Source organism: Myotis yumanensis, unplaced genomic scaffold (genome assembly GCF_028538775.1).
Source record: "Myotis yumanensis isolate MYYU_CA2020_CCGP unplaced genomic scaffold, mMyoYum1.0.hap1 SCAF_2, whole genome shotgun sequence".
Lineage (NCBI taxonomy): Eukaryota > Metazoa > Chordata > Mammalia > Chiroptera > Vespertilionidae > Myotis > Myotis yumanensis.
In genome coordinates this window covers 67,418,910-67,474,595 of record NW_027223753.1, presented here as the reverse complement: position 1 = coordinate 67,474,595, position 55,686 = coordinate 67,418,910, and the positions used below count along the sequence as shown (strand labels likewise).

The window sequence follows — 55,686 nt, the reverse complement described above, 5'->3', positions numbered from 1 at the left end:
TTTAAATATCAGTCTTTCATGTTTTTAACTTTATTTTCCAGAGATTTTTGTTTTCTTTCTATACTCCCTGGTTATCTTGGTTTACTATGGTATTTCATGGATGGTTCCTTGAATGGGCTCAGAAATAAAATCTCAAAGGGATGAGGCCTGTGCTTCAAAGTATATAGATATGTTTGACATAGCATTTTTATAGATGAAGACTGCCTGTTAAAATATACCTGAGCCTGAGAACCAAAATGGCAGCAGGCAAGACTGAGTGAGGGTGAAAGTGTGAGTGGGTGAGAGGGAGAGTATGCGAGGGTGTGAGTTTTGGGTGGGCATCTGTCAGTGCAGGACCTCTGGGTGGGCGATTCCGGTGCTCTGGTGCAGGAGCTGCTGGCCAGAGCCCAGGCTGTCCCACTGGCGCTTCTCTCCACTTGATATTGGAGAGTGCACAATTTTGAAGGAGTCCCAGGGTCCTCCACAGGAGGAGGCAGCGGGAAGCAGACATGTCACAGCACCCCTAGGCCACAGACAGGCAAGCAGGGCCTCACTGCTGGGACCCAAAGCTCACAGACACACGGGGCCATGGTAGTGACCCAGCACACCTGAAGCATGGCCTCAAGACAATCAGCCCCACTGCCTTGATCAGTGGCGGGCAGGTCCTGAGCAGTGCCCATTCCTACCACTTCAACCCCAACCCCTTCACCAAGGAGCACTCAGCTCGTGTCCCTCCTTCACAAGTGGAATGCCCAACCCACCCTGCCCCCTTTAAGGGTGGTGTGCCTGGCCTGCCAGATGCACGCACCTACTGCCCCGTCTAGGCCCACCCAACAGGAACCCCAGGAAGACTGGCCTCACCATCTTAATATAGGGCCACTGTGACCCAACGCCCCCAGAAACACGGACCTGTCATCACTACCCATTGAGCCTGACCTGGTGCCCCTGAACAACCAGCCCCACCACCTTGCAAATATCCAGTAGCTATGATCTGACAGCTTTTTAATTTTAATTATATGGAAAGGTGTTTTTTTCAATTTTGAAAAAGCTACTATTTATTTTTCTTGAGTTACTAATAAACTAGTATCATGAGAGGATAATTCCATATGTGAGTTAATGAATGAATAAAGTTGCTTTCTGCTTAGACAGACACAAAACTTTAACTACAGTAAAAATTAAGAAAAATGCCAAATGTAGGGAATATAACTAAGATGAATGTTAAATGCAGAGCAAATATATGTTAGATGCAGATGGGAGTATATTTGCATCAATGTTAAAAGTTGAATAACCTACAGAATGTTAATAATATGTGCAACTTAAAATAAGTAGGGGAACAAATTAAAATATTGAGATATGGTTACAAAGAGAAAATGTAAAATAGAGTGCTGTATATAATGCTCATGGAAATACTAATAACAGCCTTATGTTATTCCAAATATAGAATGGAGATCCTGACCTGATGCTCGACCTGGCTAGACTGAATGACATTAGTGTGGGTGGAAATTTCCCCCATTATCACTGTGATTTCTTCCTTCCTTCCTCCCTCCCTTTCTTCCTTCCTTCCTCCCTTTCTTCCTTTCTTTCTTTCTTTCTTCCTTTCTTTCTTTCTTTCTTTCTTTCTTTCTTTCTTTCTTTCTTTCTTTCTCCCTTTCTTTCTTTCTCTCTCTCTCTCTCTCTCTCTCTCTCTCTCTCTCTCTCTTCTTTCTTTCTTTTCTTTCCTTCTTTCCCAAAGTTTTACATAGGTCTTTTTCCCCAATTGACCTACCCTCCCCAGCCATTCCCACCCCGGGCAGCCCCCACCATCCAGTGTCTGTGTCCATTGGTTATGCTAATGTGCATACATACAAGTCCTTTGGTTGCTCTCTAACACCCCCATCCCCTACCATTTGTCTCTGGATCTATTCTTGTTCATCAAATTATGTTGATCATTATATCCCACATATGAGTGAGATCATGTGATATTTATCTTTTTCCAGCTGGCTCATTTCACTTAGCATAATGCTTTCCAGTTCCATCCATGCTGTTGCAAATGGTAAAAGTTCCTTCTTTTTTACAGCAACGTAGTATTCCATTGTGTAGATGTACCACTGTTTTTTAATCCATTCATCTGCTGATGGGCACTTAGGCTGTAGCTGGACATTTGTAAACAAGGATCTGAAGTCCTGCCAAGAAGAAGTGGATGTTCTATTAGGAACAACCTTAGAAAGAATAAGATTAAATATTCGTGGAGGGCACAGCTGCAAGTTGTCTTCAATCCGCTATTGTAATATAGAACAAAACAAGATTTAGTTGAGTAACTGCTGATGCACTAACCTCCTGCCAAACCCCAATAAAAACAATGGTTAAGGGTACAGAGGTTGTCACATGCCTGAGCGAGCTGTAGCCCTCTGTCCGGCAATCAATCGCCTGTGTGCTTGTCTTACCTCTGTGTCTTCGGTTCATTAAACATCGCTCAACACTTGGTGCCCAATGTGGGGCCTTAAGGTAAGTGCGGGGAACGCATTGGACCGAAAGGGAAAAAGTCTGCGATGGTTTACGCAAAACTTTCGGCAAGCCAGGCAGAGCAATGGGGAACTCCCCGACAGCAGAGAGTCAATATATGACTCTGCTGCATTCAGTGCTTAAAAGCACTGGGGTTAGTGTGTCTCGAGACACTCTTAGGAAAGTAGCTAGAGAAATAAGAAGGCATTGTTATTGGTTTGAGCCAACAGGCAGAAATCAGTTAAATCTAAAGGTTTGGAAATAGGTTGTTCATGCGCTACAGCGTGCTCATCAGAATGGAGATCCGATAGGACATGAAGTTTGGTCCTTGTGTACTTTGATTACTATGGCTCTTACACCTTTGCAGTCAGAATCAGATTATGAGGCTGCTCCAGTTAAAGTTACTAGCTCTCATTCTCACTCCGCTTGTGAAACTGATAAAAACATGCCTAATGGACCATTACCTTCTTTGCCTCATGAAAATAATATGGAGCAAAAAAGGAAAGATTTTGAACAGAAGTTGGAGGGATATGAATATATAGAAGGGACTGATAAAGAGGGCATCCAGGATTTGTCAGAAAGTGAAACTAGTAGCACTGATTCTAGTGGTAGCAAACGGAAGAGATTATTAAAAAAGAAAAGCAAGAAAAGGGATGACAAACAAGAGTTATTAAAAGATTTGCTGATTCATATGAAGGCTTTAATATGTGGTATCCCACCACCTTATGTTAAACCCACTAATAAGTTACAGGAATTAATCAAAAATGCTTTTCCAGTTCAACAGCCACTGTCGGAGGAGCCCCGAGTAACTCCCACGGCTCCTCCTCCAGACCCACCACATTATTCCACAGGGGTACATCGGCAATTCCAGCTGCCCTTGTCTACTGAAATAAACAAAATATTATTAGATTTAGAACCTGTGGATGAGATTGTTCCTCCCACATGGAGAAGAAATGATGATTTCCTTGCATTTCTGATACAGCGGCAGCAAATGCCACCGGATCTGCAACAATATCCCCAATATCCAAATGGTTATGTTAATGTGGCTCATCATCCTCATGAGTTTAAGTTGCTCAAAAGTTTAAAAGAGGCAATTAATTCTTATGGCATGCATTCCCCGTTTGTGATGGGACTGCTTGCTAGTTATGCCTCAGAATTTTTGCTAATTCCCCTAGATTGGGAATCTTTGGGCAAAACTGTACTGGACCCAGGAATATATTTACAATTTAAAATGTGGTGGAGAGAGAAAGCAGACGTTATGGCTAGAGAAAATGCAGCAAAACAGCCTCCAGGACCAACATTTGAGGAGTTAACTGGGTCTGGACAGTATGGGTGATTGCAAGCGCGGGCAGCTTTTTCAGACTTGCATATCACTCAGATAAAATTATGTTGTTTAAGAGCTTGGCAGAGAGTGGATACACCCAGAAAGGCATCTCCCGCTTTTACTAAAATTACTCAACAAGCGGGGGAGCCTTACACTGACTTTCTGTCAATATTAACAACAGCAATTAAAAAGGCTATCACTCAGGAAGAGGCACAAAGATTGGTATTAGAATCACTGGCATATGAAAATGCCTGATTGTAGAAAAGCATTTCAGCCTTTCTGAGCAGCTGGAGCCACTATTGAGGATTATATTAAGGCATGTACAGATGTGGGTTCAATGAATTATCAAGCCACCTTATTAGCTGCCGCGATAAAGGGAGAGGTCAAAAAGAGTAAACCGAAATGCTATAATTGTGGAAAATTTGGACACGTGAAGAAAGATTGTAGAAAAGGATTAGGACAGGCTCAGACAAGAGATAATAAACAACAACCTTCAGGATTCTGTAAACGATGTGGAAAGGGACATCATTGGACTAAGGAGTGCAGGTCAGTTAAAGATAAACGTAAATATTCTTCCCCCTCTTCACAGTGGTTCGGGAACGGTCAGTAGGGCTTAGCCTGGAGCCCACAAACAACACGAGCTTCCAACAACTCCCAGTGAGCAGCGGATTGATACATTCGACCATGCAGAGTCTCAGCGACTCTCAATCTCAGACTTAGTACATGCAACAGCAAAAAGTGCAGCCTTAGATATTCCTATTTCATATGATTGTACTATTTTACCAGAAAAAGGAATTTACAAATTGTCTACAGGTGTTTTGGGGCCAATTCCATCAGGGACTGTAGGTCTCTTACTGGGATGTAGTAGCTTAACATCTCAAGGTATGACAGTATATACTGGGGTTATAGATGAAGATTATCAGATGAAATTAAAATTATGGTTTCAGCTACCACAACTATACAATTAAGGAAAGGTCAACGTGTTGCTCAATTGCTACTATTACCTTTTATTCAAGGAAAAGCAGCTCCAGTTAAACTCATTGGTGGATTTGGTAGCACAGACAAGCAAATATTTTGGCAAGCGCTTATAAACGACGAGCGCCCCAAACTTAAATTAACATTTGAGGATGGAACTATAATTGAAGGCCTGGTAGATACTGGAGCCGACGTTTCAATAATCAGAGCCCAGAATTGGCCACTTAAATGACAAGCTCAAATGGTCAATGTCTCCTTTACTGGAATAGGAGAGATGCGTAACATTCAGCAAAGCCAACATTCCTTAATATGTTTTGGACCTAAAGGACAAAAGGCATTAATTAAACCTTATGCTTGTCCCTGAGCGCTGGGCAGGCGCACTCTCTGGGCTCCAATCTTCATGAAATGGGAGCTCCCACCAAGCTAGAGGTCCAAGCTCCCCGACCCCTTGGGAGCTTACACTCAGTTGTAGCCTGGCTGTAACCATTTCTTCTCAGGAGGATGAAAGAAGTTTGACTTTTCTTTCAGATGAAGGCAACTAACTGAACAACCTCTACCTCAGTTTCCAAGTGAGCAAGAGTGAACTCTTTGAAGGAAGTGAAAGAAAGTTCAGGATGTAACAGGAAATTGTGCTGTACAGGCATGAATTTTTAAAAAAATACATTTTATTGATTTTTTTACAGAGAGGAAGGGAGAAGGATAGAGAGTTAGAAACATCGATGACAGAGAAACATCAATCAGCTGCCTCCTGCACACTCCCTACAGGGGATGTGCCTGTAACCAAGGTACATGCCCTTTACCTGAATCAAACCTGGGACCCTTCAGTCTGCAGGCCGACACTCCATCCACTGAGCCAAACCAGCTAGGGCTGAAGCAGAATTTTTGGACTGGACAGGATGTCCCAGAGTTGAATAATGAATCCACAGACAGAAGGTGGTATAGCCAAGGTGGAAATTTAATAAAGAACAAGTACAAAAGGAAACCATCAACAAAACAACAAGAAGACCCACTGCATGGGAGAACATATTTGCCAATGATATCACCAATAAGGGTTTAATCTCCAACATTTACAAGGAACTCATGAAACTTAACAATAGAAAGATAAACAATCCAATCAAAAAATGGGCAAGGGACCTAGATAGACACTTCGAAAGAGGACATACAGAAAGCCGAAAGACATAAGAAAACATGCTAAAAGTCACTAATTAGAGGAGAGATGCAAATTAAAATGACAATTCGGTATGATCTCACACCTGTCAGAATGGCTATCATCAACAAATCAACAAACAACAAGTGTTAGAGAGGATGTGGAGAAAAAGGAACCCTTCTGCACTGCTGGTGGGAATGCAGACTGGTGCAGCCACTGTGGAGAACAGTATGGAGCTTCCTCAAAAAGTTAAAAATGGAACTCCCATTTCACCCAGTGATCCCACTTCTAGGAATATATCCCAAGAAACCAGAAACACCAATCAGAAAGGATATATGCACTCTTATGTTCATAGCAGCACAATTCACCATAGCTAAGATTTGGAAACAGCCTAAGTGCCCATCAACAGATGAGTCGATTAAAAAACTATGGTACATCTACACAATGGAATACTACGCTGCAGTAAAAAAGAAGGAACGCTTGCCTTTTGCAACAGCATGGATGGAACTGGAGAGCATTATGCTAAGTGAAATAAGCCAGTCAGAGAAAGATAAATACCTCATGATTTCACTCATTTGTGGAATATAGAGATCAACATAGACTGATGAACAGGGACAGATCCAAAGACAGAGAAACAGTGATCATACTATTAATCCCCAGAGGGAAAGTAGGGTTGGGAGGGGGCAAGAGGAAGAGATCAACCAAAGGACTTGGATGCATGCATATAAGCCAAACCAATGGACATGAACAATAGGGGGATGAGAGCATGAGTCGGGGGGGGGGCGGCATGGAGAATGGGGGTTTAATGGGGGGGGAGATGAGGACACATTTGTAATACCTTAACTAATAAAGAATTTAAAATAAAATAAAATAAAATTATGCAAGAAAAAAAAAAGAACTACAGACTAACAGGAGGGGATGGGGAAGAGTTCCACTGAGTTCCTTTCCCTACAGTTTATAAAGGCTGTAGATCTTTGTGCCTTGATATCCCCTCTGATTGGTCACTATTTTAGACTGGTTACTATAGTAACTCCTGAGCTCGAAGGTCCAACCTCAGATGAGACCTGTGAGGTTTTCCCCCCCGCATCCCCCCTTCCTTGTTTTTCTATTACCTTTTTGGTTTCTTCCTCTACTTCTGGATGAAGGGCTTCTTTCTCTTTATTTTGTAAATATGGACCTTTTGCTGTTTCCAGCTCACTCATTCTATGGAAATATACCTTCTGCTGCTCTGCAGCCCTGTGTTTCTTCCATAGTCCCCTTAATTTCTAAAATTTCCTAAAACCTGTCTTTTTCACCCCTAAAAATTCCTGTTTCAATATGTAAATAATGTGAAATTTTATCTAACTTTCTAGACACTTTCAGTCTAGCTATAGGGACATACTCAGTATTGTTTACTCAGTAGTAAAAGCGATTTCTTCCTTTTTTACATTGCTATGGAGAGGAATTTCTTTGTTGATGAGACTTTTAATTCACCATTAACATGACAGAATAAATTTCCTGCCTACACTCTGAACACCTTTGCAGATGAACAAAGCTACTGTCTATAGATAGATTTGGACATGTTTCTTGAGAATAATTTAATGTGTGATAGGCATAAAATTGGTCTATTTATGTGAACAGCAAACTGATCAGAGTCTTGAACATTATGTACTCTGACATTAACAGCATTTCTAATTCATTGATGTCATTGTATTTATTTTCTACTTTTCTGTGTATTGTGAACCTCTTTAATGATTGTGACATGCAGAGAGTGGCCACTAGGATTCATCTCTCTCCTCTCCTCTCCCCTACCTCCTCTCTTTTTCTCTCTCTCTCCATCATATGATAAGGTGATGCTATGGACTCCAGCATTCCAGACCTAGGATCAAATCCTGCTTATCCTACTTCCTAGATGTGTGACCTTGGGTAGTGTTATGGGTTGAATTGTATACCCTCCCAAACTCATATGTTGACATCCTTAACCCCCAATATCTCAGAATATGATCTGTTTTGGAGATAGCACCTTTACAGAGATAATCACATTAAAACAAGGTCAGTAGGGTGGACCCAAATCCAATACTACTGGTGTCCTTACAAGGGGAAATTTGGAATAGAAAAATAAATACATTAAGTAAAGTAGCTTATCTTTTAAAACACAAAAGTTATTTATCAGGAAACATTTTCTGTTACATATTGTGTATTGTCATTTATTGTTCATTCATTATTTTAGACAAGTATTTGGTAATCAATGATGACATATAAAGTCTGTCATATATTAATGTGCCAATGTGCACAGATGAGTTATTATATTAAGGTATAACAGATAGGAAAGGAAGCTTGAAATAAGAAATTTTACTAGTTTCCTTGGTGTGGACAGAAAGCAAGGGCAATTGATAAAGTTGCAGTGTCCAATAAAAGTGTTTTATCCTGGAGAGCAAATAAGGAGACAAGGCTCAGGAGAATAGCAGTTTGGAGCTGGAGAAAATTATTTTATCCAGGAAGTAGTTAAATTTAAAATAATGCAGGAAAAACACTGTGCTGTGTATGTTTGCATGCTGACTCTAGTTGCATCATCAGCTGTGGGCATCATATTCAATGAGAAATTGATCTTCACAGCAAAAGCATAATTTTGTTTCAACAGAAGCACCTTAAAGGCACAGAAGAGTTGTGGTGCCTCTTTCTGTGCCTCTTTCTGTGTCAAAGAATACAAAATACTGCCTCTTTCTTTACTATTTTAAATGTCACAACTGCACTTTGAGTCAAAGGTGGTGACCTCATTTCTGGGTAATTGTCATGGGAGAGAAGCTTGAAGAACCCAGAGCACATGGAGGGTCCCATTCCTCAGAGAGAGCAGGGCAGCAAGTTCAGATGGTTGTGCATATCCTTTCTGCCTCATTAAGTCCATACTTCACTAGTTCCTAAAGCTGTGTCCTTTATTTTGAGAACCTAGAGAGCAGTGAATATAGTAAGAAAATGCTAGTTGGGGCCCTGTTGGATGGCATCTCATAGAATCACCCCTATTTTTTGAACACCTGGTGTGTATGTGGTGGGAGCCAAATATACAGTGATGAAGATGATCAAGTAGATGAGCTCACGAGGTAGTAACAGAGACAGCTGTAAACAGGTCATTTTAATTTTGCAATTATATAAAAGCGCTGTGGTAGGTGGGAGATCAGCACAATGTTTAGCCCAAAGATACCTGATGCAATCTCAGGAAACCAGGAAATAGCAGTGGGTGAGGAGGGACAGAAGCTGGCAAATAAAGGGAGCAGGATGAGCAGCCGGGTCTTTAAGAAGTCTGTGTCCTGTGTGCAAAGGTCCAGAGTCAAGAGACTACACACAGCGTGTGGAATTACAAGCAGTTCATTCTAACCACAAAGGTCTTAAGCCCTACACGGCTGAAAAGAATTCTTAAAGTGTTGAGCTGACCCTGAAAAAATTTTTCCTTCTAATTCACCATCTTTATAAATGTGGGGCAGGAATTTGGAGATGATTCCAATGGCCATCCCAGTAGACTTTATATCTGAACATAAATTCGGGAGAAATTCCAAGGCCTATTGAGAGGCCCAAAGGACAACAAAGTTAAGATGCACATCCTGTAACTTCTGTTTCTTGCTGTAATAAGTGCACTCTTTCTGTTGAGCATTTAAAATTTTGATGTGTATTTGCCACAGTTTGCATTGTCCCTGACAAATAGGAGAGACTGCCAGGTTCCTGAAATCTTTGCCAACATAATGTCCTATCAAAATGTCCTTCTGACAGATGACACCAGTACTTTCTACTTTTACTTTGCATATCTTTACAATCAGTAAAGTTAAATGTTCTATCTCTTATACTTTTGCCCAATTAAAAAATGTCTTTGCTGTTCTTTGCTCCCAGATTCATAAGGATCATTATAGCTGAAGAAATAATAATAATAATAATAATAATAATAATACAGATTGCCAATGTTTTCCTCATCACGCCATTTGTCTTTTTGCCTTATTTAAACCTTTACTATGAATAAATCATCTTTTAACTTGTTTTTCATTTCTTTAAATTAATTAATTCAATCAAAGGTGAGCTTGTTTTTTTGTTTTGTTTTGTACATCAGTCCCTGGTATTTTTTGGTAATCACTCTTTATTTTTAAACTTTTCTTGGGCAAAACTACCATGGCACACATACTGATAAAATGGGCCACAGTTTTATGCTATTATAACATAAGGAGCCTTTTATAATATCTTTGCTAAACATTCTCGGCCTATCTGAAAAAGAAAACTGGCCTATTTTCTTCATTGGACCAGGGAGTGCTCGAGTAGTATGCTGGCTGCCATATAAAAGAGCTCTATAAATATTGAAGGCCAATGTTTTCAGTTTCTTGAATCTCTTTTTTAGTTGATGTATCTCTTTCCTCATCTTCTCAGATTCCTTTTCAAATCCCTCAATAAGTAGTTCTTCTTGAATCTGTAGAAGAGGAGAGAATTCCCTTTTGAAAATCCTAATTAGCAGCACTTTGTATTTAACAACTGCTGCAGCTAAGCACATGTTCTACTTTTCTACTAACTTAGTTGCTCTTTGATACATTTGTCCAAAATGTCCAAATATTTGGACCTCGTAGTGGGAGTATCCATGCTTTATGCCTTTCTAAGGTCCCTCAGTGTGACTTGACAGGGGGTGGGGAGGAGCTGGGTTGTTCCAGCCCTAAGGATGCTCTTTGGGAAGGTTTGAGGTTCAATTCAAATTATTTCTCGATGACACTGAGGATGACTACACACACGTAACACATAATGGAAATTTCTGAGTCTCTACACAACACTGGTTATCATTCCCGCCGGCAGACCCAGGCTGGCAGGGCGGCTGCAGTGTCTGCCCGCAGTCACGCCCCCAACCCTCGAGAGCGAGGAGAGGGTGGGGGGAGGGGTTGATCACCCTCACTTACGCCCCCAACCCGCTGGCAGACCGGGGCTGGCGAGTTGCCCGGGACCCGCATTCCCGCGGGCAGACCCAGGCTGGCGGGGTGGCTGTGGTGTCTGCCCACAGCCATGCCCCCAACCCGCTGGGGAGTGAGTGCAGGCGATCACCCCAAAACCGCTCCCGCTGGCAGACCGGGGCTGGCGGATTGCCCTGGACCCGCATTCCCCTGTGTGCACCTGCCCATGGGATCACAGCTGAGATCACGAGCAGGAAAGGGCAGCCTGCAGCCAGCCCCTGTGTGCACCTGCCCGTGGGATCGCAGCAGCGATCACGGAGCAGGAAAGGGCGGTCTGCAGGCAGCCCCTTTGTGCACCTGCCCGTGGGATTGCAGCCGCAATCACGGAGCAGGATAGGGCGGCCTGCAGCCAGCCCCCCTGTGTGCCTTTCCCTAGGTAGCCCTGGGGATCCCACAGTAGGGAAGGGCGCCCCACCCTGGCCACAGCTCAGGGGAGAGTACAACATGCAGTGGAGGCCAGGAGCCTGAGTGATAACAGAGAGGGGCGCCTGCTTGAAGCCTTCAGGTTGTGCCTGGTGTTAGGCCTCCAGCAGATGCGCGCGCGCTCTCACACACACACACACACACACACACACACAGCGCCTACTCTGAGCTTCCAATGTGGTTGGGAGCAGACCACCAGTGGACACACACACCCGGCAACTGCTCGGAGCCTATGTGGCGGGGCTGGGGGCAGGTCCCCAGCAGACACACACACACACACACACACACACACACACACACACACACGGGGGCAGCTGCACCGAGCCTCTGCTGCCAGACTGTGGCCATCAGTAGGACTCCACTGAGGGCTCCCAGACTGAGGGGCAGGCTTGGCTGAGGGAACCCCATCCCCCAGTGCACGAATTTCGTGCACCGGGCCTCTAGTATAATAATAATAAAAGGCTAATATGCACATTGACTGAACGGCAGAATGACCAGTTGCTATGATGAGCACTGGCCACCAGGGGGCAGACACTCAATGCAGGAGCTGCCCCTTGGTGGTCAGTGCACTTCCACATGGGGAGTGCCTCTCAGCCAGACGCTGGCTCATGGCTGGCCAGTGCAGTGGTGGTGGCAGGAGCCTCTCCCACCTCCGTGGCAGCACTAAGAATGTTCAACTAATGGTTTAGACCTGATCCCTTGGGGGCCTAAGCCTTTAGCCAGACATCCCCTGAGGGCTCCCTGGCTGCCAGAAGGATTTCTGACTGCAAGCTTAGGCCTGATCCCCCGGGGAGTGGGCCTAAGTCGACAGGTGGACATCCCCCAAGGGGTCCTGGACTGTGAATGGGTGCAGACTGGGCTGAGGGACCTCTCCCCCACTCCCCCAGAGTGCACAAATTTTTGTGCGCAGGGCCTCTAGTTATGGATATAAAAGACAAAAATGTAGGTCTTGCCATGCTTTGCTCTTTCTCCATAAATGATGTAGTGTGGTCTTAGATTTTTAAAAAGCATCCACAAAGACCCTCTGACCCCAATACCCTATCCTTCTCTCCTCTTTTTATATCTCACCTTCACTCCTTTCCTGGGCACCATGTTATAGGACTATTCAAGCTTGTCCATTGTTTCTAAGTAGAGCTTGTATCCATCAGGCACAGAGAAAGTTCCTCTTGAAATATTTTCCATCAAGAGCTCTGAAAGCTGCTTAAGCTGAGCCTGGCAATATTTGCCAGATACCTCTTCATTCTGCAGCAAGAAATACTCCTTCTTCATGGCTATGGTTTCCTGGCATTGAAATGTGGAGAAACCCAAAGGAGAGAAGTTGTTAGAAAGGAAGGTCCAACTGTGATCCCCTTGGAAGAAGCTATCTTACTTGCGGTCAAGATGGTGAAGTAGGTAACTGCAGTGCTCATCTCCTCCAGGACCATATTAAATTTACAACTAAATTATAGAACAGTGATGGTGAACCTATGACATGCATGTCTGAGGTGACATGCGAACTCATTTTATGGGTTGATTTTTCTTTGTTAAATGGCATTTAAATATATAAAATAAATATCAAAAATATACATCTTTGTTTTACTATGGTTGCAAATATAAAAAAATTTCTATATGTGACACGGCACCAGAGTTAAGTTAGAGTTTTTCAAAATGCTGACATGCTGAGCTCAAAAGGTTCGCCATCACTGTTATAGAACAACCATCAAGAACCATCTGTAGACTAGCTAAAAAGAAGTTCTGTAATGAAAAATATAAAGAGACACCACAATAGAGAGGAACCAAGATGGCGGCATAGGTAAACACCGGAAATTGCTTCCTCGCACAACCACTTCAAAAATACAACTAAAAGACAAAACGGACATCATCCAGAACCACAGGAATGCTGGCTGAGTGGAAATTCTACAACTAGAAAAAAAAGAGAAAAGCACACTGAGACTCAGAGGAGGTGCGGAAATAAAGTGCAGAGGTACTGAGGCGCACGTGGAAAGGGCTGGCAACTGAGGATGTGGTTGTCTTTTTCAATCAGGAGGTAGTCACACACTCCTAACTGCTCTGAACTCCAGTTTTGGGCGAGTCTCTGGGGAACCAGACTCATACGGGGAGAAACTGGACTGTCTGGCAGTGGGTGGAACTTGAGGGAGGCTTTCTCTCAGAGATGCTAGCAGCGATTGCCGAATAACACTGAGACCTGGGACCTCTTAGGGCAGGGCTGAGGATCAGCCATAGCTGTTTGCTCTGCCCTGTTGATTCCCTGAGACCCTGCCCCACCCAAGCTGTGTGTAGAGGCTTTTGCATATGAATGACCTGGCCCTTTGCAACCTGAAAATTACCTAACAAACTGCAGCTGAATCAGAGAGACCCAGAACTTCCAAAAGAAGGCCCAAGGCCCCACAGCAGCTTGCATTGCTTCACAACTGGGCCTCATCTGGGCACCTCCAAATCCCAAACAAAGAAGAGGAATCTGCAGATCTCTCTGTAGTTCCTGCTGGGTGGCCTCAGGAAGAGGCTAAATTGGCATGTCCTTAGAGATCCAAGAGCCAGTGTACCCAGTGGTCAGAGTGGGACCATCCAGATTACAACTCCTCAGATACATAAGGGACACACTCAGGGGGCAGACTCAGTGAGCACCAAAGCCCCACTGAAGCAAATCTTGCCCCAGAAGGGTGTCTCCAGCACAGAAGTTCTCCCACTGCAGATACAGCTGATTCTCACAGACAATTGGCCTGGAGGTCAATTCCTCCCAGTGATACCAAGTACAATCAAGGCTTAACTACAACAAGACTGTGCACATAGCCCACAAAGGGGTGCACCAAGAGTGTCCACCTCAGGTAATTGGGCAGGCTGAGCCACTGGGCCTTATAGGGCACACAGCACAGAAAGCCACGCTATCAACAAAGGGAAGCAGCCAAAATGAGGAGACGAAAAATCAGGTCACAAATGACAGAAATGAAGGAAAGCAAACTACTGGATATAGAGTCCAAAACCACACTTATAAGGTTACTCAAAATCTTCTAGAAACTGCCAACAAATTTAGTGAGACGCTCCATAAATCTAGTGAGACCCTCGAGGATATGAAAAAGGACTAGAAATTAAGCATACACTGACTGAAATAAAGAATATTATACAGGAGTCACCTTGAGCCGGGTGAGCGCCGTGGTCTGAGCAAGGGCAGCAGGGCTGGGGAGTGCAGACTGGAAAGATGCAGACCACCTGGGCACTGCTCATCCCTCTGGCTCTGATCCGCTGCTGCACAAGGGGTCTAATCAGGCCTGTGTCTGCCTCCTTCCTGAGTAAGCCAGAGATCCCATCTGAACAGCCTTCCTAGAGCAGCTCCCCACTCCAGGTGGCCAGACGGGAGTTTCAAAGCATTGTTGTCTCCCAGGACATTGACACAGTGGCCAAGTTTATTGGTGCTGGGGCTGCCACAGTGGGTGTGGCTGGTTCAGGGGCCGGAATTGGAACAGTGTTTGGCAGTTTGATCATTGGCTATGCCAAGAACCCGTCTCTCAAGGAGCAGCTCTTCTCCTATGCCATTCTGGGCTTTGCACTGTCTGAGGCCATGGGGTTCTTCTGTTTGATGGTCGCCTTTCTCATCCTCTTCGCCATGTGAGGCTCTGTGGGGTCACCTACCTGTCCCTGCTGCTTCTATTCCAGGCCCGGTGCTGGAATGTGCCCATTAAACACCAGATTTCTCTAAACCCCAAAAAACAAAAAAAACAAACAAACAAACAAAAAAAGAATATTATACAGAGATCCAACAGCAGATTAGAGGATCCCAAGAATCAAGTCAAAGATTCGAAATATGAAGAAGCAAAAAACACCCAACCGAAAAAACAAAAAGAAAAAAGAATCCAAAAATATGAAGATAGTGTAAGGAGCCTCTGGGACAGCTTCAAGCATACCAATATCCAAATTATGGGGGTGCCAGAAGAAGAGAGAGAGAAAGATATTGAAAAACTATTTGAAGAAATGATGACAGAAAACTTCCCCTACCTGGTGAAAGAAATAGACTTACAAGTCCAGGAAGCGCAGAGAACCCCAAACAAAAGGAATCCAAAGAGGACCACACCGAGACACATCATAATTAAAATGCCAAGAGCAAAAGACAAAGAGAGAATCTTAAAAGCAGCAAAAGACAGTCAGTTACCTACAAGGGAGTACCCATATGACTGTCAGCTGATTTCTCAATAGAAACTATGCAGGCCAGAAGGGAGTGGCAAGAAATATTCAAAGTGATGAATAGCAAGAACCTACAACCAAGATTACTTTACCCAGAAAAGCTATCATTCATAATTGAAGGTCAGATAAAGAGCTTCACAAATAAGAAAAATCTAAAGGAGTTCATCACCACCAAACCAGTATTATATGAAATGCTGAAAGGTATCCTTTAAGAAGAAGAAGAAAAAAAATGGTAAAGATAAAAATTATGAACAACAAATACATATCTATCAACAAGTGAATCTAAAAATGAAGTGAATAAATAATCTGATGAACAGAATAAACTGGTGAATATAATAGAATCAGGGGCATAGAAAGGGAGTGGACTGACTATTCTTGGTGGGGAAAGGGCTGTGGGGGGTGTGGGAAGAGAATGGACAAAAATCATACACCTATGGATGAGGACAGTGGGGTTGGGGGGTAAGGGCAGAGGGTGGTGTGGGAACGAGGTGAAGGGGGGCTATAGAGGGAACAAAGAGGAACAACTGTAATAATCTGAACAATAAAGATTTAATTTTTTTTAAAAAAGAGACACCACAATAAAACTGATAGGAGGCACAGAGATGTGGAGCCTGCAGGTCTCACACTTATGTGTGGCCATTAAGAATTGGAGGCATATTACAGTGGCTGAGTGTCCTCCTGTAGAATGATGGGTCCCAGTCCACATTTTGTTTTCCCGTTCAAGAAATCAGTACCAGGAAGAGAAATTCCCACAATGTCTTTCTGTGAAAACCTGGAGGGATTGTGAATGAATGAGGAAGGCTTCAAGAGTCTCAGGTATTCCCTTTGAGGGGCTTAGGAAATGACTCACTTCTTCACAAACTCACCTACCCTAGTCTTGCAAGGGTAGCAGTTTGAAAGGCTCCAGGGATATACAGGGAGGAATGTAATTGAGTACTGTCAGAGCTGGGGTGAAGGGGAAAAGTTCAGGGTGAAGTGGGGGCAGCTGCCCATGGCTCCTTTGATAAGATCTCTCTCCACCAAGCTGGCAGGCACAAGTGGGTACCAAATTTAAGCTCTCTAATAACATGGCTAACAATTTATACTAGAGGCCCGGTGCATGAATTTGAACACAGGAGGGGTTCCTCGGCCTGGCCGGCAATTGAGGCCTATCAGGGGGCTGGCCATGGGGGGAGGGACCCCAGGAAAGTTGGCCGGCCAGGGTAAGGGGCTGCAGGCGGTTGACTGGTGGGCCCCGGCCCTGATCGGGGTTGGGGGGGGGGCAACAAGGGTGGGGCTGGCCACCCCTGCCCCCATTCAGGGAGGGGGCGCCTGATCAGAGGCAGGGTGGCTGGGGAGAGGGGCCACAGGCCGTTGGGGGGGGCTGATCAAGTCCCAGATCAGGTCAGTTGACCACTGCAGTGGAACTCATAGCGACCAGTCATTCTGGTCATTCTGGTCGTTCCTCTGGTTGGTCACTGGGCTTTTATATATATAGATTACACTGGGAATTCCTTGAGATGCTACTCCAACCAGTTTTTACCTGGTCCAATTGCTTTCAGCAGGTTTTCCACACAAGCAGCCTGTCTGAGCTCACACTGACACTGTCTTAAAATCTTTGAAAGGCCTAGAAACCCCCACAAAGCAGTGGTTGGCCTTGGCATTCCCTGTACCTCTTGCTAAGCAACTCAAAATCTGGTACAAGCAGTGACCTGAATAGGCAAAGCAATCTTGAGAAAGAAGAACAAAATTGGAAGTATCATGCTACTTGATATGAAACTATACAGTAAATTATAGTAACCCAAACAGCATGGTACAGGCATAAAAACAGACACATAAGGTCAATGGAAGAGAATAGAGATACCAGATATAAACCTCCCCCTATATTGGTCAATTAATGTACGACAAAGGAAGCAAGAATATGCAATGGGGTAAAGACAGTCCCTTCAGTAAATAGTATTGGGAAAACTGAACAGATCCATACAAAAATAATAAACACAAAATGGATTACAGACTAAAATATAAGACAAGAAACCTAAAAGAAATCATAGGCAGTAAAGTCTTTGACATCATTCTTAGTAATATATATATTTTTTCATATGTCTTTTTAAGCAAGGAAAACAAAAGAAAAAAAAAGAAATGTGTCTACATCAAACTAAATTGTTTGAAAGCATCTGCTAAAACAAAAACCCACCCTAGTGAACAGGAGAATATGTTTGCCAATAACACATGATAGATCTGATATGGGGTCAATATTTTTAAGGAATTCATACAATTTCACACACACACACACACACACACACACACACACACACAAAATTAATATATCGAAAGGGGACCCAAATAGACACTTTTCCAAAGAGGACATACAGAGGACCAAAAGACATAAAAAGATGTTCAATATCACTAGTCATCAGGGAAATGCAAATTAGAACCACAATGAGATATCACCTCACACCTGTCAGAATGGCTATCATCAATGAATCAACAAACAAGTGTTGGCAAGGCTATGGAGAAAAGGGAGCCATCATGCACTGTTGGTGGGATTTTAAGTTGATGCAGCCACCATGGAAAACAGTGAGGAGACTCCTCAAACAATTAAAAATAGAACTTCTGTATGACCCAGCAATTCCACTGCTGGTAATTTATCTGAAGAAATGCAGAACACTAATTTGAAAAGATATATGCACACCACATTATTGCAGGATTATTTACAATAGCCTAGATATTAAGGCAACTTAAGTGTCCATTAATAGGTAATTGGCAAAGAAATGGTACATACATTCAATGAATATAATCAGCCATATAAAAGAATGAAATGTTGCCACTTGTGACAACATGGATGGACTGAGAGGGTATTATACTAAATGAAAGAAGGCAGACCAAGAAAGACAAATGCGATATGATTTCACTTTATGTGGAATCTAAAAAACAAAGGAAATGTAAAAACAAAATGGCAACGAACTTATAAATATAGAGAGCAAGTTGATGACTGCCAGATGGGAAGCAGTTTGGGATGATTTGGGAAACAAGAAAGGGGATTATGAAGTACAAATTATCAGTTATAAAAACAGTCACAGGGATTTAAAGTACAGCATAGGGAATAAAGCCAATAATATTGTAATAACTTTGTCTGGTGTTGGAAGGGCACTAAACTTATTGGGGTGATAACTCTGTCAGTTATATAAATTTCTAATCACTATATTGTATACCTGAAACTAATATAATATTGTATGTCAACTGTAGTAAAAAAATTAAAAAGAAAACCAAAAGAAGCAGTGTGATGGCATCAGGGTGGACTGGGAATTGTAATGACGAGGCATCATATGGAAAGTCCCTTATTCACTTTGGCTCAGGCTCAACCCCTGTGAAATTATGAGGTCAGTAGACATAGTGGCTTCCTCCCAAATTGATATATAATTGACACACGACATTATAATAGTTTCAGGTATACAACTTAGTGAACCATTATTTGTATACATTGTGAAGTGATCACCACAATAAGTTGTTAAACATCCTTACTTTATCTATCTATATCAAAGGCTAATATGCTAAATGTCCGCCCGGGTAACAACATCACTTAGCAATACCCGGCTCCCTCTCCCTAGCAACCACTAGCCTCTGTGGAGTTTCTTCAGCCCAGGCTTTACAGCCAGGTGGAAACATTTCACACTTTAACCAAAGGTCTGTGAAGTGTTTTCCCATGCTTTATTTAATTTGATCCTCCCAGAAGTCCTGAAGTAGGTAGATAGGAGACTTGGTGGAATCCTATTTTCTTTTAATTAGCCACAAAACTGAGATTTAGAAAGCTTAGAAACTTGACCCAACTGAAAAGAAGTAAGAAATGGTGGACCTTGAAAATGACTTCAATTTTCTCACTGCACAGAATATAGTCAAACACTGCTGCAGTTAAATCATTTATTTACCCTTTGTCCTCCCTGCAAAATCTACAACAATAATGTACTTCATGTTGATATTTACTGTTGTGTTACTGACAATTACCTGAAAGAGAAGTTGGGGGCTTCACTGGGCTGGAAAAAATTTAGCTACATCAGAAAGCAGGTCTAATTAAGCACATTCATTCTATATATATAAAAGGCCAAGTTGAGTTGCACATGTGCGATACATATAAAGCTCTCGCTGGTGCCAATCAATCACATGTGTGTGTTTCGCTCTGTCATTATCGATCATGAATTTGGTTGACATGTCTATTATAGAGAAAGGGCGAATAGTAACATATTTCTTCTAATTAATTTCCTTTCAATGTGCACAAATTCATGCACTGGGTTATATAATTATAAACATTTATTTTTCTTTGGATGAGAAGTTGTAGGATTTACTCCTTAGCATCGTTCAAATATGCAACTCAGTTTTATGCATGGTTCCTTTATCGGTAGTAGGGTTGACCAACAATGAGCAATGGAGAGTTCGATATGACTTTCCTCTACAAACTTGGGTTGTTATGGATAAAATATATACATAGCAAATCAATTGCCCACTAATGAGTTCAGTGGTCTCTGAACAGAGTTTTAAGCTGCTCATAATTTTTTTCAATGAGGGTTTGATTGTGCAAAAATATAGAAATAAAATATATTTGCTGTACTTTGACATTTTAATGAAGTTGCTTTTATTCCATATGAACTGAGAGATTTTTGTAACCTGTAAAATAGTCAAAGGCACACTCAAAGACAAACTTTCAGTGAAGGTGCTGATAGTGAGTAGAATTTTGATGTCTTCTAAGAGTTCTCTCCCCTGGTGTCCACTCCCTACATAGTCCTTGGACCCATGGCTATGATGAGTATTAATCTTATGATTAGATTATGTTACACAGCCCAGCTTGACTTTAAGATGGAAATTTTCAGGTGAGAATTACCTAACTACATGAGCCCTTTAAAAGAAGATTTCTCCAGTTGATGGCAGAGTAGGTAGTCACAGAATTTAGAAACAATACAAAAAGATATGGTGAATCATTGCTGGCTTGAAGATGGAGGGGAGTTTCCCAGAACCTTCATTTGATCATATAAGCCCATTTGAACCTTGTTTTCAGCATGTAGTACACTGAGCAGGGCACCCATATCTTGTTCTGGAATGTGACCTGAAGAACTATGTGTTTTTGTACACTGCTAAGCACACGATCTAGTGTTTTGCAACAATAGAACATAAAACATAATTTTTTAGAAAAAGCATGTACGGTATCCTATAAAGGCCAGTCACTCACAACAATCCAGGCTTGTTCTACAGTTAGAAACAGGTGAACTCAGGTGTCACAGAAAGGGAATCTAGGCATCATTATAGAAGGGCATTTTTCAGGAAGAATGTATGCTAAAATATCTTATCATAGGCTTCTCTGGAACACCTGGTTGTCATCCTTGCAGGAGTGCTCCATGAAGACTGCAATAGCTTCCCTCACAGAGGCTGCATGAAGGTCCAGCAACTCCTGCAGCGTGTCTGTGGGGAAGCTCACCCTCTGGGCCATCTGTTCGCTGTAGTGGTCGACTGCCATCTGTAGAGCCACTGAGTTCTCTTGCTCAGCCAGAGTTGTCACCGTGTTCTCCAAACAAGGCACTACTCCACTGTTGATGGCATCCACATAGGCCTTTGCCAGAGTCCCAAGCCCTAAATGACACGTTATATTTAGGAAATTAAAAGGAATTTCTCACTCACTGTTTTAAAAGCTTTCAAGATCAGCATTCTAAAAATTGCAACAATTTTACTGAAATGAAGTGTTCTTTTTTCTTTTTCTTCTCACCATATTCCTCCTTGTTGCCTCCTCCTTTTGCTTTTATGTCTCTACTTTCTAAAAAAGACATCACTGTCTATTCTATTCACTCTTTTTTGATTTATGGATTCATCACATTCTAGTATGAAAATAATAATCTCATCTAACACATTCAAGAACTTCCTAGAATAATTTCCCATTAAAGTTATAAAATGAGTTTATCTTATAGGCAAGTAAAGTAGATAGTTTGTGGGCACTATTCCAAACTGAATGTGGGTCCCCTTTAAAAAAAATCAAGAATTTCAGGACAGTGACACAAATATTAAACCAAGCCTGGGTCCATCTCAGCATAGGGCACTGTTTGTCTGCCCAGTTGGCATATCTGTGAATCTAGCCCTGCACATAAAGCTATAGTTAAATTTTCTTCTCAAACGCGAACAAGATTTCAGAGCCTTATGTTCTGCTATATATTTTTTCTAACTGGTGTAAATTCTCAAAATATCTTGTGTGTCCTCAACAAAACACACTCATCTCATCGGTCTTCTCATCATCATGCAGATTCCTGTCCTTAACAGCAGCTTGTGCTTATGTCATTAGTGTATTAGTTTCATGAGATACAGTGGACTTCAACAATCCCACATATAGGGAAACTTTAATGAAAAAAGCATGCATGTCTATGTGTGGCCTGAATGTCTGTTTTTTCACATCACATGGAGAAGGGAACAAAATTACCAACAAATTCAAAGTGCAATCACACACACTGAACTGCAGAGAAACTTGCTGTAACAACGAAGACTCATGATTTCCAGTGATAATGATTTCTTTTCTTAGAGTCTTGGTTTTTGCATGTGTAAGGATATATTGACAGAAATTTTTGAATTGCTCCAGAAAATTCCATTCTAGTTGGTTTTCTGACATATGCTACACCTAGTGTAATATTTTTTTGTCATTTGTAGGCTGGTCAAAGGCAAAGCACTTCAACCTTGGAAAGAACTTCCTGATATATTCTCTAGGCACGTTGGATTTCTGAGTTTGGGGATCCTCCCCTATAAAAGAGAAAAAGACTAATCACTGATGAGGCAGTCTTCAGGCAAGATGGTTGAAGACATTCATTTCCAGGGATTTTTGCATCACTGTAACACTGGTTACTGTAAGTCTCCTTTTATTTAACCATGCAAATCAACCTAATGCTAATAATTTACCAAAGCATAGACATTTTATATTTATTTATTTATTTATTTATTTATTTATTGTTTTCAGAGCTAGGAGCATAGAAAGTATTTCTGGAGAAAATAGGAGGTGGACATCATCCCAAGTGAAGAAACTTATGATTATTTTCCTTAGCCCTTCCATGGTGTCCAATGGTTTAACTGTTTATTATTTTTGAATGATAGATAAATCTCCAAAATGGTCACAAATACTTTTGGTATTATAGTCCTCAGGCCATAAATAAAATGTGGGCACTAAAGTAAGAGTGAAATATTTTATGGTATAAATAAGGATACTTATGATACTTTTGGAAAAAGTTTCTTGTGAAGGACAGAAAATACTCAAAATAGTAAAGAGAAACTCCTAAAAATCAAAGTTAAAAAATACAAGGAATATAAATACATTCATAGATTTTTTTAGCAGACATCATCAAAAAGTAATGTTAACCTATGTTACTTGGAGACCACACCTGTTTTCCTATATCAATTTATATTGAATGTGACAATGTCACAGAGTGTGATTCTAGGCATATATCATCTGTTCAATAAAAATTTTTTGAATAAATAAATAAATTATTAAATAAGAAAAAAATTGATAAGTTCATAGGTACTACCTATTATTCTCCCTGCTAAATGTACTCAGTATTAAGAGTTTATTATTTCAACATGACAAAATATTGTATGAGGCTAGAGAATGAAGAAAACGATGTTATGAAAAACAAATAATAAAGGATTTGACAGTCTTATAGGAAGGATATGTCAATGATTTTTTTGGGGGGAGATATTCATATAAATATCCTTTATATGAAGAATGTTAACCATGCAGACTATTAAAATAGACAATATGAAATGTACTTCAAAAATGAAGTCATTGTGATTCTGTGTTTATTATCTTCTATACTAATGAGCATTTTTTGCTAAATAGAAATAGATGAGCTCTGAACAATAAGTAACAAAAATATTTGAGCCTTAAGAAGTTTTAGCACTGGTTATAATCCTCTTAACTTATTTTTCATGGTGTCAATTTTTCTAAAATAATTTTGTCTAATAATGGATTCTACATTTTCTCAGCCAACTTAAATTCTGGTCACTTGAGTTTTTTTTCAGTAATAATAACAACTGAAACCATACCCACCTGTCATACACATATCACCATTAGCACGGGCCTCAATTCAATAAAAATAAAGATTGACCTTAAGTGTTGAGAAACAGGCTCAGTTGGTCCCACCTTCTACTGAACCCTCTGCCACTCAGACCATCCCCTGGTACCTGGAATGAACTTCAAGGCATTCTCCAGGCACTCATCTTCAGTGATGGTGCGTCCATCTAACTCCAGCTCCAGCGTGAAATCCCGTACAACCCAAAGTCTGGAAAAAACTCACAAACTCAGCTGAGTCATCTCCTTCACCAGAGCTGGGAGAGGACTTTGTCCTGATTAGCTTTGTTAGTTCAGTCACATAGCTGAGATCTTAGCTAAGGAATGAGAAGTGCTCCACGCTAAAATTTCCAGATCTCACCCAGAAACAATTTTTATTAACATTCCTATTCACCCTGTGTTCTTTTCACTCAACCATGATTATTGAAATGAGGAAACCACAACAACAAAAATAGTCTCAGTTACATTCCCATAGCCTCCATGGCACATGGTGGTTGGGTTCCTGGAAGGATACTGCAGCTGCTCCAGGGCCTGGTAGTTGATGTGGTTCATGCTGTTGTAGATAAACATGCTGCTCAGAAGCACAGCCAGGCAAAGATCCACAAGCCATTCTTAGGGTCGCCCTAGAAAGCGCATTACAGCAGGGGACTTAGATGTCTATTGTTTTTTTTTATTTGTTTTTATTTTTAAAAATGAAAATGAAAGCTAAAAATATTTTAAAAATAGGGTTTTTTGGCTAATACTCACTTGAGGATACTTTTTCCATTGATTTTTTTAGAGAGAGTGGAATGAATGAAATGGAGGGAGGAAAGAAGGGAGAGAGGAAGAGAGAGAAAGAGAGAGAAAGAGAGAGACATAGATGTGAGAGAGATATAGATGTGAGAGAGACATATTCATTGGTTGCCACCCGCTCCCACCTTCCTCGGGACTGGAATTGAACTTGCAACCCAGGTACTTGCTCTTGACAGGAAATTGAAACTTCAACCCTTCAGTGCACAGGCCAACGCTCTAACCACTGAGTAACATCAGCCATGGCAAAAAACTACCATTTTAATCAAAATTTTACTTTAAAGATGTAAAAATAAAATGAAAATGTTAAATATTTTTTTTAAAAAAATACACTTACTATAAAATTAATGAGAGAAAAATTCTCAAAGCCAAACTGTAGATGATGCCTGTTTTCTAAATGTGAACACAGTAATGCAAGGTTTAAGTGTATAAGTGTCTTTCTCTCAACAGACACATTTTTCCAATTTATCTCTCATCTTACAATATAATCCATTACTAACATACAAATCACACCTAAATCTAGACTTACTTAGGTTTTAGTCTGTTTTTTGTTTGTTTGTTTGTTTTTACACAAAAACAAGCTTGTTAGCTATGAGTTCATATTAAATTGTGTCTTATGGCTTAATTCAAATTCCAGAATTATGTTTATCATCACATAAACAACAATGAAAATAAAACCTGAAGTGAGCCCAGTTAATAAGTGATCTAAAACAAGTGGAACAATGGTGGGAAATGAAACCTTAAGCTACAGAAGCTGACTTTTATTTCAGTCGGAAACCATGAAGCCTTCTAGTGCCATGCGATATACAAATTGTACTCTCTCTGCAACAGCCTTAGTGTCTCAAACGCTAGGAACTAGTAAAAACTTTAAGCTTGACGAACTCCAATGTGGAAAAGCTACTCCAAGCATTTGACCTGAAGTGACTGAGCAGGTACTTAAAAAGTAAATGCATGAAAAACCTGAGAGCATGAGACATCCTTTAAGAAAGGGACCTTTAAATGAACTGCTGACTCTGGAGGGCCTCTACCCTTCACTTCTAATTAAGCATGGAAGAAAAACAGAGACTGGCTAATTTGTTGGGGTTTTTTAATCCAAATAAAATGCTAACTTAATGGAATCCTTAGTTATTCAAAGTCATAGGTGAACCACACAGTAAGCCAAGGATAACAATCCAGATCTATTGTTAAAAGTACAAGTTCATGTACAGAATTATCATAATGCCATTTTAAATATTATCTACTTATTTAAAAATCACAAATCTTCATCATTTAGGCAAAAAACAAATTTCACTTTTCTTCAAAGACATGTCAATGGTAAATGTGATTAAAACATTTGAGTAAAACCTTTTGTCATTTTTTTCCTTGACCTACTGAATATTTTCCAGTGCCATTTTGTAGTTTCATTGGATGACTTTGGGAAAATAACATGGCAAATATTGCTGTTATATAAAAAAAAGAGGGCTCTCATTTATAAGCAAACCTGGAACTAAGAAGGCCGTTGGAAATATGTCAGTGAAGAGCTCATTTAAAAACTATTCAGCATTTAGTATGTAGAGAATTGGAATGCACAATTGAAGACTGTAGTTCTTGAAGAAATGTGATAAAACCTCATTTATCAAAAGACCTTGGTGTCAGAGTGCCCCTGCACCCTCTTCTAACTCTGTAGTAATACATCAGATTTGGATTTCCCTAGGTCTACTACTTCCTTTAAAAAAAAAAAAAAAAAAAAAAAAAAAAAAAAAAACAGAACAAGAGTATTGAGCTCCAACTACAACTGACTGGTTCAAAAACTGTTTTAAAAGTTAGGTTTGTATATTATAAATTGTACATTCAAAACATCTCTTACAGTCCAAGGTTAGTAACCCAGCCAGCTTAAATCAAAGGTTTTTCTCACCTAGGTCCCAGTACATGGATGACGGACTCAAGTACTTACTATACTGGGAAGTAGAGATCAAGAAAGTATTTATTGGTCAAAGCTTATGTTACACAAGATGTGTCCTTGAATCAGATTCCTCTTCAACTCAAGCACTCCTTTACTGACAGCACTTTGTAAATCACACCAAGAAAATCACCCCAGATGGCAAGAGCTAAGACATTTGAAATGTGGTCACTGTAGCTTTTCACTTGGATGGCAGAGGCAATCGTGGAAGATGGACTGGATCAAGCCTTCCCCAATGTTGTAGGACTGAGCAAATCAGTGAGTTCACCAATAAAATTATAGTAAATTAGAAATATACTTATATAAACCAGAGAGGCAGAACTATTAGCCCCTGAGGGAAGGAAACTATCCACAAAACTAGAGGCTTTTTAAATTTAGATTCTCTAAATTCATTCTCCCTCCCCACCTTTTTTTTTTCCTTTTTCAGTAATGGAAGCCAAAGGTGCATTAGTGCTACTTTCAACTTAGACTCACACTAACATAAATAAGGAGAAAAGATTGAATTGCAAGTAACACTATAAATACAAAATACTTATATTGTGGGAAGAGCTCAGGAGATTTATCTCAGTGCAGTGGCAGATGCAATGGCGTGAGCACACTCCGCCTGTATAAGCTTCCTTGACACACCAGGAAGTGGCAGTGCCCTCCTGAGCAGACCCCCTAGAGCCCCTACATAGTACCCTGATCTTTCCTACCATTGGCTGCCCTAAGGATAGTGTAAACTTCTGATTGGTCCAGAAAGTTATATATGTTGCTGCACTTACACAATAAACTTAGATCTGCGTCACTGAACCTGGTCTCCGGAGTCCTGCATGCCTCATTAGGGCTCCGTTGTCCTCATCCCCATGGGACCCCCTGCTTCATTATATTATCCCATAATAGTGCTTTTTGTGGGTCTAACTCATATATTTAGAGAAGTCAGTACAAAATTCTTCTTTAAAAAATACACATTCCTGGTGTAGCTGAGGCTTTTCCGGAGATTTTTAAGTAGATTATTTCACTGTAATCAATTTTCATGGGTCCTACCTCCAACCCTATTAATCTCTTACAATTTAACTAGTAGGTCCCATGGATTATAATTTCCTCTGGGAATGACTAGATTAGGATCTCAATTTTTGTATCCCTGATACTCTGTTCTGATAACACTGCACATTACTTAATCCTCAACTATGCTCTTGGTCTTTGCTTCATTCACTGCCATATCTGCAGTACCTAACACAAAGCCCTGAATGCAGCTGTCTAATAAGTATTTAACTTGTACTTGTTGCCCCAGTGTAAAAATAAAAAGATCTATTCTTAATCAAAGTATTGAGTTTACAAAGAAAGTTAGTTCTACAAAATAGAAGTTTGCCTCATTATTCCTAATTGAATTTGTAGCTTAGAGAAATACATCGTGAAAGTTGAGGTGGCAAATTAAAATGTAAGTGGAGTATCAAGAACAAAAAATTCTGCCGAAACCGGTTTGGCTAAGTGGATGGAGCGTCGGCCTGCAGACTGAAAGGTCCCAGGTTCGATTCCGGTCAAGGGCATGTACCTGGGTTGCGGGCACATCCCCAGTGGGAGATGTGCAGGAGGCAGCTGATCGATGTTTCTAACTCTATCCCTCTCTCTTCCTCTCTGTAAAAAATTAATAAAATATATTTAAAAAAAAAAAAGAACAAAAAATTCTTTGCCTTACTTTTTCCACATCACCCAGGCCCTCAGTGTCCAGAAGGAGCAGAGTGTGGTTGGGCTTGGAGGGGTGGGGTACACACCACATCCAGATGCCTTTGGTTTCAGACCGCACTGTGGAGCCCAGAGGAAAACCTGCAAAGAAAGAGGAGAAAGCGTATAGAGTAAGAGCAGATAGTCCAGGCTGCTTATAGGTTACATTGGTTAAACTTGTCAGAATGTTGAGTGCCAGGCTGGGAGAAAGGTTGCTTTCATTTCAGCAAGAACAACCTATCCAATATTTGTACATATTGAGGACCTTCTCAATAAACACTTTGTGTCCTCTATTTACCTCATTCTATCATTTGTAGTTCAAGTTATGTCACATTACAGAACTAATATAACCTCTACTGATTTTATGTGTGTGTGTATATATATATATATATATATATATATATATATATATATATTTAATCCTCATCCAAGGACATGTTTATTGATTTAGAGAGAGGAAGTGAGATGATAGATAGATAATAGATAGATATAGATAGATAGATAGATAAAATTTGACATGAGAGAGGGAAACATTGATTTGCTGCCTGTTGTACACACACCAACTTGGGACTGAACCTGCAACCTCGGTATGTGCCCTCACCCAGAATCAAACCTGTAACCTTTTGGTGTACAGGACCATTCTCTAACCAATTGCGCCCCCCCAGCCATGGCTTGACTTTTATATTATTTTCTGACACTGAAGAGCTCCCTTGTCCTTCAGGTTCTGGTGGATTTCAACCAGTGGGAGGTATTAAAAGGAGACGAGAGGTCAGACATATGTTCTCCTCACTTTCCTCCTAGTGAGCCATGATGTCCTAGTGCCTCTGTTTCTTTACCTTCGGCCACACCCCCTTCCATGCCATATCTCTGGTCTTTGCCACATTCTGTTATCCACTTTTGCTTGCCTCATCCTGCTATAGTAGTTTTAGAGTCTACCTGGCCATTGCTATTGCCACTCTCTGTATGCATCCTCATCCCACATTGGGTCTTTGTGCTGTGCTTATGCCCTTGTAAATCATCCTCCATTAAATGCTCTTAAGTACTCCTGAGTAGGTCATCTGAGTCCTGCCAGGACCTGGATAATACATCAGCTTTTGTTGGATTTTTTTCCTCCCTTTTACCCTTGTATTTTTCTCAATTTTTTTCTCTTCTAAAAAATGGTGAGTTCTTTGCTCACTGTTTTAAGTGTGGACAAAATGGAAGGGAAAACAGAAAGCACCTGTGAGATTGTTCTAGATACTCTTTACAAAGGCAGAAATTAAATACACAGTGGGAGAGAGTGTGAGGTATATGCCAAGGAGCCCACTGATGATATATCTTGTCCCACAATCCAGGATTTTGACTGTCTGCCATATTCCAATGTCTCCTTCAATGAAGAATGAAAATGAACATGATAAAATACCTAGGGGAGGTTGAGTCAGCATGCCTGAAGCCATTCAATTTCTACATCCAGAGTATATTCCACAGACAGAATATAAAGCCTGAGGTGGTCTGTATTCTTCCACATGTAATAGTGCTTGATTATTTTCTGACTAATCCATAGTAATCTGAAGTTCCCATTACCCCAGCAAAGAAAGGCAGGGTATAATTGGAGGTCATTGGTCTCAGCTTTGGGAGGTAAAACAAGTTGTCAACAAAGAGAGAGAGTTCACATGAGAGAGAGAGAGAGAGAGAGAGAGAGAGAGAAAATTCATCAAAGTTTTGTTATGAAATGAAGCAAACAATTGGATGGTAGCCCCATTGAAATATGGGATATACAGAATATACTGCTATTTGTTTTACCTCCTATCCCTTTTTAAAAAGAGCAACTATTGACAAAATTTGTATGCTAGAGTTTAGAGCAGAAGTAATGTAGGAGAAAGGAAGGGAATACTTTCTGGAGCTGAGCTGACTAATGGGTGGATCTTTGATAGGGCTAGGGAACTCTTTATGAGTGAGATTTTGTGGACAGATGAGGTTAAAGTTATAAACCTAGCAATGAAACTTAAAAGTTTTCTTCGCTGAGAGAAATGAGGCTCTTTTTTAAGATGACCTCGAGAGAGGCATCATCAGCCTCTCTTAACACTGTCTCCAAGCAAATGACCCTGCCTCAGAACAATACTCACCCTGGATCTGTCCTGCCAGGCGGTTCATCAGGTAGGATTTTCCTGTCCGATACACACCTGCGATGGCCACCACCACCACAGGCTGAGACATCTTGTCTAGAATCTCCAGTGCTATTGGGTTTACTGTCAGCTGATTATTCTGATTTTTCACCAGACAGATGGGGTCCATCAGGGTGTATCCAGAGGCCATGGTGAGCTGTAACCCAGAGGAATAACTTAGTACAACACAAGATCCTGAAGTCATATCTAACAGTTACAGAGGTTATTTGCATATTACCTTTACACTCCTGGAGAGCATATATCAGTTTCCTACATTTAGTATATTTCTAAAAGGTAAGTATTTAGCCTAGTGTTTAAAGGCCTGATACAGATTCGTTATGTACATTATTATATTGATCTATAAATGAACCTTAAAACAACCTTGCCCATGTGATGCATAAAAGGATTCTAATGAGAAAAACAAACAAACCACTGATGATAGAGCCTTGAGAAGGTTAACATACTGGGAGCAAGTTGAGGCAGAATGGGACATGCAGGAGATGAGGAGTGACCAGAGAAGATACCAGGAGTTCCATGGTTATTTGTTTTCTTGTTAACTGCATATATTCTCTGAGCACCTACCATGTGCTGGACACTGGTCTATGTGCTCAGTATCAAGTGGTGAACAAAATGGATACCAATTCCTGCTTCATGAAACTCTATCCAGGTGGGAGGAGACAGACAATACAGAAAGCAAATAAGCAGCAGACATAGTATATGTATATTAGATGAATTTATATAGCGGATGGTCAGGAAAGGCCTGCCTCTCAGAGAAAGAGAAATAAATGTGATCTTTGACCTTGAGGAGGACAGGTTTAGTGAATCCCAGAGCAGGAGAGGGGAGACATTGAAAAGAAGATGAAGAGATGAAGAATGTGGCTCCCTCTCAAAATACTAAAGGACAACCCTAGCCAGTTTGACTCAGTGGATAGAGCATCGGCCTGAGGACTGAAGGGTCCCAGGTTCCAGTCAAGATCATATGCCCAGGTTGTGGGCTCAATCCCCAGTGGGGCATGCAGGAGGCAGCAGATCAATGATTCTCTCTCATCATTGATGTTTCTATCTCTCTCTCCCTCTCCCTTCCTCTCTAAAATCAATAAAAATATATTTTAAAAGCACACAAAAAAACAGAGAAAGACAAGTGTCACATGATCTCACTCATATGTGGAATCTAAAGAACATAATAAACTGATGAACAAAATGGATCCAGAAATATGTAAACAAAATAGACTATGGAATCTCAGAGGAAGGTGGAGGTGGGTGGATGGGAAGTGATTAACCAAATAACTTGTCTGCATATATGTGTAGACACAGACAGTAGTGTGGTGAAAGCCTGGATAAGGGGGAGGTGCAGGATAGAAGGGGTCAAAGGGGAAAAAGAGGGATCTATGTAATACTTTCAACAATAAAGATTAAAAACATACAATAGGTCAAATCATTACTGGACCCAGATAAATTAATGGGTGCATGAATTCATTTAATTGGAATCAAAGGACATTATTCCTTACTTTTAGGCTGACAAGGAAGAGAGGCAGTAGCCAGCATGTTTTAGGGTGTGCCCAGATCTGCCAGAGTCCCACAGCTGGTGAGGCCCTACTTTGCTGTTTTCATCATAGGGGGTATAAGCAGGAGGAATTGCAGAGTTTATTTCTTGAACTGAATATTTAAAATTTTGGTTGGAATAGATGATTTAATAAAAGAAATTATTTTAAATGCAAGTAAACTGGAATACCCAATCCAAAAGCTGGTAAGTTCAAATAAAGAAGTAAAATGAAATAGTTGTCTTATATGGAGGTAGTTGGTTTCCAAAGTTTATTCCTCAGGAGAGTCTGTCATCTGAAGAGATGGTGAAAACTACCCCAAGCCTTGACTTCTCAGCAAGAATTACAGAATATTCTGAGATGGTTCTTGTATGGACCACATGTTAGAAACAATGCCTGGTAAACAAGCACTATTAGATCTTACAGTTATTTCTAACAGTTGACCAGTGAGCATGAAATTCAATTATTCAATACTAGAGGCCCGGTGCACGAATTTGTACACAGGTGGGGTCCCTTGGCCTGGCAGGCATCAGGGACAATCAGGACTGTGGAGGTTGGCCAGAGGGAGGAGCGAAGGGAGATGGGCTGGCTGGAGGGAGGGGCCATGGGAGGTTGGCAGCCTGGGCGAGGGACAGAAGGAGGTTGTCTGTGGGAGTACACTGACCACCAGGGGCCAGCTTCTGTGTTGAAAATGTGCTATGAACATAGGGGTGCATATATCCTTTCAGATTGGTTTTTTCTGTTTTCTTGGGATATATTCCTAGACGTGGGATCACTGAGTCAAATGGGAGTTCCATTTTTAACTTTTTGAAGAAACTCCATACTGTCTTCCATAGTGGCTGCACCAGTCTGCATTCCCACCAGCAGTGCACAAGTGTTCCTTTTTCTCCACATCCTCTCCAGCACTTGTCGTTTGTTGATTTGTTGATGATAGCCATTCTGACAGGTGTGAGATGGTACCACATTGTTGTTTTGATTTGCATTTCTCAGATGATTAGTGACTTTGAGCATGTTTTCATATGTCTCTTGGCTTCTGAATGTCCTCTTTTGAAAGGTGTCTATTTAGGTCCTTTGCCCATTTTTTGATTGGATTGTTTATCTTCCTTTTGTTAAGTTGTATGAGTTCCCTATAAATGTTGGAGATTAAACACTTATTGGTGATTACATTGGCAAATATGTTCTCCCATGCAGTGGGCTTTTGTGTTGTTTTGTTGATGGTTTCTTTTGCTGTGCAGAAGCTTTTTATTTTGATGTAGTCCCATTTGTCTATTTTCTCTTTAGTTTCCAATGCCCTAGGAGCTGTATCAGTGAATAAATTGCTTCAGCATATATCTGAGATTTTGTACCTTTGGATTCTTCTAGTATTTTTATGGTTTCCCATCATATATTTAAGTCCTTTATCCATTTTGAGTTTATTTTTGTGTATGGTGTAAGTTGATGGTCTAGTTTCATTTTCTTGCATGTATCTATCCAATTTTCCCAACACCATTTATTGAAGAGACTATCTTGACTCCATTGTATGTTCTTGCCTCCTTTGTCAAATATTAATTGAGCATATTGGTTTGGGCCGAGTTCTGGGCTCTTTATTCTATTCCATTGATCTATATGTCTGTTCTTGAGCCAGTACCAGGCAGTTTTGAGAACAGTGGTTTTGTAATACAGCGCGATATCTGGTATTGAGATCCCACCTACTTTGTTCTTTCTCAGAATCGCTGCAGCTATTCAGCGTCTTTTTTTATTCCAGATAAATTTTTGGAGAGTTCGTTCTAGATCTGTGAAATATGCCGTTGGTATTTTAATGGGAAGTGCATTGAATTTATAGATTGCTTTGGGTAGTATGGGCATTTTAATGATGTTGATTCTACCAATCCAAGAACATGGTATGCTCTTCCATCTCTTTATGTCTTCCTCTATCTCTTTTTTCAATGTCCTGTAGTTTTCTGAGTAGAGGTCTTTTACCTCTTTAGTTAAGTTTATTCCTAGGTAGCTTCATTTTTTTGGTGCAATGGTAAATGGGATTGTTTTTATAATCTCTCTTTCTGAAAGTTCACTATTGGTGTATAGAAATGCCATAGATTTCTTAGGGTTGATTTTGTATCCTGCTACATTGCCAAATTCATGTATTAAGCCTAGTAGTTTTTTGATGGAGTCTCTAGGGTTTTGTATGTATAATATCATGTCGTCTGCAAATAAGGACAGTTTTACTTCTTCTTTTCCAATTTGGATGCCTTTTATTTCTTCTTCTTGTCTAATTGCAATGGCTAATACTTCCAGTACTATGTCGAACAGGAGTGGTGAGAGTGGGCATACCTGTCTTGTTCCTGTTCTTAGGGGATATGCTGTTAGTTTTTGTCCATTGAGTATGATGTTGGCTGTGAGTTTTTCATATATGGTTTTTATTATGTTGAGGTATGATCCTTCTAGTCCCACCTTGCTGAGAGTTTTTATCAAAAATGGGTGTTGAATTTTGTCAAATACTTTTTCTGCATCAATTGATATGGCTATGTGGTTTTTTTTCTTTCAATTTGTTTATGTGATGTGTCACGTTTATTGATTTGCGGATATTGTACCATCCTTGCATCCCTGGGATAAATCTTACTTGGTCATGGTGTATGATCTTTCTAATGTACTGCTGGATCTGATTTGCTAGAATTTTGTTGAGGATTTTGGCATCTATGTTCATGAGGGATATTGGCCTGTAATTCTCTTTCATTGTGTTGTCTTTACCTGGTTTTGGTATTAGGGTGATGCTGGCTTCATAGAATGAGCTTGGAAGTGTTCCTTCCTCTTGAATTTTTTGTAGTAGTCTGAGGAGGATAAGTTTTAGAAGTGGCCTCCCTTATCTGTTGTTATGGCCTTCACTTTGAGGTCTATTTTGTCCGATATAAGTATTGCTATCCCAGCTTTTTTTTCATTTCTATTTGCCTGAAAGATATTTTTCCATCCCTTCACTTTCAGTCTGTGTGAGTCCCTTCTTCTGAGGTGGGTCTCTTGTAGACAGCAAATGTATGGGTCATGTTTTTTTATCCATTCAGCCACTCGATGTCTTTTGATTGGAGCATTTAGTCCATTTACATTTAAAGTTATTATTGAAAGGTACTTGTTTGTAGCCTTTCTATTTTTTGTGCCTGTTTTCTCTCTGAGCTTTCTTTTCTTCTTTTTTACACCAGTCCCTTTAGCATTTCTTGCATTGCTGGCTTGGTGGTGATAAACTCCCTTAGCCTTTTTTGTCTGTGAAGCTTCTTATTTCCCCTTCAATTTTGAATGATAGCCTTGCTGGATAGAGTATTCTTGGATTCAGTCCTTTGCTTTGCATCACTTTGTAAAGTTCTGTCCATTCTTTTCTGACCTGATGTGTTTCTGTTGAGATAGCATTTGATAATCTAATGGGAGATCCCTTGTATGTAACTTTCCGTCTCTCTCTTGCAGCCTTTAAGATTCTCTCTTTGTCCTGAAAATTTGCCATGGTAATTATGATGTGTCTTGGTGTGGGTCTTTTTGGGTTCACCTTGTTTGGGACTCTCTGTGCTTGTGTGACTTTTTTCTTCCCCACCTCAGGGAAGTTTTCTGATATTATTTCTTCAAATAGGTTTTCTAAGTCTTCTTCCTCTTTCTGTTGTCTGGCACCCCTATTACTCATATGTTGTTTTGTTTCATGTTGTCCCATAGCTCCCTTAGGCTCTCATCCTGTCTTTTAATTTTTTTCTCTAATTGCAGTTCAGTTTGGGTGTGTTTTGCTTCCCTGTCTTCTAATTCGCTAATTCAGTCCTCCGCTTCTCCTAGTCTACTGTTGAAACTTTCAATGGTGTTTTTTATTGCAGCTATATCACTCTTCATTTCTTCTTGGTTCTTACATAATTTAGTGATTTTTTTCATCTGTTTCTTCTTGCTTCTTGCATAAGTGGTTGATTTTTTCCTCCATCTGGTTTATGCATTCTAGGACTCTTAATCTGAATTATTTTTCTGTCATGCTGCATGCCTTGGTTTCACTTAGCTCCTTTTCTGATGAGTCCTCCTTTTCTTTCCTTTGGGGGTTTCTTTGTCTACCCATGTTTTATCTCACCGACATATCTAGATGTTGAGTCTTTCACGGGCTGCTCCTTGGGTGGCAGTGGCTACTCAGGTTGTGGTTGGTCCTCTGGCGGTTGTTGTAGCAGCTGCTCCTCAATTGGCAGGAGCTCCTGTGGTGGGTGCTGTTCACCACTGTGGTGGCTCCTCTGGCTGGTGTGGAGGAGGCTTCACACACAGCTGCTGTTCCTCAGAAAGAGGATGTGCTGATCATAAGGCTGCTGTTCCTTGGATGGGGCGGCTACACACTCATCTGCTACTCCTTGAACTGGGGCAGACTGCTCAAGTGGCTGCTGATCCTTGAATGGGGGCTGGTTGCAAGCTGCTGTTGTTTCTCTGATGTGGTGGGCTGCTTGTGGGGCTACTGCTCCTAGGACCGGCTGCTGCTCGTCGGACAGGTGCAGACTGTTGTGGCTCTGCTCCTCGGACCAGTGTGTCCTGTGTAGAGCTGCCACTCCTTGGATGTGGGTGGTCTGCTCATGTGGTTGCTGTTCCTCGGACCGGGGTGGGCTGACGCTGCTCCTCGAATGGGGCTGGGCCGCTCACAGAACTGCTGCTCCTCGGATGGGGACAGGCTGCTCACACAGCTGCTGTTCCTCGGATTGGGCACACTGCTAGTGCGGCTGCTGCTGCTTGGGCGAGGGCAAGATGCTTGTGCAGCTGCTGCTCCTAGGACTAGTGCAGGGTGCAGGCTGTGCACAGCTGCTGTTCCTCAGATGGGGGCGGGCTGAGCTGGGCTGCCGCTCCTCAGATGTAGGAAGACTGCTCGTGCAACTGCTGCTCCTAGGACAAGTCAGACTGCTCGTGTGGTTGCTGCTCTTCGGACGGGGAAGCGGGCTGCTCACACAGCTGCTGTTCCTTGGACAGGGGTAGGCCATATGAGGCTGCTGCTCTTAGGCTCAAGGCAGGCTGCTCACGGAGCTGATGCTCCCTGGACAAGAGCGTGCCGCTCACGTGTCTGTTGCTCATGTGGTTGAAAAAATAATATTAACAGAAGTAGGAAATAATGGAACAAACAAAAAAAAAAAGGAGAACCAAGAAAGAAGAAAGAAAAAAAAGCAACAAACAAAAAAAAGGGAAGAAAAAGAAAAAAAAAGCTAACAAAATAATAAAAAAATAAAATTGAAATATTGAAATGTCATTCCTTTGGCTGGCTTAAGATCCCAGTTTTCTGGAATGTCTGTGATTCTGTTGTCGTTGTTGCTGGGACTCCAGGTTCACACTTTAGAAAGATCTGCCTCCAGGCTCCCAGGGCAGGTTTCTGCCTCAAACTCCGCCCTTACAGGAAACAACTCCTGGAAACAGCTTGGGGGAGGGTACAGCTGTTGCCAAGACAACCCCTGTAGGACTGACTTCCTTCCACTGTTCGCTGTCCCTCCCTATGTGACTAACACCACCCATTGTTTTTATATAAGTAGATAGATAGATAGGTATATGATAGATAGATAGATAGATAGATAGATAGATAGATAGATAGATAGATGATAGATAGATAGATAACAGAGCTTTGTGCTACCTTTGGAATATTAAGTATTGCTAATACAAAAAGAATCTGTGTCAATCTCTTAAGATTTAAATTGTCTGTAAATTAAGGACCACCATTTCTCTCAGTTTCTCCAATACCTGGAGATGGGGGGTGGGGGTGGGGAAGTGGTGTGGTGGTGGTCAGGGACAGTCTGAGCAGGGACAGGGAGATGGAGGGGGAGAGACTCCACCAGGAGCCTCTGCAAGTGGGCGTGATTTACTCCATCCATCCCATGAGAGTTTTAGCCCTTTTTCACATTTGAGGGAGGATGCTTTCCCCCCTCCCCCCCAATGGAGGGCTGTTTGTGTAGCCCTGGGAGGGTGCCAGAGGGGCAGCTCACCCTGGAGACAAGGTGGATGAGCGCTGGTCACTTCACAGAGAGGTCTCTGATCCAAACAGAGACTCTGAGCTGCTGGTAGCCAGGCCCAGTACTAGCCTCCCACTGCCCCTCTGCTCTCCAGTGCCAAGAACAGAGGACAAGTTCTCAGCTGTCCTAGCTCTTTCCTCACGTGTTCCTCCTGCATCTAGCTCCTCCAGATACTGGCTGTTCTCTTTAAAAGCTGAAAGTCATGCTAGATATTACAGCCAAGAAACTACGGGTCGGGTTGATAAGAGCCCAAATCAAAATGCCATGTGCTTCTTTGAGAACTGAATCATTGGGTCTCCCTGCACCCTCTTTTTTTTTTTTTTTTAAACTGAGGCAGGAGAGCAGATGACCTGGGAGGAAAGTCGAGGTTCCTCCACCCTGTCCTCAGAATTCCAGGTTGGTCCCTCCTCAGGTGGCTTGTGTTTCCTGAACCCTCAATGAATACAGAGCAGCAGGCTGAATGTGAGCCAAGGGACAGCAGGGGTAGATTTGTGAAGAAAAAGGCATGTTTTTTAATCTCCTGTCTTTAAATTTTTTCACTTGTTCAATTATTTTTGTTCAACATAATTTCGTTTCATTAGCAAGACAACAACAAGCAAAAAAATAAAAAACACTGTGTATAAAATTCTTGATTTTATAACCAAGATGAACTCACTATTCTTCTGTTACATATAGTTGGTTTCTTGCTTATATAGGGTGTCCCAAAATTCATGCAAGATTTGCAATTCAATTCAATTGCAAATCAATCTTGCATGAATTTTGGGACACCCTATAGAAGGGTGGATCCAGATTTGGTGGGAAAGGGAGTAAGGACAGTCTCTTTCAAATAAAGCAATAGAAAAACACAAATGAAAAGGCAAATATTCTGTCTGGCCTGCACGCTCAGTGGTTGGACTCAAGCACCTAGAGGTCACTTGTTAGATTCCAGGTCAGGGCACATGCCTGGATTGTCTGCCAGTAGGGGGCATGTAGGAGACAGCCAATCATGTTTTTCTCTCATTGATGTTTCTCTCGCTTCCTTCCTCTCTCTCTAAAAAATAAAATAAAAACATATTTAAAAAACAAAAAAAAAATCCAAAAAAAACAAATATTCAAAATGACCAAAACGATGTAATAATATTTTTATAAAGCTGACAAATGTTACAAACATTTTGTCTCATCGGTTTGTTCCTTTCGGTTAAGGTACTCCTATCATATTTGAATTTTGGTGTGAACTAGAATGCTGGCTTATATATCTTAGTTGGATATCAGGGAAATTTTAATTCACCTTTAAAAAAAAGCATCCTGTTGTACTGAACTATAGAACAAAAATTGTATCAATTCTTTGAGTGTCAATTCCATTTTAGCCAATATATTTTTGTGAAATGGTCTTTTTTATAGTAACAGTAATAAATACAAAAAAAAAGATTATGGAGACTTAATTTTTACAACACTAACAAAAATAGATTTATTTTATGTTACATAAAGGAGACTGTTAAATAAAATAATGTCAGAAAATGAAATTTCATTTTGAAAACTTTGAATCCTCCTTTCTTCCTTTGATATGTGACTTGATACTACCAATCACACTTTCATCTGAAAGTTGCCTTTGACAAAATTATAATTTAAACGTTAAAATTGACTCTGCAAAAAATTATAGTGAAATTAAATGATCAATTTTTAATTTATTTGCTGTCTGTTTTCTTTAAAAATATTGAACTTATTGAGGTGACATTGGTTGATAAAATTATATGTTTCAAATGTATAGTTCTATAAGACATCATCTGTATACCGTATTGTGTATTCACTACCCAAGGTCAAGTCTCCTTCCATCACCATTTATTCCCCCTTTACTATCTTCCTTCCCCCTCCCCACTTTGTCTCTAGTAATTACCATACTGTTGTCTATGTCTGTGAGCTTGTTTTTTTGTTTTTTTTTTTTTTTGGCTGAATCCCTTCATCTTTTTCACACAACCCCCATTTCTCCTCCCCTCTGTCCATTGTCAGTCTGTTCTCTGTACCTATGAGTCAGTTTTGATTTGCTTGTTTGGTTATTTTGTTCATTAGATTCCACATATAAGTGAAATCATATGTTATTTGTCTTTCTCTGACTGGCTTATTTCACTCAACATCCATGTTTCTTTATTTTTGATGGCCCAGTAGTATTCCATTGTGTAAATATACCACTGCTTTTTTATCCACTCATCTTCTTATGAGCATTTGGGATGCTTCCAACTCTTGGCTATTGTAAATAACTGCAATGAACACAGGGCTGCATATATTATTTTGATTCAGTGTTTCAGATTTCTTCAGGTATATTGCCAGAGGAGGGATTCCTGGGTCAAAAGGCAGTTCCATTTTTAAGTTTTTGAGGAAACTCCATACTGTTTTCCACAGTGGCGGCACCAATCAGCATTCCCACCAACAGTGCATGAGGGTTTCCTTTTCTCCACATCCTGGCCAGCACTTGTTGTTTGTTGATTTATTGATGATAATGATTCTGAGAAGTGTGATGTGATAACTCACTGTGGTTTTAATTTACATTTCACTGATGATTAGTGATGTTGAGAATATTTTCATATGTCTATTGGCCATCTGAATATCCTCTTTGGAGAATTGTCTATTCATATCCTTTGCCTAGTGTTTGTTTGTTTTTGGTGTTGAGTTGTATAAGTTCTTCATAAATTTTGGATAGTAACTCTTTATCAGATTTATCATTGTTAAATATATTCTCCCACTCATTGTGTTGTCTTTTAATTTTGTTGATGGTTTCCTTTGTTGTGCAAAATTTGTTTAGTTTGATGAAGTCCCATTTGTTTATTTTTTCTTCTATTTCCCTTGTCCAAGGAGATTTATCTAAAACCTTTATCATTAAGAAATGTCGCCGAACTGGTTTGGCTCAGTGGATAGAGCGTCAGCCTGCGGACTGAAGGGTCCCAGGTTCGATTCCTGTCAAGGGCATGTACCTTGGTTGCGGGCACATCCCCTATGGGGGGCGTGCGGAGGCAGCTGATTGATTTCTCATTGATGTTTCTAACTCTCTATTCCTCTCCCTTCTTCTCTGTAAAAAATCAATAAAATATATTTTTAAAAAAAGAAAGAAATGTCAAAGATTTTCCTGTATGTTTTCCTCTAGGATTTTTATGGTTTTGAGTCTTACATTTGAGTCTATAATCCATTTTGTGTTTATTCTTGTGTATGGTATAAGAAGGTGGTCCAGTTTCATTTTTTTTGTATTATCTGTCCAATGATTCCATTACCATGTGTTGAATAGACTTTCTTTACTCCACTCTATATCCTTGCTTTCTTTGTCAAATATTAATTGACTATAAAGGTGTGAATTTATTTCTAGGCTCTCTATTCTATTCCACTGATCTGTATTTCTGTATTTATGCTTGTACCATGCTGTTTTGATTACTATGGCCTTGTAGTATAGTTTAATATTAGGTACTGTGATACCACTGACTTTGTTCTTCTTTCTGAAGATTGCTGTGGGTATTTGGTTCTTTTGTGGTTTCATATAAATTTTTTCAATATTTGTTCTAGTTCAGTGAAATATGCCATTGATATCTTAATAGAAATTGCATTAAATATATAGATTGCTTTGGGTAGTATGAGCTTTTTAATTATCTCAATTCTTTCTATCCATGAACACGATATATGTTTCCACTTATTTCTATCTTCTTCCATTTTTTTCTTTAGTTTCTTATGATTTTCTAAGTACAGATCTTTTACCTCCTTGGTTAAATTTCTTCCTAGACAACTTATTTTTGCTGTAGTTGTAAATGGGATTGTTTCCTCAGTTTCTCTTTCTGATAGTTTGTTATTGGTATATAAAAATGCCGCTGACTTCTGAATATTAATTTTGTCCCCTGATACTTTAAGGAATTTATTTATCAGTTCTAGTAATTGGTTGGTGGAGTCTTTAGGATTTTCTATATACAGTATTATTTCACTGGAAAATGGAAGTAATTGACAGTTTACCTTTTCCTTTCCAAATCAGATGCCTTTTATTTCTTCTTATTTATGTGCTGTGACTAGGACTTCCAGTACTTTGATGAATAAGAGTGGTGAAAGTGTGCTTCCTATTTTATTTCTGATCTTAAAGGAAAAGATACCCATCAAGTATGATGTTGTCTGTAGGTTTGTCATATATGTCCTTTATTATGTTGAGATATGTTCTCTCTGTTCCCACTTTGCTGAGAGTTTCTATTACAAACTAGGGGCCCAGTGCATGAATTCATGTACCTTGAAAGGAACTCTGGGCCATGAGGCTGCGGTGGGCACAGGGGCGGGTCTCGGCCCATCCTGCCGCAGTCCCCAGACCCCTGTCTGCCGGCAGCCCTGCTCCCAACACCGCCCCTGCTCCCATGCTCTGACAGCGTGGAGTGATTTGGGCCAGCACCAGCAGTGGGTGTGAGCAGTGGCTGCTGCCCCAATCACCCCTCAGGAGCAGCGAGAGGTGGAGAAACCCTGAGGGGCAATTGGGCCGGCTCCGGGCCCCAGCAGCAGGTGTGAGCACTGGGTGGGACTGTGGCACATGGGAACAAAGAATTTTCAGAAACCACCAGAGGCTCACCCTGATGACAGTGACAGGTGCCCCACCTTGGTCTGATTCCCCTGCTTACCTACTCCACCATTCTGCTGTGGTTGACGCCCACCATGTTCCGTACATGCCCCCTGGTGGTCAGCACACGTCATAGCAACCAGTTGTTCAGTTGTTCCACCATTTGGTCTATTTGCATATTAGGGTTTTATATATATAGATGGGTGCTGGATTTTGTCAGAACCTTTTCTGCATCTATTGATAGGATCATATGATTATTATTATTCATTTTCTTTATAAGGTGTGTTACATTAATTGTTTTGCTGATATTTTACCAACCTTATATACCAGGAATAAGTCCCAGTTGATTGTGGTGTATGATTTTTAAAAATATATTGCAGGATTCAGTTTGCTAATATTCTGTTGAGGATTTTTGCATGTATGTTTATCAGGAATATTTGCCTATAATTTTCTCCCTCACTTTTCTTTTTTTTTTTTTTAGTGCTTTTATCCAGTTTTGGAATTGAGATAATGCTGGCCTCATAAAATGAATTTGAGTCTTGTTCCTCTTGAATTTTTTCCAATAATTTGGGAAGGATAGGTGTTAGTTAGTTCTTTGAATGTGTGAATCCATCCATGTCAGAACTTCTGTTTGCTGGAAGAATTTTTATTACTGCTTCAATTTTGTTAGTTGTATCTTTCCATTCATATTCTCTGATTCTTCCTGATTCAGTTTTGGAAGACTATATGTTTCTAGGAATTTATCTATGTCATCCAGATTGTCCAACTTGTTGGCATATAGTTGTTTCTAATATTTTCTTACAATCCTTTGCATTTCTGAGGTGTCAGTTGTTACTTCTACTCTTTATTTCTGATTTCTTTTAATGGACTCCTCTCCCTCTTTTCTTGATGAGTCTAGTTAGAAATTTGTCAATCTTTTTAGTTTTTCAAAGAGGCAGCTTTTGCTTTCATTGAACTTTTGTACTGTTTTGTTTTTTAGTCTCATTGTCATTTATTTCCACTCTGATCTTTATTATTTCTTCCCTCCTAATTACTTTGGGTTTTGTTTGTTGTTCTTTTTCTAATTCATTTAAATGTAAGGTTGGATTATTTATTTGAAATGTTTCTTGCTTCTTGAGGCAGGCCTGTAGTGCTAATGAATTTCTCTTCCAGGATTGCTTTTGCTGTGGCCAATAGATTATGGGTTGTTGAGTGTTCATTTTCATTTTCAATTGTTTCAAGGTAAATTTATATTTCTTCCTTGATATCATTGTTGACCCATTTATTGTTTAGTAATATGTTACTTAGTTTCCATGCATTTGTGTTTTTCAATTTTTTTCTTTCAATTGATTTCTAATTTTCTTCCATTGTGGTTGGAAAATGTGCTTCATGTGATTTTAATCTTCTTGAATTTGTAAAGATGTGTTTTGTGTCCTAACGTGTGGTCTATCCTAGAGAATGTTCCATATGTACTTGAAAATAATGTCTATGTTGCTGCTTTGGGGTGAAATGCTCTGAAAATATCAAATCCAGTGTGTCATTTAAGGGCACTGTTTCCTTGTTGGGGCTGAGACCTCAGATCCTCACCACAGTGTCATGTGGATGCTGCCTCAGGCATAAGGCAGTGAGTCTTCCGTGTCCTGCTGATGGGGGTTCAGCCTCCCTACTCACTCATAGCCCAAGACATGGGGCCCTGTGTGATAGCATGGAGTTGAGGGCAGTATACCCAGTGCCACCAGGTGCTTTTCCAGTGCCATTTTCATCACAGGCTCTAAAATGCCCACAGGCAGCCTGGAGTCCAGCACTCAGTCTTCAGCTTTGCCATTAAACTGTGTGACCTCAGGCATATGACTGCCTTCCTTGGCCTCATTTCTTTTTTATACTTAGAAGGCCCCACAGCTGCTCTTTGAGATCATTTGTGTTTGGGCACACCATGGGTGGGAACCCTAGTGGGTAGAAGTTACCATGGTCTGCCTGTCCCGCTCTCAATAACTTACTTGCTTAGGGCCTGGAACAAGAGCTCTTTGTGAATGAGGCCATGTCAGCCATTTCTAATTTGATTTCTAGAAATTGTGTACCAGGGCCTGGAGCACAGTATAAATTGGCTGGAACCTCCTGAAAAAGTTTCAGACTTTCCAGCTTAATAAGAAAAGCCAGGAAAGGGTTTATTGGCTTCAACTATTTATTGAGGTTGCTGTGATTATATTACCACACTACCAACCTGTGGGAGCACTGGCTCCTCTCTCCCTCTCCCTCTCCCTTCCTATTTGAAATTAATAAAAATATATTTTTAAAAAGACTATGATTCATCTCAAATTAATTTTGCATATTGTGTGATTTGAGTGTCAACATTCATTCCCCCCCCCCCCCTGAAATTATTGTCCCAACACAAAATCAGAAAAACAGAGAGAACAATAGTCTAGTTTCAGTTTTACAGGATTATAGTTATGGGTCTCAGAGGAATAAAAATAAATTTATTTCAAATTTGAGATAATACTTCCCTTTGTATGACCGTAGAAGCTACTCTCTGTACTGTGGGAGAGAAAATAGACTAAGGAAGGAGAGTAGAAGAGAAAGAGATGAGTGGCCTGTGGAGAGGACAGTAATTGCCCAGAAAAATTTTGTAGGGAGGGAGGGTGAAGCACAGAGGCAAGTACTTCTTCTACCAGTATCACAGAGTCCCATCTGTGTCCACAGACCACTAGCCACCATCCAATCAAGTACAGCCACCAAGAACTGGGCTCTGTCTGCACCTTTCAGTCAATTGTCCCAGGTCTCCCTTATTTGTAGCCAGCCCATGAGCAATAGGCTACTTGGCAGGAATGATGATCAATGTGTCCCATGGCTTTGTTCACTTCCATTATCTTTGCCCTAAGTTCACAATACCCCAACCCTGCCCCAAAACCAAAGAAAACCCTTGAGCAATAGTATAGGACTGAGGATGTTTGGAAGGGTGAGGTATGTGAGGAAGAACAAGCCTATCCTGAACATAAGCTGCCTGATATCTCCTCATATTAAAATACATCCTATTATACAACTTAATGTGTCTCTAGACACATTAAATATGCCTGATTTCAAATATTGGATCCAGATAAGAATCATGCCAAGCACTCTTCCTATAATTAAGCATGAACTGAATCACTTTATAGAAAAGCAAACATTGTCTTAACAGTTTATTGCTTCTTTGAAAACTTTATGGTTCAACAAGATTGCAAGCATCAGCCCTAGCCAGTTTGACTCAGTGGATAGAGCACTGACTCACAGACACACTGATGTTTCTCTCTCCCCCTGTCCCCCTTCCCTCCGCTTTCTCTAAAAATCAATAGAAAAAATATTGTAGAGTGAGGATTAACAAAACAAAAAATAATGCAAACATCATGTTTTCAATTTCAGTTGAGAGGCAATTGTTTGACTTAAGTTCCTTGTTCTTCTCGAGAAGCTGCTCGTGTTCCTGCTCATTTTCCCGCTCACATTCCTGAAAGAAAAAGTGGAGACTGAACTCACACTATTTATTTGTTTATTTATTTATTTATTTAATATATTTTATTGATTTTTTTTTACAGAGAGGAAGAGAGAGGGATAAAGTGTTACAAACATCGATGAGAGAGAAACATTGATCAGCTGCTTCCTGCACACCTCCTACTGTGAATGTGCATGCAGCCAAGATACATGTACCTGACCGAATCAAAACTGAGACCGTTCAGTCTGTAGGCTCATGCTCTATCCACTGAGCCAAATCGGTTAGGGCTGACCTCAGACAATTTAAAATGTTTCTCACATTTTCGAAATTATTTTCCTTGCCCATACCTGTTATGAGTTTTTCAATTTTATTTTTAATTATGTGCCTTTCTTAATTTCTACTATATCACCTTCTCCTATGCCAACCAATAATATTTCTGGGATTTATTTAGCTACAGAAATGTTCTTTCTTATAATTTCTAAAATATTAGTGACCCAGTTCCTATTCTTGACTTTCTTCACCCACATGCATCATAGTGTTCCTGGAAAATATATCATTTTTTCCTTCACCTCTGATCTAGGTGGTGTGGATTCTCAAATATATATCTAAGAAGGTGAGAAAGATTAGTGAATTTCATTGGGAAGTTTCCTACATAATTCAGAATCATGGCAGATGATTGATCAGGGAACTTAATACAACTCTCCAAAACTTGGTGGCAAGGTAACAGAAATAATTTGAAGAGATCAGGGCCTGTGCCAGTCCATATTGTATTTCTGGGAGGACATCTGGACTCAACAATGACTCATAGTAGAGCCTGGAGAACAGCAAGATACAGGCAGCCTAGGTATGTAATTACATGGTTAATTCTGTAGCTGGTCACAGAGTCTTACTTCATTAGGCTGCCTGCAGAGATAAAGTTACACCCGGTACTGAGGAAACAAAAATACCTTGAACTCCACTCAGTCAGATAGACAGACCAGCTATTCTTCCACAAGGCAGGACTCAGAAACGATGCTTATCTCTCATGATATTACAATTTTCTCATTTAAAAATAAGATTATAATAGTACTTACAACATAATATAACAATTAGATGACAGAATGACTGTAAAGTCATTGATCAGTGCCTGGTAATGAATAATTATTGTTTATTAGTGACCTAATAATAAAGGATTCCATGAGATTTTATCCTGCAAGTATTATCCTTTAGTAACCAGAGATGGTAACAGGTAGAAGCAGTAAGAGAATGTAGTGTCAACTAGTGATTGGGCTGGAAAAGTGACATAATGCTCTACCTTCTAAGCAATGTTTTTGATTCCGTACAGTTGAAGTTAAAATGGTGATGACAGAATTGAATACCTGAAGTTTATGTTTTGCATTCCACGCTTCCTCTGCACTTACCTTCTCCATCTCCTCAAGTCTTTTCAAATGTTCCTGATAATACTTTTCTCTCTCTTTCCACCTCTGTTCATTCTTTTTTTGTACTTCCTCCAATATTTTTCTTATAGTTGCTTCTGATTCAGCCTTTATACTTTGTACTGACAAAGAAAAATAAGCAGAGAAACATGAGGATTAAGTTGTTATGGCTTATTTTGCCTTTCACCCATTCTTTTTTGTTTTATTCTTATTTCAGTGAGAAAACCTCTTGTGATAGCTTTTGCACAGAGGAAGCAAAAGACAACTGTAAATAACAGTTAAAAACCTCCTTGAACTATGAACTATACTTGCTATTATTTGTACTACAATAATGATTTCTAGTGCATTAATGTTGTTGACAACATTTCTAGGGTTTTCCATCTACCTGGAATTTTATTTTTTTGAACAGCTTTACTGATGTATAATGGTAACACTATTTACTGCCAAATGCATTTTTATCTATCTACGATACTTGTGTACACCTGATAAACCACCACAATCAAGTTAGGAACATACCTATGACTGAAACATCTCCTCATGCCCTTTGGTTCTCCTCCTGAACATAAAACCTCATCCCCATCATCAGGCAAAACCACTGGCCAGTTTCTGTCACTAGAGAATAGTTTACTTTTTCTGGAATTTTACATAAGTGGAATCATACACTATGTAGACTTTTTGTCTGCCTTTTTTCACTCAGCATATTTATTTTTGTAACATTGTTTTATGTATCAATCATTTATTTCATGTTATTGCTCAGTAGTATTTTTTGTATGGATTTGTTAAATTTTGTTGTCCATCTATTAATGTACATTTGGTTTGTTTCCAGTTATTGGCTATTACCAAGAAAGCAGCTATGAACATTTTCAAACAAGGTATTGTATGTACATAAACTTTCAACTTTACTGAGGATGTATCTAGGAGCAAAATGATTAGACTGCATGGTAGGTATTTGTTAAACTTTTTAAGAAACTGACAAACTGTTTTCCAGAGCAATTTACCATTTTACATTCCCACAGCAGGGTATAAGGGTTCCAGTTGCTCCACATTCTCACTAACACTTGAGCTGTTTAGTCCTTTTAATTTTAGCCTTTCTAGTAGTGCACAGTGGTATCTCATTGTGGCTTGAATTTCCACTTTTGTAATAAGTAATGATGTTAATAACTGATGATGCTGTTTAATGTGCTTATTGCCATCCAAATATATGTTTTTGATGAGGTATCTGTTCAAATTATATCATTTTTTCCTCATATTTCAGGTGTTTGCTTTTCCAATTGGTGAGATATTTGTTGAGTTCTAAGAGTTCTTTAAATATTTTGGATACAAGTCCTTTATCCGATGTGTGATTTGAAAATAGCTATTTTCAATCTGTGTCTGGCCTTTTAATTCAATGAAAAGTCTACTTTTTCAAAGAGCAGAGTTCTTAATTTTGAAGTATAATTTATTATATGTATATTCAGAGTATATTTAGCTGTTCTCACCTTCAATCTTATTTTGCATCTCTTTCTTCTGGTGTTTCTTCAATAACTCTTCAACCTAGTGATGCAGCAGAAATTAGAATTAAGAAATAAAGACTATGAGTTTAAGCAAAACCCAGCAATACATGCATTAATTCAATTTAGTTTTATCACCCAAATAACAATCATTGTGAAATTCAAATAGCTCTTTGATGTTTTTGTCTAGTATTTCCAAACCTTTAGACTTGATCGTAGGAGTTTGTTTCTTCCTATGTGCTCTTAGCAGGATCCCACTGAGGGTGGAGAAGGGTTGGGGCTGGGTCAGGCCTGACAACTATGCCAGGAATGTGTTTCAGTCCTAGAGATGTTCTTTGGGAGGAATGGAGTTTGAGTTCTATTTCTCAGTTCCACTGAAGTAGGATGGCTACACACATGTTACCCATAATGGGAACTGCTGACTCTCAAGAACACTGGCAATCAAACTCCAGGTAGGGACAAAATATGCATTTACTCTGGACATGTAGAAAGAAGCAGGCTGATGTGGAAACGAATGCAGCACATTTTAGAATTTTCAGCATCCCATATTTTATATCATGTGTAATCTGAGACTTTGAGACCAGTTAGCACTGTATCAGGTGTTTTTGATGGTTGTACCAAACATCCTAAGAACTGAAGTCATACTCACTTGGGGGCACAAGGAAACTCTATGATCACCACAAACAGCAGTTCGGAAGCCTGGAGCATGTTATTTGACCTCCCAAAACTCTAATACCACAGAAGGTGCTTAGTCTTAAAGACTTAGGGCTTCAGAATGATCCAATTAGCTTGACATGTCACAGAATCATTTGTAACTTTAGTTAAAACTTTTGCTCTTCCCTTCATGAGAAACCATGTTACTTACCTTTAGCCTTGCCCACACCATGCCCAGACTTACACGCTGCATGTACTCCGCCATTTTATCCCGGTTTTTTTTCTCTTCATTTTCTTTTTCTATCTTCATCTTCTCCTTCAGTAGGGCTATGCTTTTCTTGAAGCTTCTTTCTTGAGCCTCCATTTTTTGCTGTGTTTCCCTCAGTGTCTGCCTTAGACGCTCCTGTTTCCTTTCCACTGCCTCTGTCTTGGCCTGCTCAGCTGTTCCACAGTGGTTTTACAGAGAGAAGAAAATAACAGCTATACCTAGCCGTACTTGTCAAAGGTAAGAGACTAAAATGATTTTATAATGTCAGAGAGGAATTCCTGAATATTCTTACTAACAGTACCAGCAAAACATGTTTCAGAATGTGATGGTCAGGCACTGATTGCCTGAGGGAGCAATTAAAACTCACCTGGTTATTTTTAGATTTAGCCAAGTTATTCTAATCCTTTTGTGGAAACACCTTGTTTCAAGAAGGATTTGCTCTCACACATTAAAGCGCACTGCAAGAAGCCTTCCCCGCCCCCCCCCCCCTCCTCTACCCTGGGCTCCCGCCCCCTCCCCCCCCCTCTCCTGACCTCAGTGATCACAGCTCTGCCCTGTTACCTGCTAGAGCCTTCTCCCCAGCAGTGAGGGCCTTGTCAGCCTGCAGGATGGATTCCTTTGTTGCAGCCTGTGACTGATTGAAGTTCTGGAGGACCTCCATTGCCTGAGGAAATAAGGAGCACAGACTCTTCTTGTTGGGAAGTTATTGTTCAACAAAATTGAAAAATTGACCTTGTAAATTGTTCATCTTTCTTAGGATCCCACAATGGTTCCCTTCATTCCATGGCCACAGTAAGAAATCCAATCACTTTAGTTAGAATAAAACCCTTTTTGGCAACCTCTTTCCCAGCTCTACAGTCCTGTCCTAATGATGTCAGCCACCACCCACCTCGGGTTATAGATGACCAAGTTTATGTGCAGTTCTACAAACACTCCTCCTCAATTGTTCCCAGTATTTGCACATTATTTTTCTTCTGACTGGATGCTCATCTACCCTTTCTTCACTCATATCATCTATTGATACTTCAACTTGTAGCTTCTACCACCTCTTCCAGGAAGCTTTGTTGAACTTCCTTCTGAGATTTGACTGGATGCCCCATACATATACCTACTCTGCCACCTCTACCACTTACTGGCTGTGTGTTCTTAGGTCACTTATTAGATTCTCAGTGCATATTATTTCTCAATTGTATGATGGGGATGAGAGTAGTACCTAAAATCATACTATTCTGAAGACTCAATTGATAATCAAAACAGAGCACCTAAGAATATACTTGGTTTAGGAAGTGTGTGCGCAATATATACTTTCCATCACCATCATCATTTTTATCACTATTAGTGCATACCTGTATGATAACCATTATCCCCCATATCCAATTGGGATATGCTGGAGATGAGGAGTGACCAGAGAAGATACCTGGAGTTCCAGAGTGATTTGGTTTCTCATTAGCCTCATACATTCTCTGAGTACCTACCATGTGCTGGGCACTGTTCTATGTGCTCAGTATTCAGCGGTAAACAAACTGGATACCAATTCCTGCCTCATGGAGCTCTATTCTACTGGGAGGAGACAGACAATACAGAAAGCAAATAAGCAGCATGCATAGTATATGTATATTAGATGATGGCAAGTGCTCAGGAGAAAACAAGCAGGAACTGAGATAGGGAGCACAGGGGCTGAATTTAAACAGAGGATGGTCAGGAAAGGCCTCTCAGATAAAGAGAAATAAATGTGCTCTGTGACCTTGAGGAGGACATTTGTAGTGAATCCTGGGAGCTGTAGCAGTTTGAAGATGGGAGACTTTGAGAGGAAGAAGAAGACAAAGAATGAGGCTCGCTCTCAAAACATCACGATACAGATCTTTATAGGACCCAGATACAGTGGTGAATGCAGGAATTCATTTATTTAAACTAGAGTAAAAGGACATTTTTGTTTCTGGGCTGGCAGGGAAGAGAGGCGATAGCCAGGGTGATTTCGGGTGTGCCCAGAGCTGCCAGAGTCCCACAGCTGGGAGAGGTCGTACTTTAGTGTATTCATCACAGTGGGCATTTCATGTAATTAAGGAACAGAAAACTGTCAAAGTGCTTTGACTGTCCCTTCACTTTCTCAAAGACAATCCTAAACAACATTCATGTGTTTCCTGCTTTTCCAGCTGTGTGCATTAGAAAAAATAATTTTTCTGTCTTCATTTGTTATCCATAAAATGGCAACACTAAACAAAAACCCCACCACAATCTAATGGTCATTAAAGTCATTAGGGAGATTAAATATATGATAAAATTTATAATGTTCTTAAAATCATGTGTTGCATACTGAATCCTCTGTAAGTATTGCTTAAAAATTGAGTGTCTAAGAGGGCAAGAAGGTTAAGTTCTAAATGAAGGTGTACAGTGATATCTCTTGATCCAGTTGTGAGCGTGGAAGAAACATCCCATGAGTAGGACTCAGGCAAGACAGGAGCAGCAGGAACAGCTGGGAGGGAGGACACTGCGGGGGGTGAGTCCTGTGGGAGAACCAGAGCACTCCTGGGATTTTGGACCACAGATTCTGGAGTGGCTACCAGTCTTCAAATCACTTACATCAATGAGACCTTGGAAAAGGAACTTACCTCTGGAGCCTGCATTTCCTTAGTGTGATAGATAAAGCAAGAATTCCTGTCTGACTCATTCCTGTAGGGTATGGTAACTCACAGGGTCTCAATAATTAATGATTACTGTAGAGCTAGGCATTGTGTTGAAATGTATATATATATATATATATATATATATATATATATATATATATGTTCAGTAAGCTGTAAATTGCCAACAAATAGTAAGGTGTCTAAAATCTTTTTCTCAGAAAATAACAATTATTTATTTATTTATTTTGGTGCCCTTGACCCTTCAGTCTGCAGGCCGATGCTCTATCCACTGAGCAGAACCAGCCAGGGCAGAAAATAACAAATTTTTTTTTAACACATTTTCTCTGTACCATTTCTCTTTTTTGTCTAAAGGTGATCGAGAGCAGAGTTGGGGAGTAAAACATTAATGTTCTAGCGCTGTGATAAAAGCAGGAGGAATTACAGAGTTTATTTCTTGGACTGAATATTTAAAATTTGGGTAGGAACAGATAAGTTAAAAAAATTTTTTAAAAATGTAAGTAAACTGAAATACCCAATCCAAAAGCTGTTAAGTTCAAATGAATAAGTGAAATAGTCCTCCTGTGTGGCGTTAGTTGGTTTCCAAAGTTTCTCCTTAGGAGAGGCAGTCATCTGAAGCGATGATGCAAACTACCCCAAACCTTGACTTCTCAGCAAGTGTGACAGGACATTCTGAGATGGTTGTTGTAATGCCTGGTAAACAAACACTCATAGATCTTATAGTTAGTTCTAACACTTGGTAATGAATTATTCTATATCACTCAGCTTTGTGCTCACTTTGGAATATTAAGTATTGTTAAATACAAAAATAATTAGAGTCAACCTTTCAGGAATTAAATTGTCTGTAAGTTAAGGACCACCTTTTCTCTCAGTTTCTCCAGTGCCTGGAGGTGGGGCAGAGATGGTGGTTGTGGTGCAGGGACAGTCTGAAAAGGGACAGGGAGATGGAGGGGGAGAGACTCCACCAGGAGCCACTGCAAGTGGATGGGGTTTACTCCATCCATCCCAGGAAGGACTTAGCCTTTTTGGCATTTGAGAGACTATGGGTTCCTCCTCTCCCCATGGAGGGCTGTTTGTGTAGCCCTGGGAGGGTGCCAGAGGCACAACTCACCCTGGAGACAAGGTGGATGACCATTGGTCGCTTCACAGAGAGGCCTCTGATCCAAACAGAGACTTTGAGCTGCTGGTAGCCAGGCCCAATACTAGCCTCCCACTGTCCCCTGCCCTTCAGTGCCAAGCCTGCACTTCCAGTGTGAGGCTAATGCTTGGGCACGTGTTGTTGTTGTTGTTAATGAACTTGGGCCTGGAAGAGTTAGTTTAGTGGGAACCTACATGTCTTGGGTGCTGCAGACAGGGGACAAGTTCTCAGCAGTCCTAGCTCTTCCCTCCCTCACTCCTCCTGCATCTGGCTCCTTCCCATAATGACTGTTCTCACTGGAAACTAAAAATAATGAAGATATTACATCCAAGCATTTAAGGGTCAGGTTGATTAGAACCCAAATCAAAATGGAAAGGACGCTGCTTTTTTGCTGTTAGAGAAGTAGGTGAGGAATGAAATTCATGCCAAGCCAAGGAATTCAGAGGCAGAGTTTCCAGAAAGCAGGAACAAAACTGCTTGAGAGCACAGAGAGGTCAGGTAAACAAAATGTTGGCTTTAGAGATGCACCACAATGAGTTCTTTAAAGATAAACTTTTTAGAAACATAGTGGGACCAAATTCTACTTGTAAGGCTTAAGAAAGCAGTTGGCACTAAGAAATTGGATCTAGTGGATCTGGGCGATGTTTTATTTTATTTTTAAGAGTTTATTTTAAATTACAGTTGACATTCAATATTGTATAAATTTCAGCATACTACATAGCTGTTAGACATTTCTATAAGTTAAGAAGTGAAACCCCAAATAGGTCTAGTACCCACCTGGCAGTCTGCATAATTATCACAATATTATTGACTACATTCCCTAGGCTGTACTTTATATTCCTGTGACAGTTTTCTAACTGCCAATTTGTATCCTTAATCCCTTCCCCATTTCACCCAGCCCCATCTTTCCTCCACCTGGCAACCAGTACCTGGGTTACTTCTAAACCAAGAAATCCTCTCTAAAATAAAGCTCATATGTGTGACTAAAATGTATGGTGTTTTTGAAATAAAGTTCTTACCTGTTTTTTCTCCTCAGTGTAGGTCGGAGTGGTTTCTGTCACTTCTCTGTCTTTCACCAGATGGTTGGGCTTTTATTCACCTTTTTGATGTCATGTGACTTTCCAGAATTCCTAAAGACCCATTAATTAGAAGTGAAGGACTTAGAGTAATGTGAAACTGAAAGCACTGAGTACAGAGCACTGATTCAACAACCATCAAAGGAATTTCTGAAAGCTGTAAAAAAACAGAAGGGTACCTGGACTTCACAGAATTTCTTAACTAGTTCAGTTTGACAAAAGCTTTGGTCCTGGTGGGTGTGGTCAACAAAAGGTGGCTCCCTCTTCCCTGTTTCAAGCAGGATAAGGTGTGTCACTGGGAGAGGCAGGCCATCAGTATTTCTCATGGCCTCCAGCATTGAGTTGCAGAGACCAAATTCCTGGAGGCTGGGGCTCCCCACCTGCACCCAGCCCCACTCATAGAGTGAAGGCTCTAGCTGATGCATAGGTGGGAAGAAGGCTGGGGACTGAGATCACCTGGCCTGATCATCCTCCCCTTGTCTGACTTTTAGGAAGGTGTTTCCAACCTGGTAGAGGCAAGTAGAGTAGACCAGAGGCTACCACCCCTGTCCAGGGAGAGGCAGTGGCTCAGAGATATTTTCCCAGGGAGAGAGGCAGCCCATAATCACAAGATCTCTGAAGTTCTTCCCTAAGGAACTCATTTTATTTGAAACAGTGTGGGGACTTGAAGGAACTTTTATTTAGCAAATCGACTTTAGAAAAGACACAAAAGGAGGTTTTCAGCAGGAAGCAAGTGACCCCCGATGGTAATGCAAATCCATATAGAAAAACAAAGAGCAGCAGTAAGGGAATTGTGTAATTATAAAAGACAGTATAAATACAGATTTTTCTCTCCTTTCTCCTCTTAACTGGTTTAAGAAGCAATTGTATACAACAATATGTATATATTTGTATTGCACGGCCCATTTCATACTTAAAAGTAGTATATTTAGCAACAGCAGAATAAAGGAGCTAAGTGATTGCACAGCCTATTGAAATAAGGAGATGACACATGATGTTAATGCGAACTCATAGGAATACAGAGAAGCAGAGATTGTAAGAAAGATAGTTACTATAACAAGCCCTACACATTTATTCTTCCCCTTCTGCCTTTTTAAAAACAGAAAATCATACAAATTGATAAGTATAAAAATGTATTGTTGGGGTTGTTACATATCTATATATATAAAAGGCTAAGTGACCGGCAGACTGGCCGATTGGCCAGTAGGTATGATGTGCACTGACCACCAGGGGGCAGATACTCAGTGCAGGAGCTGCTGAGCAATAGCAACTTTGCAGTGTGCCTACTCCCCCTCTGGGGCCCCTTGGGGGATGTTGGAAAGCTGGTTTTGGCTCGATCCTCACAGGTCAGGCCAAGGGACCCCACTTGCTGGAGGGACCACACTCACTCTGCAGATGACCTTCAAGCCCCGCCACTGCCCCAGG

At 40.5% G+C, this 55,686-nt stretch overlaps 1 protein-coding gene and 2 pseudogenes across 1 annotated transcript; 1 reads left to right on the top strand and 2 right to left on the bottom strand.

The window, feature by feature from the left end:
- Positions 1-12,379: 12,379 nt before the first annotated feature.
- Positions 12,380-30,243, bottom strand: LOC139001882 (guanylate-binding protein 6-like; annotated as a pseudogene).
- On the top strand, positions 14,428-14,980 carry LOC139001883 (ATP synthase F(0) complex subunit C1, mitochondrial pseudogene; annotated as a pseudogene).
- A 15,035-nt stretch (positions 30,244-45,278) lies between the features above and the next one.
- On the bottom strand, positions 45,279-54,275 carry LOC139001880 (guanylate-binding protein 7-like). The gene is made up of 6 exons (XM_070403403.1): positions 54,205-54,275; positions 49,967-50,069; positions 49,382-49,578; positions 48,472-48,526; positions 46,979-47,115; positions 45,279-45,593 (listed from the first exon to the last, which is right to left on the bottom strand). The coding sequence occupies exons 2-6, from the start codon at positions 50,064-50,066 to the stop codon at positions 45,438-45,440; spliced, it is 645 nt and encodes a 214-aa protein (XP_070259504.1). The 5' UTR covers positions 50,067-50,069; positions 54,205-54,275; the 3' UTR covers positions 45,279-45,437.
- Positions 54,276-55,686: the final 1,411 nt, after the last annotated feature.

Coding starts and splice junctions, on each gene's coding strand:
- LOC139001880 (XM_070403403.1), bottom strand. CDS start 50,066: ATGGAGGTCCTCCAGAACTTCAATCAGTCACAGGCTGCAACAAAGGAA. Junction 48,527..49,381: donor TGGCGGAGTACATGCAGCGT/GTAAGTCTGGGC, acceptor CTGCATCACTAG/GTTGAAGAGTTATTGAAGAA. Junction 45,594..46,978: donor GACTTGAGGAGATGGAGAAG/GTAAGTGCAGAG, acceptor TTTTTCTTTCAG/GAATGTGAGCGGGAAAATGA.